This window comes from Prunus mume, linkage group LG1, assembly GCF_029339155.1.
Source record: "Prunus mume cultivar Tortuosa linkage group LG1, ASM2933915v1, whole genome shotgun sequence".
Lineage (NCBI taxonomy): Eukaryota > Viridiplantae > Streptophyta > Magnoliopsida > Rosales > Rosaceae > Prunus > Prunus mume.
This window is the reverse complement of record NC_142698.1, coordinates 4,420,238-4,492,326: the sequence shown is the minus strand read 5'-3', so window position 1 is coordinate 4,492,326 and position 72,089 is coordinate 4,420,238. Positions and strand designations below refer to the sequence as shown.

The 72,089-nt window shown below is 37.1% G+C and overlaps 1 protein-coding gene, 1 long non-coding RNA gene and 2 pseudogenes across 5 annotated transcripts; 1 reads left to right on the top strand and 3 right to left on the bottom strand.

Moving 5' to 3' along the window:
- Positions 1-4,174: 4,174 nt before the first annotated feature.
- LOC103332015 (RING-H2 finger protein ATL78) lies at positions 4,175-5,014 on the bottom strand. The gene has a single exon (XM_008234707.2). The coding sequence runs from the start codon at positions 4,968-4,970 to the stop codon at positions 4,314-4,316; it is 657 nt and encodes a 218-aa protein (XP_008232929.2). The 5' UTR covers positions 4,971-5,014; the 3' UTR covers positions 4,175-4,313.
- A 12,257-nt stretch (positions 5,015-17,271) lies between these two features.
- On the bottom strand, positions 17,272-20,899 carry LOC148920786 (uncharacterized). Of its 4 annotated transcripts, XR_016126085.1 has the most exons (4): positions 20,704-20,862; positions 18,868-18,970; positions 17,912-18,318; positions 17,272-17,639 (listed from the first exon to the last, which is right to left on the bottom strand). It is a non-coding gene; the product is annotated as an uncharacterized LOC148920786 (long non-coding RNA). The 4 variants fall into 4 exon arrangements; XR_016126083.1 differs by lacking the exon at positions 17,272-17,639 and having other exon boundaries at positions 17,659-18,318; XR_016126094.1 differs by lacking the exons at positions 17,272-17,639; positions 17,912-18,318 and having other exon boundaries at positions 18,658-19,014; positions 20,704-20,899.
- A 16,713-nt stretch (positions 20,900-37,612) lies between these two features.
- Positions 37,613-40,702, bottom strand: LOC148920785 (uncharacterized; annotated as a pseudogene).
- A 14,018-nt stretch (positions 40,703-54,720) lies between these two features.
- LOC148920784 (uncharacterized) lies at positions 54,721-63,524 on the top strand (annotated as a pseudogene).
- The last annotated feature ends 8,565 nt before the right edge of the window (positions 63,525-72,089 follow it).

Genomic DNA, 72,089 nt, shown 5'->3' with positions numbered 1-72,089 from the left:
TCTTTCGAGAGGAATCCCCACGGGGTGTGGCGCTGGGTATCGTATTGGCCTTGCTTGGCATAGTAGACTATGGGGAGTAGAAGAGGTGATGGGGCTTGATGGGGGAGAGCTAGCGGGGTGGTAGAGAAAATGGATTGAAGTCAATTCCACAGTTAGCCAAAGTTGATGCTCTTTTTGGGAGGGTCAACTTAGAGAATCGTAGGATCTTGGGGAAGAAGGTTAGGACCTTGAGTTGGAAGAACTGCGAGAAGACAAAGAGGAAGCGATCGTCAAGCTTGGACACAGGTGTGATGCTGTCAAAGGCTCTCCGATGATGGTAAGCGAGTATGAGTTGTTCACCTGTTTGATATTTGGTCCTGTGATGGTAGGGTAAAGTTTCTCATTGTCTCGAAAATCATGGATTGGTCAACAAGTCAACTTTATTTTGTGTGCGAGCGTGCCACTGCTAGCAATGAAAATCCTAGCATACTTCTTAAAAATAGATAACTTGCACCCCAAGTTACTGATTTCTAAATAAGCGTTTGTGAATTTGGATGAGGAATATCTCCCGAGTAAGTTCTTTTCTTGCCTCAGACTGGTGAGGACTTCACAATTTTCACAAGATAAAAGTAGTTATGGCGAATAAATGATAAGAAAGTGAACTATTTTTAGGCGAACGCCTTTTCCAAAGCTCAAAGGGAAAACCAATTCTTAAAAAGACAAAAAGGGCCTGGACTTCCATTTTGCTGGATAGATGCTTCTAATCTGAGCTGGATGGACTATCAACAACTTCAAGTGTCAAGTTTCAGCTGTAAATCGATATCAACGTTCAAGTTTGGCGAGCTTTAATCTATTTCAAGCCAGGCTTTTTGAAAGGGCGAGTGGAACCTCTTGATCTGGAAGGGGCGAAGTGGTTGGACTTGAGGATTCGAGCTAGAAGCTGCGTTGTGGTACTTATTCGCTTGATCAGGGCTCTCCATAAATTTGTTGAGGTTTTTATATCTGTAAAACCCAAACTCTGCTTAATTTAGCTTATGCTGAACCAAATTTGTAACAAGAGAAGTTTCGTTTTGAATGACTTATTTCTCTGAGTTTAAACTGAAGTTAGAGATTCTGATTTGTAGTTGGTTTCTTTCTTGTGGCTCAATGAACTGTTGGTTGCTTCAATGTTTTTGAAGGTTTTTGAGATCAAGTGATCATTTTGAGTTTTTGCTTTTGATTGATTTTTTGGTTGTCCTTTGATCTGTTCACCTCCTCTCATATTTATAGAAAATGTTAGAGTGGTTTTTTTAATCTTTAAAATGGGCGGCAGATTTTCTAAAAAAAAACAAGATCTTTATTTTTTAAGTCTCAAAGAAAAGTGAAGTTATCTATTATGGCAAGTAAACCATCAATAGTCAATTCTAAAGCAGTCACTTCCCTGTTGTTCTTTGAAAGAAAACCTAATCCTTCTTCAATTTTTAACTGCTCTTGTGAATTCAATCTGCCGTGATGGTTAGTTTGATTTTTCAGATGAACAACTCCCTGCACCCTACTTATCTTTTTTAGAAATTATAACCTGCTTATCTCTTCGAAATGGCACTTGCTCTGGAGCAAAAAAATTCTGAATATAGAAAAAGGGATTTTGATCTTCTTATGTCGAAAAAAGGTGGAGACTTTTGCTGTTTAAGGCCTGCTTTCATTAATTCCTCATCAACTCAGTTGAAATTGCTGACTTTTCAAAGCTAGTTAATCACGTGGGTTGCTTCTGTTTTGGGTTTTTCTCTTTTTCATTTGATTGTGCCAGGCCCATGTTGAGTTTTGGAACTTGTGGGCTAATTTCTTTTCTTTGTTTTTCGAAGCCCAAGTTTATTTTCGTGGGTTGATAGGTCTTAGGCTGGGCGTGCAGGTTTTTGGCCCAATCATAAGGAGAGCGTTGGTGGCTGTCCAAAATTGACATGGGTTTTTTGATATTGGACTAGGTGTGCCAAATTAGACCCAAACAACAGTAAATGTGAGAAAATAGTTACCCTTTTTACTTGGGAACTGTTCCCTACTTATAGGAAAGTGAAAATGGGAGTTTTGCACAAAGTTTCAATGTGGGACTTTGCGCAAGTTGCTGTGGTGATGACACGTGTCCTTGGATATTAGGTTCGGCAGTTGGGAGTTTGGCGGTGGCTACCACTTCGGAAGAGTGTCTTCTTTCGACATGTTAGAAGGTGATAACGTCAGTCACTTTCGAGAGATTTGTCTGTGTGTTCCTTTAGGGTATTTGGCAGGGGAGAAGGCGTGTCGCCTTAGTGCCAGTCGTTTTGATGCTGGATATGCTCGGTTGATTATGGTGTAAACAGTTTCTATCATGTTCTTTATAGAAAATACCTTTTGTTTACAATACATTTGATGCTATATAATGAGGTGGTGAATATTTCTGGTGTTATTTGGTGGAGCAGAATACTAATAAGGTGGATGGTGATGTTGATTTGCCACAAGTGTGCTTTCTGTAGAATTGAGAGGAGTGTATGGCTTGCGGAAGTTAAGTCCCCCTATCGCCATGTCACTTCTTATTCTTCAGTGTCTGGATCATGTCCTTCTTGACGAGAAGAGAGATGAATGGAGTTATGTACTTAGTTCATTTTTAAAGCCAAGTTACTTTCGTTAAACTTTTCATGATGTACTAGAACCATTTGAGTAATAGAAATATAATTTAAACTATATATTAACCTGTCTTCAATTTTGCATCATATTAATTGATGTTATATATATACATATATATACAGAGAGCTTCCATTGAGGGATACCCTTGTAAGGCGCACTCTACATTGTATTTCACCAATTCAAACTGTCTATTTTTTAAATAATCATTCAAAGATCATCTCTACAAAAAATTCACTTGAATCCGATATCATTTGATCACTCAATTGAGATATTGAAATTTTAGTACTTTCTTGAAGTATTGTGTTCATTAATTTTGTAGGATACAATTGGATGTCGAAACGGTTTCTGATTTGTTTAATTTTTTGCAAGGATGATCTATGAATGTAGACTTAAAAAATAGATGGTTTGGATTGTTGAAAAAAAATCGTAGGGAACCCTAAAGGGTGTCCCTCAATAGAAGAGAATTGTATCCTACAAATAAGTGTGTTGAAGATAAAACCTTGATGCCTTAGTGCTTTTATTATTGAATTTTAATATGAATTTAATCTTGTTTAATTCTTACTTTTATTACAGTTACTATTTAGAATTTTGTGCACATTTACAGCTCTATGTGGACACGGTACTCGACTTTTGAATTATACTATTACGCGACACCTACATATGGTTTTTTTTTTTTTTGGTCAAGGCACCTGCATATGGTATTAGCAAGCAATAGTATATTTCTTTTTCTTTTTCTTTTCCAATATCTAATTAATATGTTGAAAACACATATAACACATTCTCAAGAGTTTTTTGGCAAATCAAATCTTAGCCGCCTGGCTTGCTAGTAGTGTTAGTTGTGAGTGCCTAACTAGTGCCTTAGAAGACACATCACGTGAGTACTATGATACAAAATCTCCCTTTTGGTACACTTGATTTGATTTGAAAGCACCTAGTGGTTTCACCCTCAGCTTCCAATATGTGCTCCATTAATATTTGTTCCAATCCTTGTTTATATTTTGCCTTTTGTTTTTGTCCCTGTTTCAACGTAGGGCGCGTTTGAATATGTGTCATAGCAATTAGTTTACTCCATTTTTTTGGCATGGACTTTGAAGTTATTGTCCAATTTATTGGTTCTCGGATTTTGGAGATTATATTGATTTAGTTGTGCCGCCTTGACCATGCTATAGGCTATAGGATTTTAATATGGCACTGGCAATGCCATTGTATTGTGTATTGTACACTAGCATATTATTGGTTCAAATTAAAATAATTGATTTTAAAATTTGGAAGTAAATAAATAAAAGAAAGGGAAAAATAAATTGGTTAGTTGTCCCAGCTGATTGGGGGAATTTCCCTTCAAGACTTCAAATCATGCTGGGTCTTGAGTGATTTTCCTCATCAGATATCCTATGAAGGCAGCCACTTTGGTGAAAGCTTCTTGCGATGTTGAGTCAGCACAAAGGTTTTGTACATGAAATAATTGAGTTTTTAAGTTCCAAATTCTCTGATTTTCAAAAGTGTGCTCTCAAATTCCACACAACTTTTGCACAATTATTAGGCGGAGAAGAAAAAAAACAAATTGAACAAATCAGAATTGGAGACACTAAACAATTTCACAACTGGAAGTAATTACACTTTGAATTGGGATTACCAGTGGGCTCAACCCCAGGAAATTAACTACATATTATACAATTAACAAAAGAATTATAAAAACTTAGCTAGCTAATTCCCCTATAATTGCGTACCAAACCTTCAGGTTCAAGGGGCACAATGCTTACAATGGTTTCTTGCACTGGTGGGACTGAGGAGCTAGCTGGGGTGAAACCCACAATTTTTTGACATGTCTCGATCAAGTTGTGCCTGCATTTAGGGCAAGAGGAGTGTGAGCTCAGCCACTTATCAATGCAGCGGACATGGAAGCCATGGTTGCACTTGGGAAGAAGCCGAACACGCTCACCGGCTGTAAAATCCGAAAGACAGATCACACACTCTGTGTCCAGCCCAGGCAGATTTAGGTCAGCTGAGTAACTCACTGTTGGGAAAGTTTTTAGGGCTTTTTTCTTCACTCCTGTGTTGGCTAACCTAGCGGAGGTGTTGCTGCTGCTGCTGCTTCTGGACTCTACAAAGCTTGAGCATCTCAAAGCACACTTGATGATGGAGTTTAGGCCAAGTGAGCAAATTAGGGCACACAAGAGGACTGAGAGGACCATAACAACATTTGCATCAAAGCTGTTGTCACCAGGGTATTGATCTGTTGGGTCATGTGGGTTTGTGGAGGAGATTGGGGAGGAGGCTGTGTTTGGTGGTTGGTAAAGTGGGTTGTGTAGGAGAAGTCTTCTAGAGTTGAAGTTCACAAAGAAAGTAGAAGCAGACATGTTTTGTTATGACAATGTTTTGAGTGAATTTGGATGCAAAGGATTGTGTATATATAATTAAAAGGTAAAGGCTTAAAGGGGCTAAATTTGCTTTTCTAGGGTTTTTTCCTTTTTTCAATTGTATAATTGATCACTGTATCTTTCTTTGAGAATATTCCAAGGCTTATTGGCCGCATTAGGATTTATATTTAATTTGGAGATAATAGATTTCAACCTTATGGATCCTCCACTCAGCCGCTTGTAGTTTAATGGGGCTTTCTAATCAAGATGGGCCCCATCCCACTTTCTGCGCATTTGAGAATCCCACGTGGCACTTGGCTTTCATGAATCATATCTTTCAAATTATTTTTGGGACCCACTAGACCATGGAAGGAAAGGGGTCATGAAACTTCCTACTAAACTAAACTGAACTAATTAATTAATCAACAATTCAGCTATATACTAGGAGAGGTTACCAGTTGTGAACTCATCCTAGTTCAAATTCTTATCAGGCTAATCCTAAATTAGAAGAAAGTTATTGCAGATCAACTTCATTAAAGCTCATTAATGTTGAGAACAATAAGGTTGACCATGAGTCAAATATATCTTAATTGATGCAGCTAGATAGCCAAAACTTTTTAGAGAGAGAGAGCTTTTGAGAGAGAGAGATTCATATTTGGGGGGTTTTTCTCTGGATTCTCAGTGTTCTCTAACTTTTGGCAAATATATACTTATATGGTCTTCCTTTAGCATATCTATTATCTCCGCCACGAATCTGGGTTTGCTTTGGATACGTGCCTCATCTTACAAAGCTACTCTTTGAGGTGTTGCTGCTTGGTCATGATAAATTTACTGTTAATTGGCGCGTTGAGGCTTTTGAGTGACTAAGTGGTGATCTCTATGTCATGTCTCGGAGGAAGATTAGCAGTGTTTATTCTTCCTTTTGTCGTTGTTGTTTAAGATTTGTAGTATTGGTACTTTTTGGTCAATAAAATCCACAAACTCTATGAGTTTATAGTTTTTTTTTTTTCTCTCATAATTCCAGAAGCTTAATTGAGTTTGCTGGATGTTCTTTGTTTCTTTAGGAGACTCATGCCGGTTAGTGGCCAATTTTTTCAATGTCATTAGACTAGATTCGAGGAAACTATGGCGATAGAAAGGGGTTATAGAAAAGTTATTTTCTTGAGTAATTCTCTCGATATCATTTCATCTTTTTTGCTAGCTTAGGTCATCACTTCATCTTTTCGAGAGTAATTCTTGTTGGAATTTTAAAAGGTTTTTAAAATTTTAACCATTTTGATTTATTTAATTATTTCGACTGTTTTATTTTATTTATTGTGGGGTTATAAATATTTAATTTTCATGTTTTATTTTTATATTGAATACCTTAATTTTCTAGTTTAATGTGGTGAAGGTTACATGTTATTGAATGCTTATAAAAGGCCACTCCTCCTTCACATTTGATACAACCACAATACACCATCAGAATATCACATACCACAATCACCACCACAATTTGATTCTCTCCTCTTCTACTTTTTATACTTTCTCTACTTATATTATTTTTTTGGGCAATGGTTCTGTGACTTGAATACCTATATTCGTCTATGAACGTGCTCATAGCGAATCTTGAGTTTGTGTACATGGGGTCGTATCTTGGAGTCTTGTAAACTATCTCTACATGCACGTAGGGAAGCTACAAAGGCTTTAGATTGTTATAAAAATTATAGTTTTCCTCTTTCTGTAAAGCCAAATACAAAAATCTTTATATTATAAATAACATATAAACAAATTGGAAAGCTTTTAAGGTACAATGAAACTGAAGAAAAACAAATTGGTAAGTAAGTAAAAGCAAAATAAATTATAAGTAAGAAAGTGAGTTTGGTATGGTGAAGCATGTCAAAGACACTATCTTAAAGCCAACAATTCTCTTGAGATCATTTCATCTTTTTGGCTAGCTCAAGTCACTGACAGGTTCAGCCCTGAAGCAGGACCAAAAGGGCTATTGGCCTGGGCCCCATGTCAAGGAGGGCCCCAAAATATTTATTTATTTTATTATTCTTTTAAAAGCTGCTTCTAAAATGGTTTCTTAATATGAGGTACAGTGGTATATTAGTATATATAAAGGTCTAGAGTATATATAAAAAGATATAAGAAGCTAACATCAAGATTTCTGAAGTTCCATCTTGCATTAATGATTTCTCTTTTATTTTATTCAAACCAAATCTATGTTCAAGTCCTACTAGCATTAAGAAATAATACTTTTTTATTTTTATTTTAGGATGATTGATGAGTTGATGCTCTGATTATAAATGTATTGAATGGACTATCTTTGGAAAGAAAAAAAAACACGAAAATTTCAATGAAAATATTAGGATATTATCACTATCGATAAAAATTGAATAAAAACCACGGAAATTGTAAGAAAAACTTGGAAATTTTTATTGAAACTTTGGAAGATGTTTATTTAGTCAATTATCTATTAGTTTATCACAAAAAATTGGAAGGAAATGCATTGCATGATGGGTTTAACTGATTTAAGTTGATTATATAGCGAGCTGACAAACACTATGAGTGTAGAAAATATATAGTAATTAAGGAAAGAAGATTAAACACACATAATCATTTATATATAATGATTTACTACAATATTTTACACTTTATACATTGCATGGTAAGATACATAAGTGACTTAGTATCACATAGTGTTCTTATGATGTTCAAATTTTTCACTATCTTCATCATCTCTATGTGTAGAGTAAATGTATTATAAAGAATAGTCATCAAATGATAAATCCTCAAAATAATTTTGCATGTAATTGTTAACACGACACCCATATGGATATGAGATTGGTTGATGTTGTCTATAAGGAAAATCATTTGAAGACTGGGTCTCGGATTTTTTCCATGAGCCGCTCGATTCTATCCCAAAAGGAAATGTCAAAGACTCACATTTTCATGTGAAAATCTAATTCTTGCAAGGAAACAAAATAATATAAATATACATATTTTAGCATATTATCATAAAAACATAAGTAACATGGTGGTTAAGGCGTTGGAGGAGTGAAATGCTAGGAGTTTGAATCTCCTTTACGTGTGTGCTTTGTGTTTTTTTTCTTCCTTTTTCCCATTACATCGATATTTTGATATTATAGTGATATTTTGACAAAATATTGCTAAAGTGTGAGCGAAATTATCAACATCGATATTTTTCGATATTATCGATATTTATACGATATGTGTATGGATACGTTCCGAAATATCCGTGACTCCAAAAAAAGATAATGTCCTCGATATTTCGTCGATATTATCGATATTTTAGACTATATTTTAGACTATGGAGCTTGGAATGAGTAATTTGTGGTTGATATAATTAATATATATTGTTCTACCCCTCTTTCTTCCTTTGGTGCATTCTACTACTTAAAAAGTCATATTTTTCTTCCAATCTCTTTAAACATTTTTTTTCTTGTGTTCAATCATTGCTTTATATATAATTTTTTTAAACATTTCCATAAGTAAAATGATATTTTTTTTAAGGCCTAATTTTTGTTACTAGTTGTAAAAGGTCTACACTCTATATACATATGTCTAAATGAAAACAAGTAAACAAATATTTTTACTTGTAAGTAGTCTTGCACTTATAGGGCCTTCTTTTTTATTTTGCCATGAGCCACCAAAATTTCATGGTCATGGCCATTGGGGAAGTTTTTACCTATGTCTGTCATATTGCTATTGGGATGGTTCTCTTTACAATATGTATCCTTTGTACTCTTATTCTTATTGTTCTACTAAAATTCTATCGCCCTTTTATAACAAATAAAAAAAATTACATCCTACTCATAAACGTCTCAATAACTCCCACTGTGTGCCCCGTAGGCCCTGCCACATTCGCCTCCTCTACTCTCAATCACCCTACCTCTCTTTAGGAACTATCAAATCATTCCCAAAAGGGGATGAAAATAACTCCACCATACCTCCACTACAAACGGCTCCGCGCACTGCACTTGATGAATCCTCCATAAGACTCTGATTCGCCGCTTGGACCGCTAGGCAACCTACTGCCTCTAACCCCCTTTGCTTCCTAGGCAAATGAGTAAGCAAACCATGTTTGTTGTGCCATATAGACATTTTCCTCCTCCATAGACATACTCTTTCCAATGAGGTAATGCTGCTTACTTCAAAATGGATAGGTAGATTGGACCCCACATGTTTTTTGTTTTAAAAATTATTCTTTTTTTTTCTTTTTCTTTTTTTTGGTTAATAAAAGATAAAAGGTAAAAGATGAAAGTAAACAATATAATAATAGTTGGTATTGCATTGCCTAGTCCATTGAAGAGCCCAATTTTTTTCATCAAAAAGACAAATGAGTAGGCAACATACTATGTAAATTTGTATGGTACATATTTGCCTATTTCTTCCGCATACTCTCTTGGAGATGCTCAAGCAGGTATGTACATGTGTTTTCTTGGTTTTCTTTTTGCCTCAGCCTGATGAGTGTGAGAGTCCTAATTAACATTTAGATCGTTGTACTTTAGATGAATATGTTCAAAATCTAAATGATTCCGTACTGATCTTATAGCATGAATACTTTTACTTTCTTAATTGGAAAAATCACGGAAATATATAAATAGTCAATGACAACTTTATTAGCACCTTACTTTGATTAGTATTATTTCTATCATTTTGTCTTGCTGAGTCACTCATCATCAACAAACTCCATGAAATGAAATGTTGAGTTTCTCTTTTTTGTTCGGGTAGTTTGACTCATTTGCAACTTTGCTCTCTGATCATTTCGATTTTAGCATTTTTATTCCTGTACTTTAATTTGACTTGGAATCAAGTTCAAATCGTAAACTCCATCATCTTAAAATTCGATGTGGCCATGTACAACTATAAGAAGTAACACTATTTTAATTTCTTCGATTGTTAAAATTGAAACTGCAAAGATTAAAATGGAAAATGAGTCAAATTAGAAGGAGTTAAAAGTATAATTTGGAGTCAATGGGTTCCTATCACATTGGTGGTGGCTTCCCTTCCCCATGACACCCCAGTTCGAACCCTACGAATATAACAAAAAGAAAAATGTATAATTTGGAACGAAATGAAATCATTAGTTTAATAATCACAATAGAGAAAAGTGCACAAAAATTAAACACCCACTTGTGAGGAAAACGTGGCAGTCACTTGATGTCCAAATCCCCCGCAAATCCCCCCAATACTTATCACAATGTATATGCATCTATGTGTCATTCATATTACCATATGTATTAACTGTAATCTATAATATTAATTATACGTTAATGCAATACAGTGTTTGTCTGCGCCTGTCCTTTCTTTGTTTACGGCTGTTCTTAAATTAAATATCAAGAGCCAGCTGAGTGCAATTAGATATACCAAAGGTGGTCCCCTCCAGATCAAGAATGATCTTTTGGCTATGCAAGTAGTCGGATTGTAAATTAAAGGGACTGTCCACACGCGGTGGCTCGAAACTAAAGCATCAGTTAAGAAAATTATCTGTCAAAAATAATGTAAAAAATTAATCAATTTGCTGGGAGTTTAAAATTGTGATTAAGGTTACGTGGGAGCAGAAACCTTCCAAAATCAGAGATCCTCAAATCCTCTTGGCGATTCAGAGACTAAACATTTTTTAAGTTGTAAGTACAAGATAAGGGTACTATGATCGCAATCAAAGATTCTCTCACGCTTAATTTGAAGGAAATTTTTTTAAACAAAAAGGAAAGGGTTTTGAGAATTAGGGTTTTACTCAATTGAGCGTCTGGTTTTGGCAATTAAGAGGTTAGCTCGAGCTATAGCTAGCCCTAATTGACCATGTTCAACCTGTAATTCTGTGGGGTAGATCTTTAGATAAAGAACTTGTTATCAACTTCAGATTTAATTTTTTGAGGGATCGGCATGAGCTTTTGAAGGTCATGTACACAATTAATTTAAACTGGAATCTTCACATGATCTAACATGAAAATACCAACAACAAAAAAACCATAAATTTACGCCGTAAAACAGTTTTTTTATTATTTTAAAATATTAAAATCCATCATCAACTAATATGCAAATAGGATCACAAATCAAATTTAAGGACCTCAATTGCGTTGATACATGATGAAGTTCGTGAATTTCGACAACAACAAAAAAAAAAGAAGAAGATGAAGTTCATGGATGGTATGTTGATGTGAAGGGAAACAGAGATCGTCGATAGATCATATTATAAACTAATATCCAATACAGCTGCGAACCACACTAAGCTACAGTGTGTAATTTTAAGAAAAAAATATAAAACTATATATATATATATATATATAACTTATTTTCAGTATTAGCCCAGTTAGTGTATGCAGATTATCTTATTTCCATTTTCAACATTTAAGTAAATGTCTTTGTCATTTTACTTTTATTTATTTTTATATTACTCTATTTATTTAAGTTTACAATGTAAATAAGGAAGTACCCCCTATTTGGATTCAAATAAAAATACTAGAAAATCAAATTCACTAAATCAAAATATGAAAAATCGGTTTTAGTGCAAAATACGATTTAGGCTAAAAATAATGGCTCATTAAGTCAATATATACTTCATACTAAAATCCCATAAAATCAAGTTTTCTTATTTGATGTGTAAGGAATAAAAGCCAAAAATTATCTTAAGAAAATGATTATTTGAAAACTCATTTTCATACTTAGTCAATATTTTTACATAAAATAACTTTTCATCTATAATATGAATGCATGAAAGAACCTAAGATCAATCTAGGTAAAAAAATCTTAGATGTTCAATCCACTATGGTGTTAAACCCTACTTGGTTTATGTTAAAACTTATTGAAAATTAGTCTATGGAGCTATGAACTAGCTTGATTTATATGATTTAATGTTTACTTTTATTTCTAGAAAGACTATAGAAATTGTAAGTACCAAAAAAAAATAATCACTAAATTTTAAAGCTAATAACTTTAGCTAACTTGTTGAAAAATTTGGTTCCGCCTTGGCTGCCCGATACAAGTAGGGGATACTTGCTGCTTTTAAATTATACTTAGAGCGGCAAGAGATCAAGGATAGGCTAAGCTTAAAAGGAATGCTTTATATGGTTTTGTTTGTTTGTTGGTACTATAAGTACCTCCACTTGGATCTATATCTTGGTGGGTTGGATTTCACTAGGTGGTGGTTGTTTCTCTTTTGGGGCCACATTTTAAAGATTTGTATTTATCTCCTTGGTTTTAGATTTGTATTAAACAAATGCGATGCCACGTGGTGATTGACCATTGGGACAGTTCACAATTGAAGGTTATTGCTTTAAATGGAAAAGAATATGCAAATGTATTAGTACAAATGAAGTTATCAGAGAAACGTCACTCCACGATTTGGTGGTGCTCATAAACATCTTGCAATTTGTGGTTAACTAACCAACAAACTCTCATTGTCTCTTTCCAAGAAGCAAAGTTTCCTTAATTATGAGTGCTATTTAACTTTCTCTTATAAAATTAAATGATCTTTTATCACTTAGTTTATCACATAAGTAATTACCATAATTAGCATGTGTCCTAGTTTGTTATGCACTCAATTTTATCATGAATGGTCCTTCAATTTGTTGAAAATCTTCATTTCAGTCCCCAAACTTTGAAATCAATCAATATGGTCCTAAATCTTTTGTTCCACACATCAGTTGGCTCTTTGTCATTACAATCCATCAAAATCTTCAGTGAAATTGATCACACAACCAACTTTAAAGGGGTAATTTTTGTCAAAATACAAAATATACACCTATAAGACAAAATAAAGCTCACGTCTTTTGCTCAACAAGGTCATTTGCTTTCCTTGTTGGAACCCCAATGTGAAATCATAAATACAAAGTAGATAGCCATATGTTGAGTAAAGGGTGTAAATCTATTTGTTGGGCGAATGAGCTATATTTTAATGGAAATACCTTTTAAAACTTGTCTTGTGATGAGCTCGTAAATAAAGAGTAGATAATCATGTTCAGCAAAGGCCGTGAATATCTATATGTTAGGCAAATTACTATAATTTAACGAAAATACTGTTTGAAAGCTTTAACCAATTTGAATGAAACTTTTTATTGAATGCCATTTTAGGGACCAAATTGATTTATGAACTAAAGTTCAAAACTATAATGATTGATTTGAAAATTAGAGAATTAAAATGAGCACTAAATGAGTACATCATTTTATTTATGATTCTCATGGCCAGAGTCTCACTCTAAAGTGGTTAATGTTTCAAAGCCTGCCTTGGTTTCCGCCAAAGTCATACTCGCTAGTATCACTCTAAAGTGGTAATTCGTACGTTGTTATAGTGCTTTGGGGAGTTTCATTAACTTTGATTCCTTGTCATAGAAAAGAAGAAACTCATTCAAAACGAATTAAATCTCTTCGATTAGGTTGAGGATAAAATCATTTTCCGTTGAATTAAAAGAAAGAAAAAAAGTCAAAGGGATATAGTTCAGTGAAAAAAGGCCTTAATTTGCAAACTATCGGTCTCATATTCTAGCCCACATGATAACATGGTAGTGCGTGTGTGAAAATTCCCCCTCCCCTTGTAGACTATCACTTGTATTCAAAAAGAGGGAAGGGAAAAAAAAAACCATTTTCTGTAGCTACAAACCTTCTCGGGCTATCACCATTTCCTTCACAAAAATGTTTAACACATAGTTTTTTTTTTTTTTTTGCAAATATCGGAAATGACCAAGTACTTAGCACTTTTTGCAATATACTCGAATAAATAAATAAAGTTGAGGAATTTACCTTGCCAAAAATTTGAGGCATTTTGGGACCTGTGGCCTTTCGGGTCCATTTTTTACCAAGACTCACCCGAGTTTTTAATCCTGACTCCGCATAAAAATCTTGTGGCCATACTTGAATTGAAATTCTTTTATTGATAATTGGACATCCGAACGGCGTTGAATGACATTGTACAGTTATTACATTGTCATTTTTACGATTGAATTGATAGGGATGATTGAATTGACGAAGCCAATTTTGTTTTAGTACTCTTGCTAAATTGGGTTTTTGGTGTAATTGAATTTTAATTTAGAGGGCATTTGGGTTAATTTAAGTGAATTTTTTACTATATTTGAATTTTTTTTTAAACTGACATTTATGAATTTAAGGGTTAAATTTTGGTTAAATGTGATAAAAACTCATCACCGTATAAGATTTCAATTTTAACAAATGGGATCTTTTCCAAGTTTTGAATCTGTGATTTGTATTTCCCAAGCCTTATTTTTCGATATTTCAACTGCTTGAGACTTTCAATTGGCATTAAAAAGATGAAGTCGGATCCGATGAAGTTAAGGCCCTCATAGGTGATTTCACATGTGATTCTTGGATGGTGTGCTTATCAGAAATGATTTCATATCATCAGTACAATATTGCAAAACCACGTAGCGACGTGCCACGTAGGTTTGGCCAACAGGCCCAGGAAATTTTTGAAATTTCATCGTGATGTTTGCCTCAAAAATTTGCTTCATCACTTGAGGTCGAAGAAACACAAACTGATTTAAACTATCACCTGGTTGTTAAGGCTCAAGCAGAAGTATTGCAGGTTCTGGCTTTTCCAAGCGGAAATATGTAGTTGGCCTTACAAATGGAAAAGTATGATCTCTTCTCAAGTCAAAAAGTGAATAGATTTACATTATTATTTCAAACAATTGCATCCCTTTGTCATTCTTACAACAGACATGTATAGTTTTTCTGGGAGCAAAATACTTACGTCGCATGCATAACATACTAAGAAACATGCAAGATTTATCATAACATGCTTGTCTGGATAGCAAATCAACTTTCACAGAGTCATGTAGAAATTAAGTACTTCTTGGAACAAACCTTCGATGGTGTGCTTAACTAAGTCCATTCTGCAGTAATCCAGCCTCCAAAGGAAACGCAAGGCTGAATGAAGATCCTACGCAAGGCTTACACTGTTACACATACGCTGCATGTACAGAGTACACACCTATTTACAACTCTCATATGCACACCAAGCATCCAATAGCTCCCAGCTCCACCTCCCGGTTTCCTTTACCAGTCTCTGTGTGAGATGCCCTGCAAACAAATATAATTAAGGGTCGGTTAAGCGCACCTCTCTATTTATTCTCACAAGAAGAAGAGCTAGTGAAATGGACCCTTTCTTCATGCCAGCAGGGAAAGAAAAGGGGTCCGCTGCGAGAGGAGAGAGTGATTCAGCTGCTAAGCCCTCTTTCTGCAATCTAATAAACTGATCAAGATCCACTACAGAAAGATTCGATTTAATGGTGTCCTGCTGATCCGATTTCGCTGGACGCACTTCAGAACAATCAATAACCATATTGAAGAGAATCAACCACCATGGATCCCCGAGGTGGAAACCATATCTCAGCCTCTGTCCCCACCTTACAGCTGGGAGAGCGTTGAATCAAATGTGAGAAGCTACACAATCAATGGTCGAAATAAAGGCAATAGCCTACCTGGTAGCCATCAATTCCATTTGCAGCTTAGACCCCTGGCCACGTCCTTAAATTCAACAAGTAGGGAAGCTGATCTTGTGCCAAATCAAACCTTGGATAAATAATACTTCACTTTGTCCCCTTTGTGCCCACAATAGGTTCAAAACACGAATCTGATTCCAGCGATCTCATACGCAGCATAAAGGGCAAAATTTTCAAAGGCAATTGGATGATATATCCTACCTAGTGCCTTCATGAATTACAGGAGAGTCAATTGGCGCTGGGTTTGCCACTCCGCAAATGCTGTTGCAGATACTCAGGAATCTCTTGTCAAAAGGAGGATGAGCAACGATGTTTGGGTGAGCCAGTCCATCTTGGTGCACATCTTATCAAGAGACTCTCCTTGTCCTCCAAGAAATTGATCCCATGTGCAGTGTTGGGAGGATGGTTTAGCTGTTAAAACTTCATCTCATCTTATCCAAACCATCATCTCCTATCCTATGTTTAGTTGTACTCTTCTCTCTTTTCTGTTGTACCCGTTGTAATGCCTCTCTGTTGCTTGTTTTTCTGATGAATTATCTTTCATCCCCCCAAAAAGATTAAAAACAAAAAAACACTACTCTTACACCACTTTAGTGTATATCACTACCACACTTGTGCATACCAAATACTTGCACAAGACTGCCAAACACTTATTGGGCAAGAGGAGCACATCATCCCAATTAATATGTGTGAGTTCAAAATTCTGATGGTGCACCGCTTAGGACACTCGGTTGAAACAAATTAGGGTTGGCAATCATCCATGACGTGCAAGTGATAAATTATTTTCAAGATCAACCAAATCATAATGATTTTTATCTCTACTTTCACTCAACAAAAGCCTATTGTTCATATCTCTCATAAAAAGGCGCTCCTCAATAATGTCTATCCAGCAGACCTTGCTAACCCAAGGATCCCTTCTGGTCCTTTGCTAACCCAAGGATATATTTAAAAATGAAAAAAATTAAGGGTTTAGGGTTCATAAATGGTCCTCAAGATTAAAATCATTCTATAAATGGTTTTTTCATTTATAAATAATTTTAAAAAGAAAACTAAAATTTTATGAATTTTAAATGAAAAAATTAAAAAAATTTGTTAGGACCATTTGTGATAGGTGTGTGAACCTCAGAGATGTTTTGTGATATATATATATATATATGCCACGTCAGCAACCTAATGGAGTTTTTGACAGAACCTAACGGTAGAGATCATTTGTGACCACACATACTAACCTTGAGGATCACGAGTGACACAAAAAAACATTAAGGTCATCTCCAGTCATAGGACTAAATGTAGTCCAGGGCTAAAAATTTAGTCCCTCAAAATATTAACTTTTTAAAGAATAATGTAGGGCTAAATTTTTCCATCTCCAGCCATGCAGGGCTATATTTTAGGGTCCTTCATATTTTATTATTTTGAAAAGGAGTGGGAAGTGCTTTAATGATTGGTTGTTGAAAAGACATGAATGGGGCCCACTATAAATTTGGCATAGCCAAAGCTAGGCTACATTTGGCGGTTGGATGGCTAAACAAATGTGGCCCTCCAAATTTGGCCAAAATTTTATTTAGCCCATGGCTGGAGATGAGTTTTGCATTAATTTAAGGCTTTATTTGGGATATAGCCCATGGCTAGAGATGGCCTAAGGATGCAATATGATAGTTTCGTAAACCTTAGGAACGTTTTGTGATAATAAGCCATATATTTATAACATATTATATATACATACACTTTATGAAAATGGTAAACTAATTTGTTATTCCTATTTTGCCATTTCTAATTTTCACAGTTATAACTTATACCCAATTACCAAAGGACCAGAAGAAATTTCGAGTTATGAATTGGGAATAAAACCAATGCGGGATGATTAGGTAAAGTTCTGAAACTCTGATGCAAGTTCATCCCTTTTCAGACAGAGTCATATCTGAAAGAGGTTCACAATATGTTCTTTAAAAATTGAATATTTGTCCTTCTGTTAGAAATGTCCCAGAAATGTCTGCAATTGAATATATAGCTCTACAAACTCTTGGCTAGAAAACTCCACCGAAGAAGGATATTATTGCTGGAAAACCAAAGAGGCAAAAAGAGAGAGGAGGGATTGAAGAGAAATCTTTAGAAAGGAAGAATAGATGGTGACTCTTTCATCGCAGTACCGCATGGCTACAAAGGCTGGTAGTATTATGCACACTAAGTTCGAATAAAGTTGTACCTGTTCTCCCATCCAAAAGTAAAATTTAATGCATGACATTTTCACTTCAAGCTCATATAAGAATCTACATGCAATGAAGAATCGTTCACTTGAAAGACATTTGGACCAGGCTAGGAATAACTAAATGATGGATCTATCAGTGACATGCAAAGATTCAAAGAGATAATGGTACATGTATAAATAAGCTACATCCATCCTTGAAGGTCCAATTACTTAGGTATAGCTTGATGCATACCCTAACTATATTCATTTTACAGTTTCAACATACCTACCAGGATACAGGAGAGTTCCTTCTGCTTCTGACTCTTCAAAAGTCTTCTACCATTCACATAAAAGTCGTGCTCTTCTACTTGCTCAAAGTATAATCTCTTGTGCAAGCCAGAATAAAATCTTATGATTGCACACATCTGAGATGTAGTACTCTAGTATAAGACAATGGGATGGGAATGAATAGCAAAGTCCAGAACCTTCATTTCTCTCAGTTTTGCGATATGGTTGACTTATCAGTTCCAGCGCCTTGAGTTAGAAATTCAACGTTTAAACTATTGATTTAATCCTTTTTAAGGAAACGCAAGCAGTTCCAAAACACCAAGCAATAGTGGGAAACAGAAGTGGTGAAGATACTATACAGATGACACAGAAGCGCCTCCTTGACACTTAATTCCACATATAGTGCTACCTATATATCAAACCAGATTTTTCAATGTATAGAAAAACTCAAAACAGTATGACCGATCATGATTTATATTGAAATATGTGTGGCAAAAAATAAATAAATAAAAGAAGCAATGTACAGACATGAACATGATACAGGAAACAGGTCACATGCAATAGAGTGGCACATGACTAAGATAAATCGCAATGCCATTTTACTTAGCAAATAGTAATTGTAACCAGCTCGCCGATAGACTACCAGGTATTTCTTGTAATATACTGCTTGGCCGACCAGGGTCTTCTTAGAACATGGGATGTTTTTGGGGAGGGAGATAAATACGCTCTTTTGCTAAAAGCACATTGATAATATGAAATACATATAACAATAATTGCATTAGCTCTTATTTGTTGTGTATTTTACAATATTGATAATGTTTCCCTGCTACACTACAGATTATGGATTTGTGAAGCATTGTTCAGAACAGTTTTTACTTCTTTTCTGTCCAAATGCATATGGAGCACTCCCTTGCTTATGGTAATAGCATATTAAATTATAATAACAAAGAAAGCTTACACAACGTCAATGCCAGACCCAATCATAGTACTACCCAATGTTCCCATAGATCTGTTGTGCCCAACGTCATCTCTTTGGACCCTCTTAACAAGTGCACACATGCCTGTAATCAATTGGACAATTGACTTCTGAGTAGTGCATCGAATACTAAAAATGAAGAGGTATCAGTAGAATGAATATAAAGCAAAAAAAATAAAAGAAATAAGTATGATGAGTACTTATTATGCAATAATACAAACTATCAAGAATCCACATTATAAATATTGAGTATTATTATGCAGTAGAGAGTTCAGAAAAGAATAATTTCACAACAGATAATCTATCATTTTATTAAGAGAAACTTCTTTCTCAATTATGAAATAACGAAAATACAAATATATGACAGACTAAAACAGCTTTGAGAAATAGGGAAGATTATGGTAACGATGAACCAAAAAACACCAAATTTTTCCCTCACAGACTTCTCTTATGACGTTCAACTTCATTTACAGTTCAACCAACCCAACCCTTCTCCTAAGCTCACATTCACATGTTCGTGGGCTACTAGTCTAAATAATGAAGAGCGATACAAAAAAGATGTAGGAGAAAGTCAGAATAAAAAATAGACATGGCTAAATGTGATAATTTGTATTGCAAAATTTGTGTGATTGCATAGCATCTTCTGATATGTTGAAATCTAAATGAGTAGGAAAACAGTATCCCTGCTTTGAATCCCTGCTCGAAACAAAGTTAACATATCTGCTGTGCCTATAATGTAGTATTGAGTGCAAACCAAAAACTGATAAGCAAACCTCAAGGCAAAGGAATTCCAATACTTCTTATAGATCATAAAACCATACAAAATTGGTCAAGATGCTAATGTCAATAGACTCAATGCCATAGTAGAAGTAGCAGAAATTGATAGGTGACGAGCACTGTAAAATGCTATTCTCACTTGATAAAACTATGTAGAAGTGAGATCAGGAACAACCATCATGAACCCTCCACAATTTCAAGCAGAATGTAACTACCATTTCCTCCAGACTTTTGTGCCTATTGGCTTTATCAGGGCAGGCTTTTGTGCCTATTCTTCACCGCCCCATAAGTCGCTCTTTGTTGGGTAGCTTATTTAGCTACCCAACGACAAATTTAAAACCAACCTACCAAATCCGAACCTATTTCATCATAGGATTAAGAAACTATATTTACTTCTTGGTTGAGCAATAAGCACACTTTAATGTGGACCACTTTTTCTGTGATTAAGCACCGAAAAGGCAAAACCCAAATCAAAACCAAGACAACGCATAATTTCTTCCAATTTGAACTTAAGTTGTATAAAACGAAGATGCCATAAGATGAAGCAATTTATGAAGTAGATTTGAATCTAGTTGTGAAATACGAATTAGACCACCTCATCACTCACTAGTGGTGAAAAAAAGAACTCAACAGCAGGACTTACAAGGCATCACAACGTTAAACCCTACTCTAATTACTATATATCATAGCACTTCAAAGGTAAAGGGGTCAATGCCCAATTGAGGCAAATTTACAACTAAAACATTCAATATAGAAATAATGGCAAATTTGGAAACTGTTTCCTGTATCTAATAGAAGCACAAACATGCCCATGCCCTGAAATTCATGAGGAAAAAAATGGAACTTTAGAAGTTCACTCTGAAATCTCAACAATCAAAATAAGAAAACACTTAAATGAAAGTGTTGTCTTGGAATTCTAAAAATACATTATAACCAGGAAGAAAAGTGAAGAATTCGTATAAGAAAGGAACAAAAGGATATGATAAACAATTAGACTTCTCTAAAGTGGGGAGGCCAGTAAAATTTGAGGATGGCCGTTACCGTCTTGATTGAGCGCCGGCCTTCGTTTGTTTTCCTTCTCTGTTGTGATTCCAGTGTCCCCTGTTTAAGGACTCCAGCGTGCCGCAACGATATGGGCTTCAATTTATTTATGAGTTTTCTCTGCACTTCTCTTTGTCCAGCTAGTATTCATATTTTAAGTTGACTCAACTTTTAATTCAAATTTTTACGATTTAAAAAAAAAAAAAAAATCCCGCTCTCCCTCTAGACTACTCTTAAATACATACCTAGCAGTAAAAAAATAAAAATAAAAATAAAAAACTCATCAACCCTACACCCTGCTATCTTGCCCCTTACCACTCTACTTTGAAGTTTAGTGATTAACAACTAATTTATCATTACTTATTTTAAAACAGAGAGACTCATGGTATGTAACTTCTTTGAGGAGCCTTGATCAAATTCTTGCACAAAATTCAGAAGTTTGCTTGGGTAAATTAGCAGGTGGTCTTCCTGATGGCAACCTCTTATATTACATATCTCAACTGATGACCCACAAGCCACTATTTGCATACCGTATTTAGGTTTTGTGAAGAGAATATGCGAATGTAGTAGGTTTATTAGATTGAAAGAGATGAGTAATCTGGCATTAGGTGTAGAGGAGTTTGTGTTTTTCTAAAACTTAATATGAAGAGTGGTGGTGTGTGTGTGTATAGTTGTACTAGGGTTAAGTATTGTTGGATGACCTTTTTTGTCATTTTACACAATAGTAAAACTTAGGGTTAATTACTCAAATGGTCATCAAATTTGTACCTGATTTACATTTTGGTCCTTAAACTAAATTATTCGTTCAAATGGTCCATTAACTCTATATTATTCGGTCCATTGGTCCCACCGTCTAATTTTCTATTAGATTTAATCAAATTTTAGGATAAATACGACTTTTCATAATTAACAAATAAAAATAAGATTAAAATAAATACAAAATTAGAAGAAAAAAAGAAAAAAAATCATGAGACCCAAACCCAGTGCCCCCTTCCTTCGATTTCTTCTCCCCATTCCCCACAGACCTCTCCACGCCGACCTTGTACCCAGCGCTCACTAGCCTCCTAACGTGGACATTCAACCAGAAAGTGGGCACATAAGTAGTCAAGAAATTGTGATCCATATGGGAATAAATCCCCAAAACCCTCGCAACAATTTCGGCATCTTGGCCGAAGAACTGATACTTGTAACGACTTCCACCATCAAAAGGACATCTGGGTACCTCTTCTTAAGGTCCACCACTTGCTGCTCCAAAGGCGTGAACTTGGCAGGTGGGTTGGAAGAAGGAAAAGGTTCTGGAATGTCGGATGATGGTTCTAGAAGCTTATGGAGGAAATTTTGGTGGAGGGAAGGATTGGGCGTGGTGGGTATAGGGTTGTGGGTGTGGGGAGAGAGTTTGGGTAGTTTGGATGGTTTGGAAGATGAAGAGGTGAGGTGGGAGGAGAGGAGAGTGCGCTTGGAGGGGGAGAAATTGACAGTGGCTGTGATTTTGGGAGGTGGGATTGGCGGGTGATGAGGTGGGGAGGAGAGTGATAGGTGGTTGTCTCTCAACAACAAAGGGAAATCAAGGGGAGGGGAGCGGGTGAGTGGTTGTTGAGTTGGGGTTTTGGGTTCGATAAGAAGGGGTCTGTGGAAGATTTTTTTCTTCTATTTTTCTGTAGTTGCTAGCTCGGGTGGAGGGTGGGGAGAAGTGGGTTCAGGTTCATGGGGCTTGGGGTGGAGGGTGGTTGTGGGATGGGTTTGGGGTTGCCATAATGTAAGTAGGACCAATGGAGTGATTAATATTGAGTTGATGGACCATTTGAACGAATAATTTAATTGAGGGACCAAAATGTAAATTGAGTATAAGTTTGAGGACCATTTGAGTAATTTATCCTAAAATGTAAGAGATTAATAATTTAGGGTAAATTACTCAAATAGTCCTTAAACTTATACTCGATTTACATTTTGGTCCCTTAATTAAATTATTCGTTCAAATGGTCTATCAACTCTATATTATTCGCTCCATTGATCCCACAGTCTAATTTTTTGTTAGATTTAACCAAATTTTAGAGTAAATATGACTTTTCATAATTAACAAATAAAAATAGGGTTAAAATGAATACAAAATTAGAACAAATTGAAGAAAAGGAGATATTAAAAACATATATATATATATATATATAATCGTAAGAACAGACATTGTACTCACCCAGAACAGACCCAGCGTAAAAAAAAAATTCAAATCCACACCATTTTTTATCTCTCATTTTCTAATCCACTGACCTCTCAAATCATTCAGCAAAATCCCATCTCTATCAAATTGCCTTTTATTTCCAACGCCATCCGCCCGCATTCATAAAGCATTTCTTAGGTCTATATTTTTGTTCAACATCATCTCCAGTTCTATATTCATTCGGGCATTTCACTGAACACATGAGAAGCAACCCATGACGCAAAGCATACAAATCCCCCACCCCACCTCCGCTCTTTTCTTTTTTTATCCTTGAATGTACACCTAGCAAGCATTGGCTAAGAGGATTTGTGCCCCAACCATCTTGGTGGAGGTGGTCTTTGACAAGCTCCTTAACACCATCCACCGAAAACTGAAGGTAAACCCGGTGAAAAGGTAAATTCCTATAAACCCTAACAAGATCATCCTAGACCATAGAGGCTGACCAATTCGTTCAAATAAGCTCTGGTTTGATCGTACATTCGAGCTCTGGACCATATATGTACAATTATACCATAAGACTTGAGGTTGGGCCTAAATTTTTGCTGTTTTGAAGCCAATTTACGTTTTCATCCACTGTTTTCGATATGATTCTCAAGATGTTTGCAGAGAAGGGCATGACCAAGTATGCCTGCATGTGTTTGACAATATGGGTAAGTGCGGTCGATCTCCGATTTTAAGGTCTAGTAATTCGTTGTTGAGTAATTTGGTCAGAAACGGCCAAAGTCACATTTGGGATTGTTTCGAAGAAGAAGAAGAAGGAGAAGTGATAGACGACATGACCAATTTGTCCTCACATTTAATGGAAATATTGACAGAATGTAACGGTAAGACTAAATGGAGCGAATAATATAGAGTTGATTAACCATTTGAACGAATAATTTAATTGAAGGACCAAAATTTAAATCGGGTTTGAGGACCATTTAAGTAATTTACCTAATAATTTAAGTATTGAAGTCAACAAAACCAACTAGAAATTTTTGGGTTTCGCGCCTCATAAGGCTGGGGTGGTGTATTGTTTTGTGTCTTTCTAGGTTTTGAGCAATGTCCCCTTCCTACGCATGTCACATGTGTAGGATGTTTTGACCAGCATTTCATGTAAGATTGGACAAATTTCTATCAGTTAATTAATGACCAAATGTGGCGCTCATGCCTGGCCTCAAGGCTTTTTTATTATTATTATTTTATAAATTTCAGACTAGGCCGATCTGAGGTTTCAAATTTCAACAACCTATCCCACCCATTGGGTTGGGCCTAGACAGGCTTGACGGGTCGGGCGGCCAATGTAAGGTCAGCCTTTTTTTTCTCTTCATTATGTTTAGTTTTTTTTTTCTAAGTCTCCACTGTGGATAGTTTTCAACTAATTTCTAACCAAAATACCAAAATATGGCATGAACTTATATGTTTTTGCTTTCTAATAACTAAAATACCAAAAGATGTCATGAACATATTTGTTTTTGCCTATCGCATTCTGGTGTAGAAATTCATGAACACATAATAGTATAGCACTAACCATATAAAGAAAATAAACACAAGGCAACCGAAGATAAGGTATGCTGCTTCGCAATAGTGGAGAGCATGACCAATATATGCCATGCAGTTGAGACATAGACTGTTGTTTTGCGTAAAAAAGGATTTTGGGAAACCTTACAACTATCAATGCCCACATGTGACGCCTCGGACCGGGGCTTACAGGATTTTTTGAATTTTCAAGACAGTCCGATCCGAGGTTTCAAATTTCAAGGCCATGGCCCTCCTATTGGGTCGGGCCTATTCAAGTTTTATGGGTCGGGCCATCCATGTGCCTAAATGGGCCTAGCCTTTTTTTCATTTTGTTTACTTTTTTTTCTTCTGAGTCTTCTATAACTTTTTATTACAAAGGAATGAGCAACTCTATGTAAGAATGGAAAACTTTCTATCGGTTAATTAATGCACATATGTGACGCTCGAGCAGAGCCTAACAAGATTTTTTGAATTTTCCGGCCAGGCCGATCTGAGGTTTCAAATTTCAAGGCTCGGCCCTAGCCTACACGAGCTTGACGACTCGAGCCTTTTTTTTTTGTTTTGTTTACTCTTTTTTTTTTCCAAGCCCTTTATAACTTTTTATTACAAAGAAATGAAAGTGCCACCACCATCAACGATGAGGAAATAGAGAGATTGAGAAAATTGGAGCTTGAAATTTGAGAAAATAAAAGAATGACAATACCACCACCAAAGGAATGAGGATTTAGAGAGATTGAGAAAATTGGAGCTTTAAATTTGAGAATAAACCTTGACGAGTTAGAAAATTGAGTGAAAAAAGTAACAAGACTGTTAAGGAATTGTGGGAGTCTCTCGAAAAGAAGTACATAATAGAGGTTGCTGGTACAAAGAAATTTGTCATTGGGAAATTTCTGAATTACAAAATGATGGACTCCAAGTCAATGGTTAATCAAGTGGAAGAACTCCAGATCATTATGGATGAATTGCATAATGAAAACATGATCATGAACAAGAACTTTCAAGTGGGTTCAATCATAGAGAAGTTGCCTCTTTCCTGGAATGATTTCAAGATCTATCTAAAACACAAGAAATCTGACATGACCCTGGATGACTTGGTTCTAAAACTAAGAGTTGAACAGGATCACAGAATTAATGCGAAAGTGGATGGTGTTTCCTCTGAAGCCAAAGCCAACATTGTTGAAGGCAAAGCCTCTGCTGGAAAGCCAAAATTCAATTCCCACAAAAATAAAGGCAAGTCTTATTCCAACAAACTAGCACCAAACATAAAGAACTTTAAGAAAATAAAAGGCAGTTGTTGGGTGTGTGGAAAGGCTAGACACAAGGCACAAGATTGTCACCACAAGAAAGATGGAGCTCCTGCCAATTCTGCTAATAATCAAACAAATGTAACTGAAGATGTTTTGGCTGCTGTAGTGTTTGAAACCAATATGATTTTAGATACAAAGGATTGGTGGATCGATACTGGTGCAACTAAGCACATATGTGGCGACAAGAGCATGTTCTCTAGACTCTACATACCAAGAGATTTCTAGTGGAGAACAACTCTACATGGGAAATTCCTCAACTGCTACCATTGCTAGAAAAGGAAAGGTGTTGCTGAAATTTACCTTTGGGAAGGAACTGACCCTTCTAGATGTACTTTATGTCCTTGATATTAGAAAGAACTTAGTGTCTGGTTCATTGCTTAGCAATAAGGGCTTTAAACTAGTGTTCGAAACAGACAAGTTTGTTCTTACTAAAGGGGGAATATTTGTGGACAAGGGTTATTTGGCTGAGGGTTTGTTCAAACTTAATGTATTGGCTACAAATGCTAGTAATAAAATAAATAAGGCTTCCATTTATGTTGTTGAGTCTCGTGATATTTGGCATGCTAGATTATGACATGTTAATTTCCGTTGTTTAGATAGAATGATCAATTTAGGTTTGCGCCAACCTTTGAAATTGATCACAATAATAAAAGTGAAATATGCACATAATCAAAATTTGCAAGGCAAAGTTTCAAATATGTTTTTGGAAGGTCTAATGAGTTGCTGGGTTTGATACATTCAAACCTTTGTGATTTTAAATCAACACCAACTCATGGAGGAAAGAATTATTATATTACTTTCATTGATGATTGCAGTAAATTTTGCTATGTCTATTTGATAAATAGCAAGGATGAGGCTTTGAATATGTTCAACACATATAAAGCTGAAGTTGAAAATCAATTAGAGAGAAAAAATTAAAGCTCTAAGATCTGATAGAGGAGGATAGTATGAGTCTATAGCCTTCTCTGAATTTTGTGCTCAATATGGAATACTTCATCAAACAACGGCTCCATATACACCTCAACAAAATGGTGTTGCTGAAAGAAAAAATCAAACTTTCAAGGACATGATTAACTCCATGTTGAATAGTTCAGGGCTTCCACGCAATCTATGGGGTGAAGCCTTACTTACTTCAAATACAATCTTGAACAAAATTCTACATAAGAAGACCAACAAGTCTCGTTATGAAGTGTGGAAAGGTAGAATTCCTACATATAAAACCCTCAAAGTGTGGGGCTGCCTTGCAAAGGTTCAAGTACGTTTGCTGAAATGAGTTAAACTTGGACAAAAAATAGTAGATTGTGTATTTATTGGTTTTGAAAATAATAGTGCAGCCTATAGATTCTTAGTGGTTAAATATGAAATTTATGATATTCATGTAAATACTATCATAGAATCTGTAGATGCAGAATTTTTTGAGCATATTTATCTCTACAAAGAAAATAAGTCCTATCCAAATAGAAAGAGGTCACTTGAACAAAATCAAAGTGACATTCCTTCTTCATCATGGGTTCATGAAAATGAAATGGAATCAAGAAGAGGAAGTAGAACGAAAATCCTAAGAAATTTTGGACCTAATTTTCTAACCTTCTTGTCAGAAGCTGAACCACAAACATAAGAATCTATAGAAGGAAGCAATGGCTTCAAGTGAGGCCTCTCTTTGGAAGGAAGCAATTAAAAGTGAGATGGATTCCATTTTACAAAATAATACGTGGCAATTGGTTGATTTACCACCTGGCAATAAACTAATTGGTCATAAATGGATATTCAAAAAGAAATTGAAGGTTGATGATTCTATAGACAAATATAAGGCACGTCTAGTAGCAACATGCTATAGAGAAAAAGAAGGACTGTATTACTTTGATACATATTCACCTGTATCAAGAATCTCATCTATAAGAATATTAATTTCTATAACAGCCATGTATAAACTAGAGACACATCAAATGGATGTTAAAACGGCATTTTGAATGGAGAATTAGATGAAGAAGTCTATATGGAACAACCGGAAGGTTTTTGGTTAAAGGACAAGACAAGTAAGTGTGCAAGTTAATTAGGTCACTGTTTGGACTTAAACAAGCACCAAAGATGTTGCATGAAAAATTTGATCATGTTATGTTGTCAAATGGTTTTAAGATCAATGAGAGTGACAAATGTGTATATGTGAAGAGTTTCGAGAACTCATGTGTCATAGTGTGTTTATACATTGATGACATGCTGATAATGGGTACTAACAAAGATATTATCAATTCTACAAAGAAAATGTTATGTTCCAATTTTGACATGAAGGACTTGGGACTTGCAGATGTCATACTTGGAATTAAAGTTCAAAGAACCAAACCAGGTTATTTTTTGACTCAGTCCCATTATGCAGAAAAAATACTTAGAAAATTTGGTCACTTTGATGATCCATCCATTGTGACCCTTTTTGATCCTTTAGTTCATCTAGCAAAAAATAGCAGAGATGTAGTATCTTAGCTAGAATATTCACAAGTGATTGGAAGCTTAATGTATATGATGAACAGTACAAGGCCTGATTTAGCATATGCAGTTAGCAGGTTATCAACCAGTTTTAGAAGGATATAGTGATGCAAATTGGATTTTGGTAAAGTGAAACGAAATCCATTAGTGGCTATGTTTTCGTGTGTGGAGGGGCAGCAGTAGCTTGGAAATCTACCAAGCAAACGTGTATAGCATAGTCAACTATGGAATCTGAATTCATAGCTTTGGACAAGGCTGCTGAAGAAGCAGAATGGCTTCAAAACTTTATGGAAGATATACCGTTATTGCCTAAACCAATAACTACAGTATGTATTCATTGTGATAACATGACAGCTCTTGCAAGAGCCAAAAATAAGATATACAATGGCACATCAAGGAATATATGGCAAAGACATAGCACTATTAGATAGTTGCTCAAAGATGGAATAATCTCATTAGATTATGTAAAGTCAAAGGAAAACATAGCTGATCCTTTGACAAAAGGCCTACCTAGAGAGCAAATTAAATATGCATCGAGGTGAATGGGTTTAATGCCAATTTCACAATGAGCTAACCTAATGGAACCCTAACCTAGCTGATTGGAGATCCTATGGTCTAGGTTCAATAGGCAAATTGGTTGGGAATGGCTCAAGGTATGAACACACTATTTACTCATTCCTATGACCAAAGTATGTTGTCTGTAGAAGTTTTTAGGGTATGTTTTGTGAATGGGTTTAATGCCAATTTCACAATGAGCTAACCTAATGGAACCCTAACCTAGCTGATTATTGATCCCATGGTCTAGGTTCAATAGGCAAACTGGTTGGGAATAGCTCAAGGTATGAACACACTATTTACTCATTCCTATGACCAAAGTGTGTTGTCTGCAGAAGTTTTTAGGGTATGTTTTGTACAAAACATTTGATGACGTTAATATTTTGATATTCAAAAGAAGTATGGCAGAATACTTTTAATTAACGTTACGTTACCTATATAGGAGTAAATGTGGGGTCGCATTTAAGAGAATTACATGGCTACATTCTCTAAAGCTCCTATGAAACTGGAATTTATTCAGGACCAAAATGAACACAACCCCATGAACTTAAGTGTGTATAGATTTAATGCATGTGTGATGTATTGTCTTGGTTTACTACAAAACGATGAATAGTTCAAAGTTGTGAATTCCACTGATTCATTAAGTAGATCCGATACGTCTACACTAGGGAAAGTTCAAGTCCAAAAGTAGATCCTGATGTGCATTTTATCTAATTTCCTCTGCCGTTTTTGAGTATGCATATATTCTTTCCAAAAACAAATTTGCATTTCAAACGTGGGGAATTGTTGGAAGTTTGAAAGCAAATGTCCCACATTGGAGGAAACAAAAGGTTCTACATGCTTTATAAGCATGAAACCTTAACACCAATTAAATAAGATTGGTGGGCTGATGGGCTTGGTAGTGAAGGCTATACATGGTTGGCTTGCTTGATTAATAATAATATTTAAATAATCAAGACTTGGGCCTGGGGTCTCTGAAAAATAAAAGAAATACACCCAGCCGGAAAATAAAATAAATTATTTTATTTTATTTTTTGGATTTCTTTTAGCATAAGTTAAATTCAAACCAAAAGTCTTATCTTTTCGTTTGAATTTGAACATGTATAACTGACACTAACTGCTATTTTGAAGGGGTGCAATTATGTTATAAAACCACAAGTCCTAAGCCATAATACGATCATATTTTTTGAACTATTTCATAATGCTTTAAAAATTACATACTATATTGGAGAGAGAAGCAAACCAACGTTCACCAGAATTTAAGGATTCGGTGCTAGATCCATGAGTTATAGATAGTTGAATCTTGAGAGATAGATGCATGTTGAACTTCAAGCAATGAGGAAAGGCGAAATTCTATCTTTAGGACATTGCAAATCCACAAGCCTCTATCTTAGGACATTGCGAATCCGCAAGCCTTTATCTTCAATAAAAGTCAGTATTCTATACTTAATTTATACTTACACATTTATACAATTTTTGTATTTTGCTATTGTCTGCATTTTATAATCATGTATTAATATAGTGATCCTATAATATAATATATTTATTAATTTTTCCTAACATATATGTGTGCTTGGCTCAGCCTTACTATCATTATATATGAACTCGGCTCGGCCACACTATCTCCAAGATGCCTCCCCATGCTTAAAGAGAAGGAAAATTATCTCAAATATATGTGCTCGGCTCGGCCTCATCACCTCAACAGATATATGCTTGGCTCAGCCAAACACTGGTCTTACTTGAAAGTCCCCAACCAAGAAGCTATTCTCGACTATGAACTTAGGGGCTTCTATCGACACCATGTTGACCTGACCTCCCCTTTAAGCAAATCCCACCAATTTAGGGATAACCCTTGCTTGTCATACCTCACATCCCACCACATAAGGATTAGCTAGCCATGCCCCCTCCCATGCATTCTCTACCTCTACTTGGACTACAAAATGGAGCTTATCACCTCCAAGCAAAGGGAACAGCAGCTGCCAGTTCTCCAACAGCTCTCCCAAGCCCCCTATTTCTCTTCTACAAGAGCTTTTAAGCTTCTCTCCCCATATCTCTCTCTTGTACAATGTAATCTCCATATTCAAATACAAATACAAAGCTATAAACTATAGTGGATGTAGCCCCATTATGGTGAACCACTCAAACACTTGTGTTATGTGTGTGATTATGTCTTAATCCGTTAGGTACAAATTCACCCGTTAACATTTTTATTATTTGTTATTTATTATATTTATGGTTGAGTCAATCTGTGTCAAGGCCCAAAAAGGTAGTGTCATGGGCTGACCCAAGATTCAACTTTGCCCAAGCCCTATCCAAACTTAGAACTTGCCGAGCCAAGTGGGCCTAAACAACGGGAGATAAGCATGTACAATTATTGTCCTCCGCTGTGGATAGTTTTCTCCTAATTCTAACCAAAATACAAAAATATTGCATGAACAAAATTTTATTTTTCTTTCAAAACACTAAAATACCAAAATATGCCATGAACTTATGCTTTTGCCTACCGCATTCTAGCGTAGAAATTCCTAAACACATAGTAGTATAGCACTAGCCAAATAAAGAAAATCAAAACAAGCCAACTGAAGATAAGAGAGATCATAGAACCAATATATGCCATGCAGTTCAGACATAGACCTTTGTTTTGCGTGAATGACGATTTTGGGAAACTCGACAACGATTAATGCCCAGACATGGCACTCAATTTGGGCCTCACGAGCTTTTTTAATTTTAGGCCAAGCCAATCTAAGGTTTCAAATTTCAAAGCCCTGGCCAACTCATTGGGTTGGGCTTAGACAGCATTGACGAGACGGGCTGCCCATGTGCCTAGATGGGTCGGGCCTTTTTTTCATTTTGTTTACTCTCTTTTTTTCTTCTAAATCTTCTACAACTTTTTTTTTTTTTTTTTTTTTTACAAAGGAATGAGGAACACTTTTTGTAAGAATGGACAAATTTTTATCGGTAAATCAATGCCCATATGTGACGCTCAACAGGCTTTTTAGAATTTTAGTGCTAGGCCGATCTGAGGTTTCAAATTTCAAGGCTCGGGGTAGGCTTAGAGGAGCTTGATGGTATGCGCATTTTTTTTTTCAACTTGCTTACTCATTTTTTTCTAAGTCATAATAACTTTTTATGACAGAAGAATGAGAACACCACCACCACCAAGGATGAGGATTTAGAGAGTTGAGAAAATTGGAGCTTGAGATTTGAAAAAAATAAACGAATGAGAGTATGACCACCAAGGGAATGAGGATTTAAAGAGATTGAGAAATTGGAGCTTTAAATTTGAGAGAATAAACCTTGACAAGTTAGAAAATTGAGTGAAGAAGTATAGTATTTAATTAGGTATTACATTTATAGTCGGGCCGGGCCAAGGTTTCAAACCCTTTTCCTAAGCCTACCTAATCTTAGAATGAGCAGGGACAAGCAGCCATAAACAACAGGAGATAAGCAAGTACAATTATTGTCCTCCACTGTGGATAGTTTTCACCTAATTTCTAACCAAAATATGGCATGAACAATTTTTTTTCCTTTCTAATAACTAAAATACCTAAAGATGCTATGAACTTATCTGTTTTTACCTACCGCATTTTGGCGTAGAAATTCCTGAACACATAGTAGTATAGCACTAGCCAAATAAAGAAAATAAACACAAGGCAGCCAAAGATAAGGGAGATCGTGGACTCTGCTGCTTTACGATAGTGGAGAGTAGGACCAATATATGCCATGCAGTTGAGACATAAACCGTTGTTTTGCGTCAATGAGGATTCTGGAAAATACGACAAAGATTAATGCCCAGACGTGATGCTCGGATAGGGCCTCACGACCTTTTTTGAATTTTTAGGCCAAGCCGATATGAGGTTTCAAATTTCAAGGCCTTGGCCTGCCCATTCGGTTTGGCCTAGACAGTCTTGACGGTGTGGGCCACCCATGTGCCCTTATAGGCCGATGATTTTTTTTTCATTTTGTTTACTTTTTTTTTTTCTTCTAAGTCTTCTATAACTTCTTATTACAAAGGAATGAGCAACACTTCATGTAAGAATGGACAAATTTCTATCGGTTAATTAATGCCTATATGTGACGCTCATAATCATTTGCACTACACGAGTTTATCTAGCCATAAGCACAAAAAGATTTTGTTGTGCAAAAACACTAATTACATTTTGATTTATCACAAAGAGCATATGGAGAAACCCTTGATTTATTTAGTAATATTTTTTTTCCCATTTTGCTTTCTTATGTTTCTTTTTTTAATATCTTTTATTTTTTTTTATTACAAAGAAATGAGAACATCACCACCTCCAAAGATGAGGATTTAGGGAGATTGAGAATATTGGAGCTTGAAATTTGAGAAAAATAAAAGAATGAGAGCACCACCACCAAAGGAATGTAGATTTAGAGAAATTGAAAAAAATTGAGGAAATTTGAGAGAAAGAACCTTGACAAGTTAGAAAACTGAGTGAATAAGTATAGTATGTAATTGGGTATAATATTTATTATTTATATTGATGGGCAAACCTAGACATGCTCAGACGAACCGGGCCTCACGCTAGCCCAAACCCTACCTAATCTTTGAGCGGGTGTAAACAAAGGGTCATGTCGTACTTTGGCCGATCGGGCCTCGAGCTACCCACTTCAACAACCCATGGAGTGTGGGCCAAATGGTGATCCCTAACCCAAGCTTATTATTGACTCGTATATACTGATATTGAAGCATCAAACATCAAATATTGGGATTTAGATGAGGGATTGGCTTGGCATTGGAGAAAATACAAAATTAAAATGTAATGATGAGCTTGTGCGTTTTCTTGGGCCTCAAGCTTAAGTCTTGTGGGGATCTTAGAATATAAATGTGAGAGGAGAATCTTGCAGTTCTTCAAAATGAGAGAGAAAAACCAGAAAGAGGGTTGATTTGAACACCTGAGATTCAAAAAGAGAGCAGCTTGGAATTGAAAATGTTGCCTTCTTTTTCAATACTATCTTTTTATTTTTTAGATGAGAGATAAAGGATTTTTCATTCATTTTTAACAATAGTTTATTCTATCATTTTTTTAAAGATGGACTATGATGTCTACCACTCAACGTGTTCAAGTTAGGCTACCATGATTCATCACATAGATCTGCTCCATGTGGGGACTCTCCAAGATATCGCTGCTATCCATGCAACTGTAAATTTTATTACAAAAGTGGCCTTGTTGACCACACCAAGAAGAAGCATCGGGAAGAGTTCGAGGTCAAATTCAAGTGCAGCTCTTGCTGTCACATTTTTTTCATCCAGGCAGATAGAGGAGCCCATGTTTGCAGCTACTACAAACGTGGATCTCACGCATAGGCTAGGCTTCTAATATGTATGTGTTTAAAGGTAGGAAAGTAAGAAAGTAAAGTACTGTGTTTGTTTGTAGGCGGTGGTGTGGTGTAATTAGCTAAGTGCTTGGTGGCTGGCGGGTGGTGGGGGTGTATTGTGTTATGTCTTTCAAGGTTTTGTCCAATATTTCCTTCCAACACCTATCACAGGTGTAAGATGTTTTGAGTAGCACTTCATGTAAGACTGGACAAATTTCTATAAGTTAATTAATGCTCGAATGTGGTGCACAGGGAGACCATAGACTCTGTTGTTTCGCGATAGTGGAGAGCAGGATCATTAAAGCCATGCACTTGAGACATAGACTGTTGTTTTGTATGAAGGAGAATTTTGGGAAACCTGACAACGACTTGGGTATTTTTCCAGTCAATAGGTTTGCGAAGACATTGAACTCCTCTAGTTTCAGAACTTTCAGACTGGAAATCGAACCTCAGAATCGGAGAGTGAGCAGATTGGTCAAATGGTTGACCCTCCAGGGAATCTCGTTGTATAATCACTATTCTACTCGGCTGTGCACAAGCCATGCTAACCTCAATTCCCAGGCCTTGCCAGTCAACTCGTCCGTTTTCTTCTTCTCATACTCCAAGCGAGGTCAGGCGGCTTCCAACTCTTTTCTCATTATAAAGGTTGTGATGAATAATATATTTCATTGATTGTTTATAGAAGGAAGATATACTTATTATATCAGGTTTTAGAGACCTACATTAAGTAAATACAATGGAGTAAATATAAAGAATCAATTACAATAATCTAAAAAGGGAAGGCCAGCTTGGAGAGGATTAGGCTTGATTATAGTAGTTGACTTTTGATGATGAAGGAGGTGTTGTCGTGGATTGGGGGGGAATCAATTTTGCTCTCCTGCAAGACGGTGGCACCATCTAAGACACTAATCTTGGTCTAGAGTAATTGAAACCATGGACAAGGAAGAGGTTTTGTGAGCGCATCGGCAAGTTGATCATGAGTGGAGACATAGGACACTTGAAGAAGACCACGATTAACACGATCATGAACAAACTGAAAATTGAGTTCAATGTGCTTCATGCGAGAATGGAGGACTGGGTTGGCATAGTAGAAGGTGGGCCCAATGTTGTCATAAGATATGGTAGGTTTGTCTGGGGGAGATACACTAAGTTCCTGAAGGAGAGAGTGAACCCACGTTAACTCAATAGCTTTAGCATCAATGGCAAGATACTCTGCCTCTGCGGATGAGCAGGCGATAGAACGTTGCTTGCGAGAGCTTCATAAGATTAAGTTACCGCAAGACAACAAAACCAGTGGTGGACATGTGGTCATCACGATCACCAGCCCAATCCGCATTGGAAAAGGCATCGAAATGCAAAGAGGCAAGATGATAGAGAAGAAGTCCATGGGAGATAGTACCCTTCAAGTAGCGAATGAGGCTTTTCAAGCCCTGCAAATGAGACGTAGTCAAGCAATGCATGAATTGCAAGAGCTTGTTAACCGCAAAGGAGATGTCCAGGCTAGTGAGGCAGAGTTATTGGAGGCCACCAACGAGTTGACGAAAGACAGTGGCATCTGTGAAGGAAGAGCCATCAGAGAGAACTAAGGAATTGATAGTAGACAGTGTGGTCTTTGGCGCCTTCCGTTTTGGCTTTGAAAAGGAGATCGTGAATATACCTGTGTTTAGACCTGCCAATATCTTATATGACCCGTTAACACGACACGAATTCGCAAAAAAAAATTCAGTATTCGGGTCCAAGTTATCATGTCGTGTTGCTATTTGTTGACCCATTAGCCACCCAATAAGCTATCGGGTTGTGTCGTGTCAATTCGCGAATACCCGTTAACCCGTTAAGCTTATGGGCATTTTTGTAAATTTATATCTTTTTTTTTTCTTCTTCTCTTTCGTCTCTTCCTCCCTCATTCCCCGATTATCTCTCTGCTCCATCTCTCTCTCTCTCTCTCTCTCTCTCTCTGTAGGTTCCTTGGATTGCTAGGAGATCATCAAATCATGGAAGACATTGCTGCCAGTGAATCCCACGACTGAGATGATGAAGAAAGGATAAAGGCAGTCCAGGGAGGTGAATTGGAGGATGAAGCGCGAGAAGGGGTAGTGTCACGAGATGAGAGGGGGAAAGTGTTTTCGTCAAATTGGACATGACGAGAGACAAAAACCCGAGAAGTAGAGAGGTCAAGACATTAGTAAGTGCTTTGAGTGAAGGAATAGCCAAGGAAGAGGCAAGGACGGGATTGGGGGAGAAGTTTGTTAGAGTTGTATGAGCAGAACCATAGGATGCACAAACAGCAAAAGACACGTAGCTTAGTGTAATTGGGATCATCACCAAAGAGGGCTTTATATGGTGAGATGTTTTGAAGCACGAGAGTGGGCATCCGATTAATAAGATACACGGCAGCTTTAAAGGCATATGACCAATAAGGAAGGAGCAAGAAAGCTTGATGAAGGATAGTTAGACCAGTTTCAACTAGATGACGGTGACGATGTTCAGCAACACCATTATGTTCAGGGGTGTGGGATGGGGTGATGAGGTGAGTGATGCCATGGGTGGCAAGGAAGCTTTTAAGTTTAATGAATTCATTGCCTTCATCAAAATCTAGGGTGATAATTTTGGTTTTGAAATAATTCTCAACAAGAGCTTTAAAATTAGTGAAAATAGAGAAGACATCAAACTTGCGTTTCATGGGATAAAGCCAAATAAATTTGGTAAAATGATCAACAAAAATGATGTAGTAAGAGAAACTATCAATGGAAGAGTACAGGGCAGGGCCCCAAACATCACTATAAAGAAGGTCAGGAGGACCTTTGCTAACAAGGGAAGAAGTTCTAAGGGGGAGTCGATGGCCCTTATTATAATGACACGAAGTGCAAACAGTAGGATCGGAAGGCATAGCAACCGAGGAGGAATGTAAAATTTAAAGGAAGGTGAGATGATTAGGGTGACCAAGCCGACAATGCTAGAAATGAAGGGGGGCACCACGCCCACCATAGCTTGTGGAAAAGGGCGAGACAAAGGCAACGAGGAAGGCCATTCATATGTATAATCTTTATTTGGGCCGTGAAGTAACGCCGCCACTTGCTCATATCCTTGACAAGAAAAAAATAAGGAAAAAGTTCAATAGAAGTGTGATTTTGTTTATTAAATTTAGTGATAGAAATTAAATCTTTGCGAATAGAGGGAACGCATAAGACATCATTTAAATGAAAGTGTGTGACAAAAGGAGATGGAAGTGGTGTGATTAACCACTGGTGGAGTGGAGGAGCTAGAGGAAAGATGAGGGCAGCGATTAGCACTATGACCTTAAGTGTCACATCACTGACAAACGCCATGATAGCCTGTGTCGGAACGCCGATTGGTGTTGGAGTTGTTGTGAAGGAACCCGAATAGACCATGGAGGAACCCGACTAGCCACGAGAGTGAGAAGGGGGATGATTGCCATGATGAGAAATGCATGAAAAATTCTATACTCCATGTCATCATAAAGCTCATCCTTGTTTTCAGTGGAGAGATCATCTCAAGACTCTACATCTTCTTCATCCTCATTTCCAGGCTCATCCTCATCTACTATCTCATCCATATAAATCCTAATATGCAATTCCTCATTGTTTAGTAGCTGATCATCAAGATTCGAAATGACATAATTATCAGCAGCACTTAAAGGGTTATCTATAAGAACACCGTAATAATCAACATTGCCAATTACTGGATTGCGGTCTTTTGCGCTTGAGTAAATAGATGTCTGTGCACATTGAAATACACCACTATTCTGATTCTTCTTTTTATTGTGTACTGATTTAATCCAGAACTTGCACTCATGAATTATGTGATTCTTATTCTTATTCACAAATCTACTAGGACCAATTGATAGCCAACGCAAGTCCTCAGATATTGACATATCATGGGTTGTGTACAGTTTAGTAACATATAATTTAAAACAACAACTAAAGTAAATAACTTTAATTGAAAATATGGTGCAGCAACATAAAATGAATCATAATAGAACTAAACATACTTACATGATCCTTAAACCAAGTTGGAAATATCTTATTTCTCATCCCCTCAATTTCTCGTATGGTCTTTCGTCGATTACTTTGTCTCAATTCTTGGAAGCAATTTATGTTTTACAATATAATGTAATGACTTGTTAGTTATTAGTTCATAATTGAGGATTGAAAAAAAAAAGTATCAACAACTTGCTTGTTTTTATTTATATATATCTCACTCTTAAAAAGGGAAAACTTCATCGCAATTGAACAAGACAACTCTGCGACATTGGTCCCAGACATCTTTGTCAAGATATATTTGTTCACCTGAACCCTTAGAATGACCTGAAGAGTCAAAAACTTGACACCACGACCAATACCATTAGCATTTCGACCCTTTTGATTCCTTCAAGTCTCAACGTTGCTAAGATACATGGTACACATAGCTAATCCCTCATCGACAATATATCCTTGTTCCATACTTCCTTCAGGATAACTCTTATTCCAAAGATATTTCTTTAACGTTTGTAGGTATCTAAAGACATGGTAAAATTGAACATGTTAATTTAAAAATAAAATGGAAAACTAGAAAGAATAAATAAGAGTTGAACTAATTACCTTTCAATGGGATACATCCACCGATATGAGGTAGGCCCTACTACTGCAGCCTCATCTGCCAAATGCATGATTAAGTGTACTATCACAACAAAGAAGGAAGAAGGGAATATATTTTCCATCTGCATAATGTCACTGCAATCCTAGGTTTTAAAGCCATGTATGACGCTTCAGATTCCTTCTTACTACATAATTGTCTAAAAATTGCACTTAGCTCAAGCGATATAATGGTAACAAGTTTTGGTAATACCTGTCGTATTGCAAGGGGCAGCAGCTCTTGCATTATAATATGATAGTCATGACTTTTCAATCTGTGTATTTTCATCTCATTCACATTAACACATCTAGATAGATTTGTAGAATACCCATCAGGAACTTTCACATTGGCCAAGACTTCACAAAACATTGTTTTTTCCCTTTTCCTCATGTCAAAAAATGCTGGATAAAAAACCTCCTTACCTTTCCCATTTATATAAAGGAGTTGTTTTTTTCCTTATATTCAAAATTTGAAGGTCCTTACGAGCTTTTATTCCTTTATGCAATGCGGGCACGCTTTCTTCCCCTTCGTGCTCCATCCTGAAAGAATGGCATAGGTAGGAAAGTCATTAATCGTCCATAACAATGCAGCCTTCATTGTAAAGTTTGGTTGGTAAACACATCAAACGTCTTAATACGAACCTCCCACAACTCTTTCAACTCATCGATTAATGGCTTCAAATACATGGAGGTAAATTATAGACTGACAGTACAACATGCCATGTACTATGGGGTTTGCTCATATTTGAAAAGGGATTAAACCCATCACTCGCACGTTGCGTATCTCCGAAGAAAATTCAGGGTATAAAGAATCTAAATGCTTCCACGCATGAGAATCTAATGGGTGCCTCATGAATCCATCTTTAGGACATTCGGTTGCATGCCATCTTATATCTTCAGTAGTATGCTTCAACATAAACAACCTCCCACAATATTGACTTTGTACCTTGAAGCACCACAAAGTGTGCACTCAGTCAGGTCTAATGTATCTTTCCAAAATAGCATACAATCATTGGGGCAAGTGTCAATCCTCTCGACTATGAGTCCGAACTCCCTTTGGCAAATAATTGTTTAACCAATTGTAACAGCATTGTAAAGACATTATTGCTCATGTTCCTTAAACGTTTAATCTGGAACAATCTGACGACATAATACAATTTCTTATATTTACGCCAGGGTACAACTCCATGTTTGCTTCTTCAAGTAACTTATAAAACATTTCAGCCTCATGTGTTTGGCCATCAAAGATAGGTGGCTCTCTCGAAGTCCCAACAGTTTCTCCAATTATTGTTTGCACAAAGGCTTTATTGAGAAAATCATGAATGTCTTCTATACCTACTTCTTTATTGTGAACTGATTCTGTATCCTCTTAGAATGGTAAATCTGTCATGGGCTCTTCACGATGCATCCAAAGGGCCATTCGTATATGTGGGATCCATTCTTTTTTCTATAAGATGCAGTTGGATGATGGTTCTTTCATAGCGATAATGGTTACAACATTTTTTGCAAGGACATATGACCTCCAAAACCCACTTTGGTAAAAAACGTCATCTAAAAACATTCTCATTCTGTCTACGTATTCCTTATAATTTCTTCTAAAATGTACCAAACTTTTATCCATAGTTCACCTAATATTGAGTGCAAGGCATCAAATACAATTATTCTGCATAGATCATCCCTCATACTTACTGTCTATAAATTCCTATCAAGTGGGTCAATTTATTATCCAATGGATGACCCTCATATCCCTCTACTTCAATTCACTAGCAAAACCAAATTAAAACACCAAAACCTGAGTCTAAAGAATATATTAAAATTGCACATTCATTCAACTGAAGTCTGGCGGCTAGGGTTTTCGTTGTCTAGTGCTCACGCCCCTGCCGCAGAGAGCTCTTTCCTCGCTTATAGGCGTCTCTGTCTGTGTAGGATTGATGACGGTGATGGGCTCGTGACTCTCCAGGGTTCGACATCGCGTTTTGTGAAGGTTTTGGGGTGAGATTTAGAGTGGGCTATTGAGGCATTAGAGGATACCGTTCAAGGATTTACCATTAACCTGGCTATCTCAAAGGCAGAGGCTTTGGAGATTGTAGGCGTGGATGAGCTGAGTAAATTGAAGGCTGATCGTTTCCTTTTGGTTGGGAGCTTACTCACAACTAAGCCTTTCCATAAAGAGGCGTTGTTTGGTACTATGAAGAATATATGGCGTACATGGGAGGATGTCACTGCAGTCTCCTTGGATGCACGCGAGAGGTTTTTGTTCTCCTTCAAGTCTGATCTTGATCGTAGAAGAGTGTTGAGGAGTTCTCCTTGGACTTTTGATAAGGCCGTGTTGTTGCTTGAGGCAATAGATGGTTGTGTTGATCCGATTACAGTTATTTTAGATACCCATAACTTTTGGGTAAGGGTTAGGCGTATTCCCCTTGTTTCTGACTCCAGCAATGGGCAAAAAATTGGGCAACTACCTTGGATCTTTCGTCATGGTGGATCACGGATTGAATGAGGATTGTTTGGACAGTTTCTTGTGCATCAGGGTAGGGTTGAAGATATCAGAGCCCCTAAAGTGTTGTGTTACGCTTCGTTTAGCACTTGATGAACTTGCAAAGCTGTACGAGATCGAGTATGAATGGCTACCTTATTTTTGTCTGTATTATGGTAGATTGGACCATGTAGGTTCAAACTGAGTTGAAACAGACAAGGGATATTACTATGGAACGATATGGGCCGTGGAAGACTATGCTCAAAGATGTTTTTTGTATTAGGATGGTCAATGATTTGACAAGGAACCGGGTTGGATTAGGGGGGACGAGACACAGTTGGACAATTATGCTTCACCTTTGAAGGTGGTGGGCATTGTTCACCCACGCTAAGCGATGGGGAATGGCCAGGGAGAGACAACCATGGACTTGATGGTTTGGGAAGTGATCATGTGCTACATCTATTCAGAAAGAGATGATTTTCTAGTGAAGGTGAAGGCTATACCACTACACACTATGCCAAATTTCACTTTCCACAACACTACATAGGCATCGGTGAAATGAAATACCGATGCTGTTAGTATATTAGGCATCGGTTTTATAAATAATAAGACTAAAAGTATATAAAGGCATCAACACAAATATTTGGTTTTCACTATCGATGCCATTGATTACACTTAGAATTTATGATAGATATATACTGATGCGAAAAAAAAATTTAAGCGCCAATTTAGCTCTGATGCCAAAAGCCTATAGTTGACCACTACAATGATTTTTCCCTAAAAAAATTCAGTCCCTTGTGAATATTTCAGATTCCCCCATTCTCACCAAAAATTTCCCTTTCTCGATACCCACAAACGACAGTGAGCTCCCATCTTCTCACCTTCAAACTCCATCTATTCTCTCCCGCGATACCCTCATTCACCTTAAACCTTATCTCGCTATACCCACATCACCGTCACTCTCTCATCACTCTCTCATCCTGTCACTGCATACCACTCTGGCCGCCTCCTCTTCGTTTTGAGATATGTGCTCGTCGGTCATCTCTTTCCTTCCTCTCGATGATTCTTCTTTAGCTAGGGTTCGTAACTCCAATCCTTTGCTGGTACGTTCTTGCTTTTACGATTATGAGAATGTCGTTTTTACACTTTATGCTGCATTTTTAGCGGATTTTACCATCGTTTTTCTGTTTGTGGATTTGATCCCATGTTTGCGTTTTTCTGTGTGTGGAATTTCTGCTAGTTTCTGGGATCAATTTTTCTAGATGTTGAGAGCTAGCCTTGTTCTTTGTTATGGCTCTGAGATTGCTCATGTTCTTTGTGTTGTGAATTACTTTCTATTTTCTAAATTTTAGTAAAGTTAAAGTCATAGTTTGGTAGATCTATACATGGCATTTTTTGATTTGGGTAATTTGTTATACATATAATTTTTAAGTTTAGGGTTTGATTATTCTTCATCTGAGTTCTATTATTTTTCATAGATGTTGCATGTTGCAATTTGAAGCTTATTTTTCAGTTTGTTAAGGGTTGTGGTTTTTTGACATTGTTTACTGAAAATGGGTGCCTTCTTTCAGAGACTGGGTAATGGCACCACAATAACCTTCAACAACTCATTTGGAGGTCAGTTGAAGTCCAAAATTTGCATTCCCTTTGGAGGTCACGCAACTGCCTTTGGTGGAGTCTCTTATCTCTACCTGTACTGAATCTTGATAACTACAGGTAAGACAAAGCATCTTCCTCTTCAATCTTGAGTGTATTTGTTTCTCACTATTTGAGTTCTGAGTTTCGTATGCTTCCATTTATGCTTTTACTATTTCTATTTGGATGCCATTCTGTTTAAAATTGTTTGAATACTCTGGTTTGGTCTTTGAGAGTTAGTAAAAAAACTTTGGTTCTTTGTTGGCAACTGTGGGAAATATTGTGATGCAATTTTATTTAAATGATGGAAGGTCAATGTTGTGCTTAGGGGTGACATTTTAAACCGAAAAATTGAAAAACCGCAAAAACCAACCGACAATTTACCGCAATGAAACCGCAATCGCGGTAAACCGAACCGCATTTGCGGTATTAAGAACCGAACCGCATTTGCGGTTGCGGTTGCGGTATTTGATTTTCAAAACTTGCGGTTACCTCAAGCCGCAAAGTATAGCTGCACAGATGATGAGGTTGAATTCTACAAGGAAATGGAACATATGACAACTTGTAAGTAATTAGTTTATTTATGCTAATGTTATTTATGCTTCTTTTTGTAATAAAATGTACTAAACTATGTTGTTTTATTTGTAGATAACATTGGTGCTCAAACAACACAACGGTGTTTTTCAAATCCACTCACCACCAACCCTTGAGTTTGTAACTTTAGTTTGTAACATTGGTACATTGCATTTTCCTTTTAGTTTGTAACTTTAATTAACTTTGAATTAGATTTTTCTTTTTAGTTGTAACTTTAATTCATTTTGCTTTGCATTTTCCTTTTGGTTTGTAACTTTAAAGGATTTGGAATTGGAATGCTTGAGAAGTTTAACTTTAATTGGAATGCTTGGAATTGTAACTTTAATTTTCTTAGGTTGTGAATGCTTGAGAAGTTTAGGAGATTATGAATTTATATATGTTTGAGAAATTGAGGTTGTGTATTTATTTATTTAGGTTGTAAATTTATATTTTTGTGAATGCTTGAGAACTTGCAGTTTTAAACCGCTAATTCGCGGTAACCGACCGCATTTTGCGGTTGCCGTAAACCGAAAAACTCGGTCGGTTTGCGGTTTCAAAATCACCAAACCGCAAATAGTCAGTCGGTTTGCGGTTTGAGTAAAAATTCGCGGTTACCGAACCGCAACCACCCCTAGTTGTGCTTGTAATTTCCATTGCAATGGATGGTTTAGAGTGTAAATTTGATGCTGTTTGTTTGAACCTTTTTATGTCTGCATGGTTTCTTACTCTGCGTGATTCATGTTCTCAAATAGAGAATCCAATGGTTGGTTGATAAATGCATCACAATGGTATAGTTTTCAAAGATTTGAGCCCATTATTCTGTTTTAGGTTCAGCCACCAATATTAAAAGCTGAAATTCAAGCTCTAAAATAAATTATTTAGTACAAATCCAAGGTAACCAACTTACCTTATTAGATTATGCTTGTTTTAGCCAATTAATCATTACTTTCGGATTAGATTAACTTTATAATTAGAAAAACACTTAAGAGTAGCCCCTAATTCTATTGTAGCCTACCATCCAAACCCACCAAAAGGTGACACATTCGCAACTCCTTTTCCTTCCTGTATGCATGCCTTTTTCTTGATTTAGAGGCATTAAATATAAGGTCAGAAACTATGAATATCCATAACAGCACCATGTAGTATGTAATTCATGTAACATCATTGCAATTGAGCTGAATTGCATGCAATTGGTTGCTGCCCTCTTTGTTTGAATATAAAGTAGTGTTTCCTCTAACTTAATTGTGCATTGGTAAAAATGATGGGTTAAGCAATTGTGGAAAAATCTTAGATGCTTGCCGATAAGAGAAGTAAAGAGTATGAAATGGGAGTTGAAGAATTTCTAAGGATAGCATTAGCAAATGCTATTGATCATGGACGCATTCGTTGCCCATGCCAGAAATGTGGGAATACAAGAAAGTTTACGAATAGTAATAAGGGAGCATATGTATTTTAATGGTTTTGACCAAACATACAAGGATTGGATATGGCATGCCAAGCTTATTGAAATAAATGCTAGTGAAACTGTAAATTAAGAACCACAACCGGAACGTGATTTTTTTGGTGAAACGGTTGACATGTGCGAAGGTGCACATGAACACTTCACTAAAAATCCAGAGGATTTTAAGAAGTTTATGGAGGAAGACGAGAAGCCTCTTTTTCCTGGGTGTCAAAAGCACACCAAGTTATCAGGATTGGTTAAGTTGTACAATCTTAAAGCAAGGCATGTCATGACCGACAATTGTTTTGCGGATATGTTGATCAAAGTTGGTGATTTGCTCCCGATTGGTCAAGAGCTATCCTTGTCTATGTATAAGGCAAAGAAGACGTTGAATGCATTGGGATTGAAATATGAGAAGATACATGCATGCTCTATGATTGCATTTTGTATAGGAAGAAGTATCATGATTTGACAAGCTGCCCTAAATGTGGCCTTTCAAGATGGAAGGTGACAAAGAGGAACGTAGTGAAGAAAGGGGTCTTGACAAAGGTTTTATGGTACTTTCCCCTTATCCCCAGATTTAAACGTATGTTTAAGTCCTTGGAAACATCTAAAAGTTTAACTTGGCATAATGAAGCTCGAATGAAGGATGGTCGATTGCATCATCCAGCTGATTCGCCATCGTGGAAGCTGATTGATTATAGGTGGCCAGATTTTGGGAGTGAGCCAAGAAACCTTAGGTTAGCTCTTTCTTCGGATGGAATCAATCCACATAGTTCACTTAGTAGTAGATATAGTTGCTGGCCAGTGATTTTGGTGACATATAACCTTCCTACAGAGTTGTGCATGAAGAGGAAGTTTATGATGTTAACATTGTTAATTTCTGGCCCTAAGCAACCTGGCAATGATATAGACATCTACTTGGAACCATTAGTTGATGATTTAGCGTTACTATGGGATGGGGTGGAGGGAGTCTATGATGCTTTTCGGAAAGAGTCATTCACTTTGAGAGCTATCCTTTTATGGACAATCAATCATTTTCCGATATATGGTAACTTGTTTGGGTGCACTACAAAAGGGTATTACGCATGTCCAATATGTGGTGACAAGACATATGCAGAAAGGTTGGAACATGGAAATAAAATGGCATTCACTGGGCATCGAAGATTCTTATCATGTTATCATGCTTACAGAAAATTAACCAAAGAATTTAATGGTAAGGAAGAACTTGACCCAACAACAATGCCTCTAGTTCTATAATATGCATATGCTTAATTTAGTTTAAGGCTAAGGTATGCTTGATTGTTAATTATTTTTTGTTTACATGTCTTTTATATGTGTATTAGGGTAAGGATTGCAAATTGGCTTTCGACTCAAAGGACAATATTGTTGCAAGTAGCACAATTGTTGACATCAATGTGCCTCAACAGTTGCTTCATAATGTTCCTTTAGGAGAGGGAAATATAAAAGTCTCTGTTAATTATGCCATAAATGGAGCTTCTCCACTACCAATACCAGTGAAAGGAGTGTTGAATACTGTTGAGGATGTTGTTGGGTCTCAAGTAGCTTGGCCAGAGGATCTTATAGTTTTTATAGATGATATATGGTAAGCAACCTTACTTTTGAACTTCTTTTATTTCATATTATCCCTAATATATATGTGACCTTTTGGTATATGTGATAGGAGAAGAAAAAGAAAACTACAAAGGAAAAATTAGCAAAGTCATTGTTTCAGTCTATCCCGTAAACAGTACCAAAGTCTTGTAAGATTTTATATGTCTTTGCACAGAAACTGATGTCCTAAGGTCAGACTCTCACTTCATATATTGATGAGTACATATTTGGGGTAGAAAAGATTATATATGTCCTAAAAGAAGATGTTATCAGCTTCATTCAAATGAATGAAATAGGACAATCTGTAATAACCGCTTACATTAGGTAATAGTCACTTTGTGTTTTATAATTTTACGTTTATATTTGGATATTAATAATGTATTTCAGTTTACTGACCAAGTTGTATTTATGGACCCAAGTCTTACCTTTCATGATCCGAAGTCACCGGATGAGGCAGGAAGGGTTCAATACATTGTGAAAGCTTTGAACCAAGTTAGTATTGACAACTTCTTTTTGATCCCATACAATCCTGGGTAAGTAAAGTGGTTTGTTTTTTAGAATATATATTTATGACTATTACTAATATATTTCCAATTAATATGTAGGGGTCATTGGATCCTTACAATCATTGACGAAGAGAAAGACAATATGTATATCATGGATCCTCGACCCTCATGATGTGTGGAAACGTATTGTAAACGCGTAAGTCGTTCTTTTTTAATTATTTCCTTAATATGTCAACTTTTTCATTTGTATTATAGCCTGAAATCTTCTGTTATTTTTGTGCTAAAGTGGAATTAAACAATTCAATGCTGAAAAAGGGAGAGAGGCCTGCGTAGACCACCAACATGGATTATGCTTTCGGTATGTGTGTATTTGACAATCTAGTAAGATTAATTTTAGGGAATGTAAGTACTAAATGCTGAATGTGTTTTGCGCATAATGTAGGGTCCTCCTAAACAAGCTGATGGAAAGACGTGTGGTTATTGTGTGATGCGGTACATGAAGGAAATTTGTGAAGATTCAACCCTTGCATTTTGAACTAAGGTACTTATACAAATTATATACAGCTTCAGTATTTTTAGTCTTTGTTAAGGATTGGATGATTGGGTTCAGCTAAAATACCAAAATTTTTTGATTCCTTTGTTTGATGTTGTTCCTTTTCGGCTCTGGCAATGTTTCCAGCTTTGAGGTGACTTTTTTGTTTTTATTTTTTATTTTTGTGTCGATGAATGTTAAAAATAAAACTTTATTGTGCATCGCTTCTTGTTAAAGATTTTATATAGTTTTTTTTTAGCTTTTTGTTAAAGATTGCGCATAGCTTCTTGGTAAAGATTTTATATACTTTTTCTTAATCTTATATGGTCTTTTCATTTCATTTCAGTATGCGAGAAGTGGAAAAAAGAAGGCATTTTACACCCAAATGGAATTGGTCGAGATGAATGGGCATGTCATGTGCTAGAGTGGATTTGAGTTTGAACATTCTCCTTGTTTTTGTCGTATTTTGCTTATTTATGTATGGATGATGTATGGATTTTGGTTTACTGGCAAAACTCATAAGTTTATATATATATATATATATGGATGTTTTTTTGATGTTGCAATGGCAATATATATGAAATGGATGAGATGCCTCTATATTTTGAGACAGAAACTAAGTAAAATATGATGTGAAATGTGGAAAATTGCTTACACTTTATTAGTAACAAGGATGTCTATTGTGTATAACACCCTCAGTTTTGCCATAACAACTGAAGTTAAAAAATAAAAACAATATCATCACTCTCTGGGAATCGAAGCCTATAATTTGAAAGGTCAATAATATTTGTAGAAAGTCAAACTATTTGTTGGTTTTTCACTTCCACATAAGTACAAAAAATGAATTTGTAAACCATAATTTGCAACAGCAATGGCATATTTTCTGAAGTGGTAAGTCAGCACACGCTTCAGTATAAACAAAACCATTGATGCTATAAAGAATATTTAGCATCAGTGCTAATATATTCCCTAATGTTATTAAAGGTTTAGGCATCAGAGGTCAACACTCTTTTTGGCATATGGTAACAACTTAAGCATCGGCAATTAAGTGAAGAGCGAAGTCGTAAATCACCTTTAGCGACGGGGAATGTCCAAAGCGTATAACTATATCATATGCATCAGTTCCCAATACTTCGGTTCTTGGATACCTTTAGCAATGGAGATTCTCCAAAGCTAAAGGTCAATTTTCACATAGTGACAGCACTGATGGGGGAGGGGCCAGGTGAAACTCATAAGGGTTTATCAGTGAGCATTGGGGATCAAGAACTCAGGAAGGTACTGAGAATTGCCAGAGACTAGGACTATGGAGAAGGCGTTGATAGACTGTGTCGATGTTGAACAACAACTAGGATTATCTTTGTTCTCTAAGGGTAAAGAGCAGATAGGCAGTAAGGGGGCCTTTACGATGAGAGGTAATCGAACGAAAAACAGGCCAACAAAAGGATACAGGCCATGTAGAGGTGGTGGATGAGGGAAAGGAGAAATGCAGTTACAAAAGCAAAAGACGAGCCAAAATGGTCAATCCGTGACCCAGGAATTGGGCCCATCATGAGCAATGATGATCTTATGCTGGAATGTTTGTCGTCTGGGCAATCCACGAACATTTCGGGCTATGAGATTCCTCCTTAGATACAAAAAGCCTTGGGTAGTTTTCTTGTAAGAAATGAAAAAAACTACTTGTCAATGGAATACATTCAATGGCTACTAGGTTGGGCTGATTGCTTTAGTGTGGGCAGAGTTGGCTTGTCCCGGGGGGCTTGCCCTCCTTTGGCATCATAGGGTGGATATAACGGTTCATTCTTCCTCGTCATGTCATATTGATGCCATCATTGGGGGTTTGGAGCCAACTGCATTTAGGTTTACTAGTTTTTATGGAAATACAGATATGAGTCTATGCACGGGATCTGTTACGCACTACTACAAAAAGTGAAAAAGACGACCAGAAAAACACGACGGTCTAAGTGAAAACCGTCGTTGTTTTTTAAAAGATGACGGTTTTATAAAATCGCCGTGTAATAACACCTTAGACAACTAAAAAATGGAGATTCAAATGGCTGTTCCTAAAACACGACGTACTTAATTAAAAAACCGACGTCTTATTGAAATAGGATTTTCAAGTGGTGAAATCATAGCCAACAAATAACGGCGGAAGTTATGAACCGACCGACGTAGAAAGTAAAGACGACGATTTCAAAAAAAGCCGCCGTTTTTACCCAGAAATTAACACGACCAAGTTTTCGTATAAGGCGCCATATAATTACAAATAAATCCACGGCGGTAAAATACAAAATATCGCCGTATTAAATTAATGTACAACTACGGCAAAGATAAATATAACGACGTCTTTCTCGTATTTCTACGACGATATCTTTAAATCTCACCAAGTTGGGGTTTTCATTTAACGACGTATAATACAATTTAACGTCGTATTTATCCACTTTATACATCGTTTTTATTTAAATACCACGTCGTATTTAGTTTACTTGTTTTACACGCCATTAGACGTCATACTTTGTGGTTTTTAGACGACGGTTTTAGTCTTTACCGACGTAATAGACAATTACCACGACGTTTATTATTTACCATCGTTTAATAATTTTAAGACGTCCATAATTCTTACATACCGTCTTATGTTATGCCTTACCACGACGTTTTGATTTAATTTTTTTACTTTCTGTAAAATCTGTCTTATATATATATATTTCTTTATTACTTAAAACAGAAATCTGGGGCTTTAGAAAATCAAGATGAAGAGAAGAAAGAAGAAAAAAAAGATGAAGAGAAGAAGGGAGAAGAAAAAGATGAAGGGAAGAAGGAAGAAAAAAAAGAGAAAAAAGATGAAGGCAAAAAGGAAGACAAAAATGATGAAGAGAAGAAAGAAGAAAAACAAGATGAAGAAAAGCATGACGAAGAGGTATATTCTCATAACTTTGCCTTTTTTATTTGTTTTTCACATTTCAGACGTCGATATTTTTCTTTAAACCGTCGTTTGTTTTCAAATTAGACGTCGGAATTTATTTCCTATGACGTAATAAATTATTTAAAACGACGGTTTTTTATTACCGTCATTTAAATTATTATCAGACGACGTTTTTTAATTTAAACCGTCGTTTTTATTGAATTACCACGTCATTTTATTTTGCTTTATTTCTTTAAACAGGGTAATGAAGTAGTTGATTATTCAAATGTGGAGGTGCCATCTTCCTTACAGTCCCTTTGTCGTTATGTGGAAACGACACTAAAGCCTCAGGAGAAGATCATGACCTTCACAATTGAGAAGGAGGTGTTTAGTGCAGAGCGCAGTACCTTCGTCTTGCATGAAGATATTACATAGTTTGTAGGCATGGAAGAAGTTGGGGCTACTGTGGTTGCAGTATATATGAGGTTTGTCCTTATCAAATATCAAACATTATAGCATAAGACGTCGGTGGTTTAATTATTGCGTCGTTTTAAACCACTAACCACGTCGTTCTTTTTTTACCGTCGTGATAAATTTGTTATAACGTCTGCTTCTATTTCAGTTCGTCGTGTGAAGTTGTATAATACGTCGTTTGTTTATAAATAACCGTCGTTTGTTTTATATATTCAGTGGCTTATATGATCGTTTGAGAGAAGCAAATATGTGCAGCATGGTTGGCTTTATCGACCCTACTCAAGTTAGTGCCAACGCTGGGTCACTAATCGATGATCACGAATTGTAGCCGAGACTTGAAAATGATGGTGAATAGATTTTCATGATTCCTTACAATCCAGGGTTAGTCTCCTTAAAAGGATTTTGTTTGTATGATTTTCACTAACTGACCACTTATAAAACTGTTTAACTAATTTTGTGTCGTTTGAAACATCTAACCACATCGGTTATTTATTTATTGGGTCGTTTAAAACAACTAACCACGTCGGTAGTTAATTACCGTCGTGATAAATTTATAATGACGTCGATGATTACGTTATTACGTCGTGAAACTAGATAATACGTCGGTTTTTATAAATAACCGTCGTTTGTTTTCTTGTGCTGACTTTTATATTAATAATGCGTTTTTTATTTTAATTTTGTGCAGCCGTCATTAGGTCTTGCTGATTGTGAGAGCAAAGAGGGAAACCGTCTATTTTTTGGATCCTCTGCGTGGAAATCGTGTGGTTGATAAGGAGGGCAAAAACATCGTGAACAGTGCTTTAAAATTTATAATTCTCACATAGGCGACCAGTGCCATAAAGCACCAATTTGGAAAACTCGCCAAGCACACCAAAGCAACCCAGCAGTGTCGAATGCGGGTATTATGTGATGCGCTTCATGAGGGACATCATCATGGATCCTTCCTTGGAGTTTGAGAAGAAGGTAAGAAGAAAAGTTTCAGAAACATTTTATGTGGTTTTTTATATGGATTGCAGTTTGCCAAGGGAAAAGATCAAGCGCCATACCCCCAAGCAGCCATTGATGAAGTCCGGAAAGAATGGGTAGAGTTTGTTTGCCTTCATATGGAATAGAGGATTTTTGGAACACATGATATTTTTATATGTACTAATTTTGTCTATAATATATAATGTACAAATTTTGTCTATAATATACATCCTTTTTTCCCTGAAAATTTGTTGAGGTTTTCATAATATAAAAGAAAAAATAACTTGCATAACCGACGTGTAATAACTTTCCAACGACATAAGTATGTAAAAAACCGCCGTAAAATGATATTTAGACGTGATATACCGTTTGTACGTACATGGGACGTCGTTTTAGTGAAAATTTCGCCATGGTTTCGCTTTTAAACGACGTCCTTTGAACAAGTAAGTCGTTTATTATATAATTTAGAGTTTAGGGTTTAGGTTAATACTTTTTAACGACGGTGATTCAGTCGTGGAATATGTATTTTACGTTGGATAGTGAAACACCCGCCGTGGTTTGTTGTTGATATAAGAATATTTTATTATTTTTAATTCAAAATTTTGAAAATAAATTTAAAATAAATCCAAAAAATTCAACTTCAACTCCTACGAAGTCATTGATATATTTTCTTTCCCCTAAACCCCAAAAAAATGCAGTTTGAGTAATAAAAGTTTAAAATGACCAACCAAAATAAAATAGTTTTGATGAGTCATAACATCACTTATATAGTTTGATGGTTTAGGGTTTAGGGTTGTTATTTATTAGGGTTTAGGGTTAAAGTATAATTTTTGGGGTTTAGGGTTTATGTTTGTTATATATTAGGCTGTAAAACCATAAACAATTTTATAAAATTAAATTTTACAAATATATAATTTATGGTTTTAAAGTTTAGGGTATTACTTTTAACGACGGTGATTGAGTCGTGGAATATTGAGTTTACGTCGGATAGTGAAAAATCCGACATGGTTTCTCTTTTAAACGACGTTTTTTTACACGTGAGTCGTTTATTATCATTTACAACGTCGTTAGTTACTTAACCCCTGCCGTGGTTTGTTGTTGATATAAGAATATTTTATTATTTTTAATTCAAAATTTTAAAAATAAATTTAAAATAAATCCAAAAATTCAACTTCAACTCCTATGAAGTCATTGATATATTTTCTTTCCCCTAAACCCCAAAAAAATGCAGTTTGAGTAATAAAAGTTTAAAATGACCAACCAAAATAAAATAGTTTTGATGAGTCATAACATCACTTATATAGTTTGATGGTTTAGGGTTTAGGGTTAAAGTATAATTTTTGGGGTTTAGGGTTTATGTTTGTTATATATTAAGCTGTAAAACCATAAACAATTTTATAAAATTAAATTTTACAAATATATAATTTATGGTTTTAAAGTTTAGGGTATTACGTTTAACGACGGTGATTGAGTCGTGGTTTTGACGACTTCTGTTTGATATTGCATCGTACATAGTTTTACCACGACGTCCTTAATGTAATAAGCGTCATGTTTAATGTGAAATTTTAACGACGTTTGTTTTTTCGGTCGATGTTTTAAAGAGCGCGCTTTCTTAAAATATTCGCGGGACCTAAAATTTTCAGATTTGGCTCTTAGTTTTATACTTCTAACCCTGAACCCTAAAATTTTCAGATTTCGCGCAACATAACATTTCGCTCTCTCACTTCATCTCTAATTCAAAGTTGGGCTCTCCAAGCTGTAAGCTCTGCCAATTTGGTCATAATCTGTGAGCTCTGCCAACCTGTAAGTACAAACCGTCTCTTCCCCTTGTAAATTCATTGAATGATATTACGTTGTTTTGTTAAAGGGTTTTAGATATATGTTTTGCGATATGTTAATAATGTTGTTGGAGGTATGGGTTCATGGATTTTCTGTTTAATGTTTTCTTGATCACTCTCTGTTATGTTGAATAGGGAATGGATTTCATTTTGTCGGATCTTTAATCACTCTCTGTTATGTTGAATTGGGAATGGATTTATTGTTTTCATGCTTAGTATATGTTGGTTTCATGCTTGGTTTCATGTATATGTTGTGTTCTTAATAAGGTTTTGGGATCTTGAAAATAAACTGGATATCGACGAGTTTTCAGGCATATGACGACGGTTTTTACTTTAAACCGTCGTTTTTATTACTTATACATGACGGTGTTATTTAATTACCGTCGTGGTTATAATTAGACGACGTTTGTTGAAAATCCGTCGTCTATATATGTCAAATACGTCTGTTTTTGTTTAAAAACCGTCGTCTCTGTTGTATATTACTTGCTATTAGACTTTATATATCTGCTATAGTGATGGTCATTGCTTATCTTTTCACTTTATTATATATAATAGGGTATAGTGTCGGAGATGGATAAGTCATGGATGCACTCGGATAGAAGATCGAAGGCATATGAGTTAGGAGTGGAAGCATTTTTGAACTTTTCTGTAGAAAATCTTCTAACTACAACACATATCCGTTGTCCATGTGTTAAATGTGTTAATTTGAAATTGTTTGGGGTTGGAATTATAAGGGATCACTTATACTTTAATGGAGTTGACCAAAGCTATAAGAATTGGACATTTCACGGAGAACCTTGGGAAACAACTACTAATGCTAGTAGAAATGTTGAAGAAGATGATGACCATAGTAGGTACAGTTTTGTGTGTGAAAAATAGAGATGGATGATAATGATTTTGGTGATTTTGGATCTGATCCTTATGAGTTTGCCAATGTGATTGGGGATGGAGATCAACCATTGTACCCTAGTTGTAGAAAGTACACGAAGTTATCGGCATTAGTGAAGTTGTATAATTTGAAGGCAAAACATGGGATGAGTGATGTCTGTTTTACAAAATTATTGATACTTCAAGGCGATTTGCTTCCAGAAGGAAATACAATACCGGCCTCTATGTATGAGGCAAAAAAGACTTTGTGTGCATTGGGGCTGAGTTATGAGAAAATGCACGCATGCCCCAATGATTGCATCTTGTATAGGAAGGAGTATGAGGATTTAACTCATTGTCCTACTTGTGGTATCTCAAGATGGAAGGAAGGCAAAGATTCAATCTTGAAAGAGGGTGTGCCAGCGAAGGTGGTGTGATATTTTCCTCCAATTCCAAGGTTTAAAAGGATGTTTCGATCACATGAGACCGCTAAGAGTTTGACTTGGCATGCTGCTAGAAAATCAATTGACGGTTATATGTCTCATCCAGCGGATTCCCCGTCTTGGAAACTTCTTGATGATAAATGGCCCGAGTTTGGTAATGAGCCGAGAAACTTGAGATTGGCTCTTTCATCTGATGGATTCAATCCCTACAGTTCTCTAAGTAGCAGATATAGTTGCTGGCCAGTTATCTTAGTTACATATAATCTCCCTCCATGGCTGTGCATGAAACGAAAGTTCATGATGTTGACCTTATTGATTTCCGGTCCTAAACAGCCCGGAAATGATATAGATGTCTACTTGGAGCCTTTGATTGATGATTTAACATCTTTGTGGGATGGGATTGGAGGAGTGTATGATGCACATAATGGAGAATACTTTACACTTAGAGCTGCATTAATGTGGACAATTAATGATTTCCCCGCCTATGGAAACTTATCTGGTTGTGTTGTTAAAGGATATAAAGCTTGTCCAATATGCGGCGATGATACACCTAGTCACAGGTTGAAAAATGACCACAAAATTTGTTACATTGGGCATAGAAAATGGTTACCAATCAATCATCCATATAGGAGGCAACGTGCAGCTTTTAATGGGAAACCTGAATATGGCACGCCTCCTGAGCCATTAACCGGAGAAGAAGTGCTGCATATGGTTGAAGATGGTGACAGAGTTTGTTGGAAGAAGAAATCAATATTCTTTGATCTCGAGTATTGGAAATACCTTCCTGTGAGGCATGTCCTAGATGTTATGCATATTGAGAAGAATGTTTGCGATAGTATCATTGGTACATTGTCTGGAGATCCCTGGAAAAAATAAAAATGGGATTGCTGCTCGATTAGATTTATTGAATATGGGGGTCAAAACTGATTTGCAACCCGAGTATGGAAAAAGACGTACTCGTTTGCCTCCCGGGCCTTGGAATTTGTCAAGAGCAGAGAAGAGAGAGGTTTGCAATTCTTTCTATGGTATGAAGGTCCCTGAAGGTTATTCTTCAAATATAAAAAATCTTGTATCTTTACAAGATTCAAGACTTCTTGGCCTTAAATCACATGATTATCATACCTTAATGCAACAATTGCTCCTTGTGGCAATTCGTTCTGTTTTGGAGAAGCCTGCAAGGTATGCAATAACTCGTTTGTGCTTCTTCTTCAATGCTATATGTGCAAAGACTGTTGATGTTTCCAAGCTAGATAAGTTGGAAGAAGATGTAGTAGTTACTTTGTGTTTGCTTGAGAAGTACTTTCCCCCTTCATTCTTTGATATCATGGTTCATCTAGTAGTACATCTTGTCAGAGAAGTTCGTCTATGTGGGCCAGTATATTTTAGATGGATGTATCCGTTTGAAAGATATATGAAAGTGCTAAAGGGGTATGTTCAGAATCGTACTCGTCCCGAAGGTTGCATTGCTGAGCGGTATATAGTGAAGAAGTTGTAGAGTTTTGTACCGAGCATTTATCTGATGTTAGTACAGTTGGAGTGCCTTCAAGCCAAAAGATGGGAGTTTCAAAGCCATTATCAGGTTGCACAGTGAGCGTAGTTGATCGGGACCTGTTGAACCAAGCACATCTATATGTCTTGGAGAATACGGAGGAAGTCTTACCTTATATCGAGTACGTATGAGTTATTCTTTAAGTTTCCATTTTAAATTATTTCTTATGTTTATCTTATATGTTTGGGACCGTAATACTTGAATTTTGTGTGTCATGTAGGCAACATATGATCCACATCAAGACCGCTTATCCAAAATTTAGAAAGAGAACAAAGTGGCTGCAGGATAAGCACAATAGCACTTTCATTCAATGACTACGCTTCAAGGTATATGTTATTGAATAACATATTGGACTTTTAATTTTCTTCTTTCTATGTTAGATTGAATTAAGTTATGATTAATTTGCAGGTTCAAAGTGAACTTAATGAGGAAGACAATCATGGCGTATCAGAAAATTTAAGGTGACTAGCAGTTGGTCCAAACATGGCAGTGCCATTATATAGGAGCTATCTCATTAAAGGTATTAAATTCAACATCAAGGCACAAGATGATGTGCGGACAACTCAAAATAGTGGAGTTTATTTACTTGCACATACTATGCAAGTTGCTAGTGCCAAGGATAAAAACCCAATTCTCTCAAATATGGGTTTCTATGGTGTCATTCAAGAAATTTGGGACCTTGACTACCAAAAGTTTACAATCCCAGTCTTTAGGTGTGATTGGATTGATAATACTTTTGGTCTTGTAGTGGACGAACTTTGATTTACCCTTGTAGATTTGAGTAAAATTGGACATAGGAATGACTAATTTGTTTTGGCTTCTCAAGTCAAACAAGTATTTTTTGTTGACCACCCGATGCATCGTGGTTGGTCGGTAGTGTTATCAATGCCTAATAGAGAATATAATGATGTTATTGGTGATGATGTCTTAGGTGATGTGAGAATTGAGTGTGAGCCATTTACTAGAGGGATGCCAAATGTTGACACATTTGATGAAGTGGTGGTTGAGTTAGGGAGTCAAAATATTTGAGATGGGTGTGAAGATATATGGGTTGAATGATGCTTTATGTAATTGGCAGTGTATGACATTAATTTTGTAATATATTGTAATGTGATTTCTTCACTTTCATTATACTGGTTTTGGCCACAAAACAATTAGTACAAAAATTACTGGTTACAGATTACAAACACGACGGTTTTGATAAAAATGTGAAAAACAAACGTCTGTTCTAATAAATAACGACGTTTTGGAGCATTCAACGACCGCAATATATTTACCGACGTCTTAAATCAATGTAACAATGAAGAACCACGACGCTATTGTGAAACATTATTCAGGATAACACGTCGGACAAGCATAAAGAACCGTCATGTAATTCAACATAACACGACTCCAATCCCATGATACCGACGTCTAAAAGACGAGAATTTTAACCTGAACGTTACAAAAGATGATGTCGTCATGAATTTACCACGTCGTATGTTCTTTCATAAACGAAGTGGAAAAGGATGAATTCACGACGGTATTTGAAGTCCATTAAATTTGTCGACGTTAAGATATATGAATTAAACGACGTTATTTTTTTAATGAAGACGTATAAATTATTAAACACGACGGTTTTTCATGGTAACGACGTTGTATATAGACGACAACGTCATCCTTATAAATTACTGTGCCGTAATTAATGATCCCATCATTTTTTCCACGTCGTTTATTTTCAAAATATGACGTATAAATTCTGTAATACGGCTCTCATTTATTTGGAACCGACGTTGTTTACTCATTTCAACGTCGTCTCTGTAAATACATGCGTCGTAAGTAATGACCCTGACATCTATTTCCACGTCAGAATTCATAGAAAAATCGAAGTGGAAAATTTATTTTACGACGGTATTTGAAGTCCATTAAATTTATCGACGTTAAGATATATGAATTAGACGACGTCAATTTTATTAATGAAGACGTATAAATTATTAAAGACGACGATCTTTTTCATGGTAACGACGTTGTATATAGACGACAACATCGTCCTTATATATTACTGTGTCGTAATTAATGACCCCATCATTTTTTCCACGTCGTTTATTTTCAAAATATGACGTATAAATTCTGTAATACGGCTCTCATTTATTTGGAACCGACGTTGTTTACTCATTTCAACGTCGTCTCTGTAAATACATGCGTCGTAAGTAATGACTCTGACATCTATTTCCACGTCAGAATTCATAGAAAAATCGAAGTGGAAAATTTATTTTACGACGGTATCTGAAGTCCATTAAATTTATCGACGTTAAGATATATGAATTAGACGACGTCAATTTTATTAATGAAGACGTATAAATTATTAAAGACGACGATCTTTTTCATGGTAACGACGTTGTATATAGACGACAACGTCGTCCTTATATATTACTATGTCGTAATTAATGACCCCATCATTTTTTCCACGTCATTTATTTTCAAAATATGACGTATAAATTCTGTAATACGGCTCTCATTTATTTGGAACCGACGTTGTTTACTCATTTCAACGTCGTCTCTGTAAATACATGCGTCGTAAGTAATGACCCTGACATCTATTTCCAAGTCGAATTCATAGAAAAATCGAAGTGGAAAATTTATTTTACGACGGTATCTGAAGTCCATTAAATTTATCGACGTTAAAATATATGAATTAGACGACGTCAATTTTATTAATGAAGACGTATAAATTATTAAAGACGACGATCTTTTTCATGGTAATGACGTTGTATATAGACGACAACGTCGTCCTTATATATTCGTGTCGTAATTAATGACTCCATCATTTTTCCACGTCGTTTATTTTCAAAATATGACGTATAAATTCTGTAATACGGCTCTCATTTATTTGGAACCGACGTTGTTTATTCATTTCAACGTCGTCTCTGTAAATACATGCGTCGTAAGTAATGACCCTGACATCTATTTCCACGTCATAATTCATAGAAAAATCGAAGTGGAAAATTTATTTTACGACGGTTGTTGGAAATGTTGTGACGTAGTAGGTGTCAATAACGTCGTCTATTATGATTGTAAAGACGTCATATTTATATTTGTCGTTAAATATTTATTTAACGGCGTTAAGTTTTAGTTCTCGTCGTTATATGTTTATCTTGCGGCCATGTTCTGTTAATATATGTCATATGTTTCCTTTTTAACGACGTTTTTTTGTTGGAGTTGGTCGTCTATTCTCATCCTCGACTGTTTTTTTATGTCTTTTTGCAGCACAAAGACGTCGGTTTTGATTTTTTGATGACGTTTTTTGTTTTAACAACGACGGTTATTCACCGTCGTGGTTTTGTGATGGAAAAGATGTCGGTGGATTCCACGACCATTTGAAAACAGAATACACGACGGTGAATTCCCGTCGTGTTTTTCCTTTTTTGTAGTAGTGATGATGGATTGCATATGATGTGACTGGCCCATGGCTGGTGGGTGGTGATTTTAATGAAATCGTTGTGACACATGAGTATTTAGGCCGTTGATTTAGGGTTATGTCACAGATGAGGGATTTTGGCACAACTCTTGAGGATTGTGGTCTGTCGACGATGGGTTTCAAAGGGTATAAATTTACTTGGTCCAACCAATGGAGAGGTGGTGGCAATGTTAAGCTAAGTTTGGATAGGATGGTGGCGAATGATTTAATGTTTCTAGCTTTCCCGGATATGCTTACCCATCATCTTAATTATGTGGTATTGGACCATCTCCCTATCTTTATGGGTTTGGGTTGCATAGTTGGGCAAGGAGGAAGCGACGCTTTATGTTCGAGGAAATTTGAACCACAGTTGAAGGTTGTCAAGATACCATTACTAGTGCTTAGGGGGGCTGATCAGGGGTTTGTTTTGAGCAAATTGCCACTATAGTAGAAGGTGGGCTATATTCCCACTAAAGTAAGATCTTTGCATAGTAAGCTAGATATTTTAATGCAAAAGGAGCAAGATGCAACAACTGCTCTTCAACAGAGAGCTCTATCCTGCGAGATGGATGTGTTGTTCGATTGAGAAGAAATGTTGTGGCGTCAGAAGTCTCGTGTATCCTGGTTGAAATATGGGGACTAGAGCACGAAATTTATCATGAGCAAGCCAAGAAGCAAGGAAGGCAAAATTCAATAAAAGGGATTTTAGATGACAGTGGCAATTGGTGTATGTCTAGAGAGGGAATTTGTAAAAAAATTTGTGACTACTTCTAAGGATTATTTCAGACAAATGGCATGACTGACAACTCTTACATCATTGAGGTGGTACGGCCAGCTGTAATGTTGGAGCATAATGAGAGTATAAACCGTCCCTTCCCTAGGGATAAGGTTAAAGGTTCCTTGAATCAAATGTTCCCTACCAAATCGCTGGGTGTAGATGCCATGCCTGCTCTGTTTTATTAGAAGTATTGGGATGTAGTGGGTAATGATGTTGTGGCTTTCTGTCTAAATATTATGAATGGGAGAGCCAGTGTGAAGGAAGTGAACCACATGCTCCTGACTCCCATCCCGAAGGTGCACAGGCCAACGAAGGTGACTGGGTTTTGACCAATCAATTTATGCACAGTGCTATATAAAATTATATCTAAATCAGTGGTAAACAGATTGAAGCTGATCATGCCTTTTATTATTTCTGAGTATCAAAGTGCCTTTGTTCCTGCAAGGCTTATCACTAATAACATTATTACGGCTTTTGAGAGTATCTGTGCTATTAAACGGTGGGGTCGAAATAAGCTGAAAAAGATGATCCTCAAGCTTGATATGTCAAAAGCGTATTACTTGGGTGGAATGGGATTTTTTAGAAGCTATGCTTTGAGCAGATTGGGTTTTAATGCCAGATGGAACATGATTATGGATTGTATTTCTATAGTTTCTTATTCAGTTAAAGTGAATGGAGAAGCTACGGGTATGATTGTGCCAACAAGGGGTTTGCGCTAGGGAGATCCAACGTCCCCTTACTTGTTCCTGATTTGTGTTGAAGGTTTATCGACACTACTGACAAATGGCCTCAAATTGAAACTTATTAAAGGGGTTTTTGTGGCGCAAGGAACTCTCACTCTCTCCCATTTATTTTTTGCTGATGACACTTACTTTTCAGAATGCGCATTTATTTGACATGACCAATTTCCTTCAGATTCTCAGAATGTATGAACAGGCATCTGGTCAAATGATTAATTTTGACAAGTCTGTTGCCTGTTTTAGTCCCAAGACTGATCCCATCACAAAGCAACTAATCTCAGACATGCTCGGATTGTGGCTTGCCATGAGACATATCTGGGGCTACCTACACTTACCCAACGAAACGAAAATAAGATGTTCAGCCATGTTCGTGACATGTTGTGGCATAAATTATCTACTTGGAATTCAAAATTATTGTCAGCAGCAGGTAAAGAGGTATTAATCAAATCGGTGGGGCAAGCACTACCTACTTATACAATGGGTGTTTTCAGATTACCACAGAACTTGTGCCATGAGTCTGCGATGCTCGCACGTTACTGGTGGGGAAGGGCAAGAGGTCGAGGTGTCTGGGAGGAATTGGTTTTGAAAATTTTGAAGCTTTCAATAAAGCTATGGTGGCAAAACAGGTATGGCGCATTCTGGAACACCCTATCTCTCTGGTAGGGAGAATGCTAAAGGCTCGTTATTTTCCGAATGGAGATTTTATGCAAGCAATTGCGGGGCCTTCACCCTTCATGATCTAGAAGGCTATTCTGTGGGGTAGAGATGTTGTGGATGATGGGCTTGTGTGGTGTGTTGGGGGTGGGCATTCCATACAGGTTTTCAAAGATCGATGGATTCCTAAGCCTTTTACCTTTAAGTCGATACAAAATGAAGGGTTGGATCTCATTACTCCTTCTAGAGGCTAGAATCAAGCTTTATTGGCCACATTTTTTCATGAGGATGATCGGGAGGTGATTTTCGAGATTGCTTTAGGAGTTGTTGTTCATATGGAGGATGGCAAATATTGGTACTTTGCGAAAAATACACAATTAAAATTGGTTACAGGGTGGCACTACGACAATGTGAAGGGAATGGAGATCAAGGTGAGTCAGATCAATGTTCACAACAAGAGTTCTGGAAAAGAATTTGGAAGCTAGAGGTACCAACTACAGTTAATCTCTTTCATAGGAAGGTTGTGAATTCCCCGACAAGCACAAGGTGTGGGGTGGGTAGTGAAGATTCGGGGCATGTGTTGTGGAGTTGTAAGAAGAATAATTTTTTTTAGTGTTATACAAGTTTTGTGGCACGTATTCAGGCCCATGGCAAGTCTTTTGCTGATCTCTTTCAGTTGGCTGCAAAAGAGCTCTCACATGACAACTTGGACCGTTTCGATTGCTATGCGTGGAAACTCTAGCAAATGCGAATTGATTTTTTCCAGGGAAGAATTACAGCTGAGGCTGTGGTCTTGGTGGAGCGTACAATAGAGTGGCTAGTACAGAACAAAAATTGTATGGAGATATCAAAACCTGTTGTTTCTCCCCACTTGGTTGGTGGATTCGCCCACCTTATCACACCCTTGTGCTCAACTGTGATGGTGTCGTAGGAAAGGAAGGCCGACAGAGGGGGTTGGGGGGTTGCATACGCGACTACAATGGTTTTTTCCTATGAGGTTTTGCTGCTACAGGACCAACGGGTTTGGATGTGATTGGAACTATGCTAGCGGCCATAAGGAAAGGACTCTTTCTAATGCGAGCCAACAATATTGGGAACGTGGTGGAGGATATTCGTCGACTCATGGTGGACTTGGCGTTTTCAAGAGTGCTCTTTCAACTCCGGTCCAGCAATGGAGAGGCGCATGCATTGGCACAGTTTGGATTATCGGAAGGGACTACTTTTGTTTGGGAAGATGTCGCTTCACCTTGGCTGGAGTCGAGCCTTGCCAGAGATATAGAGTTAGGCCCGGTTTTTATGTATTTAGTTCATGTCGAAGGCGATGCGGCACTCTTTTTCCTTGACCGGATTTTCCCCCTTGGGGGTTTCTAATGGCAAGATTTTAACGAGGTCACCTTTTATATCAGGGCCCGACCCAAATTCCACTTTGGAATCCGAGCCAAACCCTATGCATCTCCGACACCTGGCGGGTCTGGGCACAAATGACAGAATTGCCCTTTTAAGTCAACTTCAAAGTTTATTACAAGATTGACTTTTGCTGAAAATTTGGTAGAGTCTCCCCTGTAATTTGATCAGTTCCCAAAATTTCAACCTGTCAACAAGCATAAATAGGTAACCCAAACGTTCTACATGCTTTCACATAATATTCTAGCAACCCAACATCAAAACGAAATGGCATCATGCCTACAACAATCCTAGGGCAATATTAGAGCAACTAAACAGATTGATTTACAAGTATAATTCAATTATACAGAAACCCTACATAGGGAAAGGATGAAATGGAAGGTGGAATCTTCCCAGTGGTGGCGCTCTGGTGCACGTCTATTGCTTGAGGGCGCAGAACATTCAAAAATGTGAGTTGACAAAAATAAAGTTTTAGAAAATAGTATAAGAACATACTAACATGTCCGTAGAAATATTTAGGAAACTTAATCAAATTGCATACTATATTAGTACAGAAATCAAGCAGGCATATTTATATTTATATAAACATTCAATCATTTAAACAAATTATCAAACCAATTAAGTATCATAAAAAAGAAATAACTTTCTACCACCTACGTGTACCCATGATATTCCATCAATTCCTTAATTTTCCGTCAATTCCTCGTGCCACCGAAGCGACATGTCCTCACAGGCCTAGGGAACACAAAGTCACTCGAGCCGCAATCTGAGCCGGACTCAGGAGACATTTGGTCAACTTTCTCCGCATTCCTTGCTCCCACGATCCGGATATCCCTAAGACTCGTGAGGCAAAAGTCAAGCGCGTTGACAAAACCAAAGGCAATTAGGATGTCCGTGGACATCGTCATATCCGAAGGCAACTATAATCCGAAGGCAACCAATTTATCCGAAGGCAACTTAATAACCAAAGGCAGCAATTGGGTACCTATGGTGGTTTAAAACAAATATATTTCTAAAAAAAAGATATTAAAGATTATAAAACTATTTCTTAATTATCCTTATATCCTGCTGCCATTCATAACAACTATAATTTTATTTCTCATCAAACCACTCAATCTGGTAATCACCTCATTTCCTACTTTCCAAGCCCTTTCTCATTTCCAACATAGCAGCATATAAATAAAACATTTAGATCCAATTAAACATGCTTGGAAAGCCATAGTCAATAATAACTTATTCAAGATCAAATAACATAAAATCATTTATAAAACAAAAGTCCACTCACTAAGCGTCCAAGCTCGCTGGACCTTAGGAGGGTCCCTCCTGTGGGTCAGCTGGTGCTCGGGTAACTATTTATGCCATTACGAATATTTAATTAATAAAGTAGCTCAACATAATCATTTAATTCAAAACCCTGACCCTCGGCTCCTAGAAGTGCGTACACTTATTTTAAGACCATTCCTATGCCCACTTAAGCCATTTCCAATTATTAGAACAGTTTAAAAAGACCCGGGACTCGATAAGCAATAGATTTCCATATTGGTCGACCTGGGACCCCATGGGGTCCATGACCTCCAATTGTCAATCTGAGAGTTTCTATAGGTTCGACATATTTTAATAACTATGCTCTGCAAGTTTGGTCTAAATCAGACTATCGAATTAATCACGATCGCAAGATCGCTCGATCGAACGATTACGGTTAATTTCACCCTAGGGTTCGCGATTTCGGAGTATCCAGGACTCCGATTCACGATCCGTTGAATCCTATACGATCCTAAAAATATGGGGTACCACATACATGAGTTTAGTTCGATCCAACAGTTCGAACATATTGACTCGAAAATCGCACAACAAAGTAAATCCGTTTGAAGCTCAAATGGTATCCAATTAACTGAGCGCACCTACGCGCTCATGACAACTAGGATCGACAGACACAATGCCCTTTGCTATAGTGCCCACGCACCGGCCGCGTGGGTATCTTAAGCGATAGTGGCTGCCAGAAAAACCTCAAAATTAAGGGCCAAGATTCCTACCCTAGGTTCAAGACATCGATTGGAGCCACTTTTGTTCTTGGACCAACCCCGAAAAATGGCCGGAAGTGGCCGGAATTTCATTTCAAAAACTGGCCAAACTTTGAATCGAAAATCGGGTTATCTAAACTAGAAATCGTTCAAATCCTACCCAGCCATCAGCTAAAGCTTAAAGAATAGATGAGATTCCATACCTTGACTACTAAAAATGGTGATTGGAGGAGAGAGAACAAAGCCGGGGAAAATCACGCGGAAAACCGATCCGGTTTTCGCTTTTTCCAGTGGCTAAGACGGCAGCGGTGGCAATGGATGAGGTTGGGGTTCAAGGCGGGACCAGCCGGTCCTTTGGCAACTCTATGTGTTCATCCCTCGAATTGCTCACCAACATAACTTAGTAGGAGAAAACTACTCCCGTGCCATGTTGCCTTTAGGAATCTGGAAGGATTGGATGCAAGTAGAATTGACACTCTCAACAAACTCCTGGCAGGAAAGCAAGTCAGTATCAAGGGCTTACAACAAAAGAGTCAAGAACAAGAGTTTTGAAGAGGGAGAGATAGTCTGGAAAGCAGTTCTGCCCCTTGGAACACATGTGGCTGGTTATGGAAAGTGGTCACCTACATGGGAAGGCCCTTTCATAATCAATCAAATTCTTGGAATGGAAGCATACAGGTTGCAGGATAGGGATGGAGAAATTCATACTGCTCCAATCAATGGCAAATGGTTAAAAAAGTTTTATCCAACCATGTGGGATTCACAGGCTGTACAAACAGATCTTGGGATAGAGACAGGACAACACTAAAAACTTTTGATTCCGTTTGAAGTTATCTTTGTTCTAAAGTTATTTTAAGTTTGTTCCTTTTGTATTTCCACTTCTGATTCTGTTTATTTCATCAATAGAAATTAAAAACTAGAATTGCAACAAAAATAAACTTTATTTAAAATAAATAAGCCGTTCCCCATGGCAAACTGTTCATCAAAAAGCAAAAATAAGAAAGCATAAATAAATAACAAAATCAAAATCCTAATTTTCTGAGAGTCTCTTGCAGATTGGTCTTCTTGATAGAAAGTTCTTTTTGGAGCAGCACCCCCTGATGAATTGAAGCCTCTGCAATCTCCAAGGCTGGCCTAGAAGATGCAACCATGTTCTACACAAGGAAAATGGCCTTAGTCTTGGAACTCAATCCACTCGAGCCTTGTCTGTACTTCCCGGCGCTCTGCCACCTGCTTTTGAAGCTCGCAATCTGCTTTCTCAGTTTGTCCGCAGTGGCTTTGGCTTCTTTATACCCCACCACCATCTAGTCCAGCTACGCTTTGCAAAATCAGCTGTTGGCTTCATGAGTGGCCTTGCGTAACTCGGAGGTTTTGAAGGTGGGCTTTAGATCCTCATAACGGTCGTGAAGGTTGAGCACATCCCTTGCCAAGCCAAGGCTCATCTCAAGTATAGGTTTTGGGGCCATGTTCGCTGCGGCGCAGTCCGATCCTTCATCAATCGGTGAAAGGCCTCCCGCCTCATCCCGGCTCAGAGATCGCCAGATCTTCGATCTCTCCATTGCCTCTTCCACGCTTTGGACTTTATCTTGCGTCTGGGAGCCGAAGCTTTTCAACTTGTCCACCGGTGGGCATCTAGGTCCATAGTCGCCACTTAGGTCGAATAGAGGCCGTGGCAGATGAACATGCAAGGGAATGAATAGGGATCTGTAGAAGGAAGCATGAGTCGAACTAGGCGAAATAGAAGAGAAGAAGACAAAAATACAATAACACTTACAAAGAACAATCGGAGGCTGCAAGGGGTGGTCCTCACCGCCAAGGTCCCAAGTTTTTGGTATTTCTACCTGTAAAGATTTGATGGTTAGGGAGACAAAAGAACAGGACAAAACTACATAAGACAGAAAAAGCAGTAAGGACAAAACTCACCATAAAGCTAGGAACGCAGTAGCCACTTTCACTACGGTTTGGAGCAAAGCAAGCACTTGTTCTGCTCGCCCACGTGCTCGATCCGGATTGCTCCGCTGGTCCTCACCGGAGCAGTGATAGAATGTTCTGCCTCTGGATCATCAAAAGGGCCACCTCGAGTTAGTTAGCCCGTCCCTATATCTTCCTGCTGAGCCAAGGCAATGCTCTCCGCTATCACCTCAAGAGAATTTCCTCCTACGGATGCAAGTAAGAAATAAAAGGGAGCAGAAACGAATCTTGCCAAATAAATAAGACTCACCTCTTCTTCCACTGTCTTGGCCTTCTCTTGAGGCCCCTCTCCTACTTCTTCTAGCTCTTCCAGCTCATTCTCTTGCTCCACACTCTTGAAAGCCTCTCTCGATCATCATCCGTGCAGTGGTGGTAGGAACCCTAATTCCCTCAGGGCCCACATATTCTTCTACAATCTTCTTTCTAAGTCTTTTTGACTTAGTAGGGGAGGAGAGGGACTCCCTGCAATGAAAGAAAATAAGCCTTAAGAATTATGGCAAAAGTAATTATGAAGAACTCAAAAAGAAATCACAAAATATACCGAGTCACAGGTTGGCGAGTTCTTTTCTTTTTCTTCTAACAGGAGAAGTGGCCTCAACAAGAGTCTGTTCTACCGATCTTCTTCTTCTTCTTCTTCTTCCTCTTCTCCATCCCGGAGGGCGCTCCAGATCCCAGCAATAATGAATTAATGCAGAAAACAAAAGTCAAGGATCAATCCAAAGCAAAGAAATGATAGGAGAAGTGAATAAACATGAAAACTTACCAAACACCTCTCCGCTCTGGGCAGCTTGGCTACCAATATTCTTTGTCAAAGAAGGATCGATTCATGATAGGATAAAATATTAGCATCATCACTAAAGACAGAATGGCCAATGAGATAGAATGGGCAATGATAGACAATTGAGAAATTACCTTCTATAACTTACATATTAATGTCTTTGATGGTACGCACCATGAACTTATGAGTCTCCTCGTCATGTGGGAGTCCATTGACCCAACCCTTAAAAAGAACACGAAGTGCGGTACTAGAAGCGGCGAGATCACGAAACCGCCTTCCACCAAGCATCAAACTTGCAGAATCGCAGGAATTGATTCCATGAAGGATAAAGGGCATCGCACTATTGTTAATCTTATTTATCGCACACCGCATCTTTGTGGACCTCCAAGTCATCTGCATCCCTCCAAGAAGAGCCACGATTGCAGCTTCGTATGACTTGAGGGGTATAAGTGAGGCAGCCAAGCTGCCTTGCACGAAGTTGGGATGGTAAACTTTTGCCCCAAATGATAATTTGGAGGCTTTCTCCTCCATGAGGCAGATCTGGGCAAGGTCACACTCAGAACTTCTTCCCAAATCATTTCTAGCATATTCTTCTTGGCTCTTTCTCAAACAAACGGTATCGAGTTGAAACCAAGGATAGGTTCTCCGATCACCACTTGCCACTGCTACTGCAGCACCTCTTGGTACAATGTCAAGAACATCGGTACTCATCAATCGACCTCTTGGGGACTTCGCCGACAACAGTGGTTGAGCCGTAACCTAATCCTCGAGCGGACCTATGTCCGAAACCTTAATTCAGAAAAATAGACCTGCGGCCGGATCCAATCATCCAAAAGGCACCGGAGCGCATGATTTAGCGGATACTCCAGGTGGCAGTGTGCGAGGTTCTTGAATAGATGAGCCGTAATCAGAGGCCCGAGTCCAACATCGGTGTGATTATGCAAAGCTTCGCCAAATGTCTATACTCAAGCGAGTGCACTGCGAAGAGCGGTTGGGCAAAATAAACATGTTCAAATCTAATACAAAAGAACAAAGACATATGTCATGGTCCTTGTCCTTCTCAAGACTTGAATTTTCGAGATAATTGGAGAATGAGCAATTACAGTTGATCGTGGAGAGATGTTGAATGGCTTGGCTAGCTTCTCTGGTTTTTCTTCCTGTGATAATCACCAACAGCATCAACAAGTCTTCCATGGGGCCTAAACCCGAAAATCTGAGCCATGTCCAGCAGAGTTGGAGCCATGGGGCCTATGCGAAAGTCGAAAGTGTTCTTGGCGGAATTCCAAAAACACAGAGCAGCAGCAAGTAGGTTCTCATCTCTTGATAGATTGCTCGAAGTATGGCGTCATAAATTCCACTGTTTCAGTGAGCCCCAAATCGGGAAGAAGCACATCAATCCAATCAGCCCACTTGACTGGACTGCTTCTCACTTCACTAGATGGGAACGAACGGCTCAAGTTCTTGCTAACCCAAGAATGAGAAGCCAGAGCGAAGAACTCTCGAAACATAGAGGGGCCTCAGCATCCTTCTTCATCAGTTCTACCATCTCGGGAGGAACGGGACCAAACCAGTGAGGCCCTAGCACCAAGGTATTTTCGAACAAATGGAGGACATTTTCGTCTAGGTTTTTCTGGGCAAAAGGATGGAGCTTGCTCCTAACCTCTATCGCATGCTTATCAATCCCACCCAGATAATGTAATCCGGAGGAACTGGAAGCAGAGGAAGATTGAGCAGGATTTGGGAAGACATTTCTCGAAATGATTTTTCCAAAAGGAAGGTTGATAGGAAGGGCAAGGCGAGTTCTAGCAAAAGAGAGTTTATCAAAAGAAAGCTCAAGAGGAATGAAGTCCGAAAGTACTAGGTTTTGGGTGAACAAAGTGGTTTTGAAATTCTTTTAAAGAAGCCAAAACGTGGGAAAAAGAAGAAGAGACGTGGAGAAGACAAGGCGTCATCGATATTGACTAGCTAATAAAGAGCTAGTAATCAAGCGTTTCACACGGGCACTAGCTTAGTGGGGAAACGTGACGTAGGATAACGTAAGAATTTACCATGCTCCAATTTAATGGCCATGTCATTTAAGTCCAAACCGCTCCAAAACGATTCGGACTTAAGCATTGTTTGGGCCTAAAATTGACACACCCACCAATAAAGAGGCCGAATAAGGCTACAAAAAATCAAAGCTTGGTCTTCGAGAAACAGAAGATGGAAGCCCAAAATCCGTAAGAGCCTAGCCCAAAGCTTATCAAAGCGAACAAAACTAACCGGGCCTCACAGTTGTGATAAAAGGGGGAGCCGAACAGAAACAAACCCACGTGACATCTCCTGGGATAAAGGAAAGTCAACAATGGCAATCATAGAAGAAGTGATTGAAAAGTTTATGTCATCAAGTCGCTCAAAACCTGAAAAATCTAAAGATCAAAATCCCTCTTACATATATATATTCGAGATTTTTTCTTCTATTCTACAGAGAAGGTAATTCTCCCAAAGAGATAAGCAAGCTACAATCTCAGAGAAGGATAAGTGGAAAGCAGGGAGCTGTCCAGAAAAGAAATCAAACTAACCATCACGGATGAAATCTCACAAAGGGCAGTTAAAATTGGGAAAAGAGATTAGGTTCTTTTTCATGAAAAACAGGGAAGTGATTGCCTATTTAAGAGCCTATCTGCCAAACTGATGAAATCATGTTTTCTTTCTTTCCATTAAAAAAGAAAAAAAGGGGGGAGATATCTTTTGAAAAGATTTGCCGCCCATTATTAAACAGAATCACCCTACTCTAGAACTATAGATACAAGAATGAGTGAACAGGGCAAAAGACACAAAAAAATTCAACACCCAATCAAACAAAATCTTACACAAGAAAACCATCACTCAAATAGACAACTCAAAAATCAACCAAAAAGCCCACTTGAATTTCAAGTGAAACCAACAGATCAGACCTAAGGCTCTGACTTAAGAAATAAGTCATTCAAAACGAGATTCTCTCTATAAATTTGGTTCAAAAAACCAAGACATGTAGAGCTTGAGCTTTCCCCAAACAAGTGCTAAACCATTTTTTAGCATCAACAACACCAAACGACTAGACCCACTTAATAGCTAAAGACTCACGTCATAACAACAAATAAAGTATATATATTAAACAAAATATATAAACTCATTGATAAAAGCCGGATAATCTCAATACTATGAACAATCTTATTCAACAATAATCAAAGAACAACAATATAATAGAAAAAAAAATTAAAGGGAAACACACTTGGATTCTAAGTTTCCAACAAAAATTCAACATACCTGCAATAGATTAATACATGCATACCCACATATTAGACTTCATCAACAAATAATAAAAAATTAAAACAAGAGCTTTGAAAAATCAAAGGATGTAATCAGTCTTCACCTATACAACCAGTACATCATTTATATCTTGGAATAAAATATCAGTATTCTAATTTTTATAACTAATTGGAAGGATTCATGGGTCATTACCTATGTTATACTTGAAAAAATAAAATAAACAAACAAAATAAGAACAAAAATCTCACCAAAACAGGGACCCTCTTTAAAGAAGAACAACCAAGTCAGCCCCAACTGAAAAGAGCAAAGAAACCCTTAAATTTAATCTCTCTCTCAATCTGAATTAGCAACCCCAATTGAGAAGAGCAAAGAAAACTCCCAAATTTATATATATATATATATATATATATATATATATATATATAACCAGCAAACACGAAAATCACTACCACACATCCCTCCAACTCCATG

Coding starts and splice junctions, on each gene's coding strand:
- LOC103332015 (XM_008234707.2), bottom strand. CDS start 4,970: ATGTCTGCTTCTACTTTCTTTGTGAACTTCAACTCTAGAAGACTTCTC.